Genomic DNA, 72,089 nt, shown 5'->3' on the forward strand with positions numbered 1-72,089 from the left:
GAACGGGGCAGCGTCAAGGTAGGGAGAGTTGTACCTGTACCTTAATTTAACCAAGATAACAATCTATTTACTCACTAAACCATAGGACTAGAATCCATGTTATCTTCTTAAAAAAACAATCCTTTTCACAAAGATTTTTGCATTTCAACTTGAGATTGCAATAAGACATTCTTTATTAAGGCTATGCTATTATTTAAAAGAATACAAACTTTAAATAGTAAATCAATCAAATAAATCATTATTAACAATCAATAGAGAAGCCAGGGCCATATCTCAACCCCTAAGAATGATATATAATTGAAAAACAAAATAAGTATATACCTTATAGAAATTTGTTGTTTATCGTTGTCCTTGCTCGTTGACAAGAGCTTTAGAACATGACATATGAGAATAGAGTCTTCTAATACCTTGTCTTACGATTGAAATCATCCAATCATCCCCAAGCTTTATCTCTTCTTACTCGTATTGTGACTCTTCTCTCTTTCTAAGGTCTATGGCAAAATAGCCTTCTCTACCCAGGACTACAGCATACTATTCTTTCTCTAAAAGAAAAGCTATGGAGTTTTGGTCTCTTCCTCCGAAAGACCATAGAAATCTAAGCTTATTTTCTGAGATATTAGATAAGAATGAAGGGATATATGCATCTCAAACTCTAGGATTACCTTAAGGCTACTTGCTGCCTTCTCACAGTTTTCTCTGTGTAGAGACCCTGACAGAAACAACAAATTGTTTCGGCCATAACTCTATGATAAAAACTCAGAATATGGCTATGTAACCACTCAAAAGAACGGGAAGGCATCTGGTCTACAAACCTACGCGGGCAGAATAGGCAAAAACGTCTGTATATAGCCACAAACGCGTCATCTTTAGAAACACGTTATTTTTCTACATTTTTAGTATGCATGGACTCTAAATGTGTAAAAGTACTCTAAATATGACCTCTTATCACCTAAATTCGAAATTCTATTTTTGGGGATACTTATCTCTTAATAGAACTATTCTTATGTTCTTATTTCTGTTGAATTTTTGGAGCTAATATTTTTATTCTAACACTTTTCTAATGTTTTTAGCCCTGTTGTCTCACTCTTCTCTAATTACACTCTCTTTCCTTATTGAATTCTATATTAAAAGAGACACATACATACATGGCTGGGGAGGGACCTTACAATAATGAGATGAGAGTATATGTGAAAGGGTGAGATGGGAAGTAAATGGATGTGGATGTATATGAAAAAGAATGTGATATAAATGGATGTGGATGTGTAAGTGAAAGAATGTAATGTAAAGGGATGTGAATGTGAAAGTGATGTGGATGTGGATGAGATATGATGTGCTGAAAAGAGGTGGATGTGGATGAGATGTGATGTGATGTAAGAGGATGTGGATGTGAATGTGATGTAGATGTGGATGAGATGTGATGTAATGTAAAGAGATGTGGATGTGAATGTGATGTGGATGTGGATGAGATGTGATGTGATGTAAAGAGATGTGGATGAAATGTGATGTGATGTGAATACTATGGTTTCATTAAAAGATTATTTTAAAGACAACTGAATGTGTGAAAAAGGCAATTTCATATTGGGTGTATAAGTGGTGTGACTATCTTGAAGTTTGCATGAAGTGTTGGGTAGGGGGCCTGGGATTTCTTTTCCCTGGTAGCCGGGACAAAACATAACCAAATTCCTAAACGGATTCTATCACTAAGTGGTTAGAGGCGGTTGGCTAACCCATGGGATTGAATGGGGTTAGGCTGGACTGATGGATCCCTAAAATGAGACGATAGACGAAGTAAATCTCGGACAGTCCTTATTCTATGGAAAAGAATCAACGACGGCTGTGCCTCTCGATGAGAAAAAAAACGTTGGTCTTTATGGTCTTTTCCTTGATCTGACCATGTGACTTACAGGTTCGGTGTCGGATCAGTTTGGTTAGTGATGACTTTGACTACGTTAGAATAAAAATATCCTGGAGGAATTGCCTGTGCTTTTTGGGCAAGGGAAGTTTTTCCAGGTTCGGTTTTGGATGAACCGAGGGATTAGTCTCTTGTCCGGTTATCCGTGCGAGGCGGCCCTGAGTGAGAGGCTTTGTCCTCGCAAGAAGTGCTACTTCCACTACTAGCACCCTCGAACTCGTAGGGGGGCAGGGATCTTTGAGCTGATATCAGAGAGAATTGGCTAAAGTGGATCAACCGAGAAGCCAAAAATGTCAAAAAATTATGAAGTAGCAGTAAAAGGTTGTAATTGTGTGATGAAATTCATACAAATTGATATTCAGAATGAAGATTCATAAATAGATAATTGGGTCTTCAGATGGAAGTATCGCAATTGTATGGAATCCTTGACTTATTTGAGGCCTAGACATGATGGTATTTACCTTATAATTCTAAGGACCATGACTACCTATATATACCAAGGGTATAACTGCAGCTCTTTACTGGTAGTATATACGAGTAAATCTAAGACCTTGAAATTATAAGCAAAAATGCTATCCAGATTTTGAATTCGAATGCTAGTTGATATGATTTTAGAATTTTGGTTGAGAATTGATGAGTTGATTTGGATTCTGATTGAAAGATAATGATTCTTGAATTCTAGTTGAAAGAAGATAAGTTTAACAACGCCACAATGAGGATGAATGGGACGAATCCCAATGATGATGATAATAATTAAAATGATGATTATGACTTCAGCAAATCCCTATAAGATTAGTGGATTGTGCTGACAGATTGCTATTGTTAACACTTGACCCAGTGGATCAAGTTAAGGGATGACAAATTAAAAACCTGCATAACTAAAATTCCCATGGAGGAATGTTCAGATGGAATTTTTGGTCTAATGGACCATTATTGTGTTAAGGATATGAATGATACATTTTGAATGAATTGTTATCTGATAATGAGTTCTATATGTTCTTCTTGTAGAAGGGATCTTTATCCCAGGATTCTGTTGGGTTGACCAGACTATAAGGAACCCCAGAATCAGTTGGATCTTAAGGGAAAGAGTTGTCCTCCAGCTGCGAGATGAGGACATCTCGTGTTTTTTAAGTGGAATGGGATGTAAGATTCCTCCCTCCAGCTTTGAGGTGTACAAGTGTAAGAACCTCCTCTTCTGATCTTGTAATTATTCCACTCTCTGAAATAAAAGAAAGATCTTGTTTTACCCTGTTTTGGCCTGGAGAGAGAAAATATCTAGAGAGAGGTAATCCGAAATTGAGATATTTTTGGATATAAAAATCCTCCTAGTGTCTAAAATGGCTTCCCCTGAAATAGAAATTCAAAAAGAACTTTTCAATATGCAATTGGAATTAATTGAAAATGTGTATAAAGGACCTTAGCCTAAGGCTCTAGATTTTCAAAAAAATTTGGATTATGGTCCAACAAAGGTTCTTATGGGCCAATAGGATCAATCCAAGTGTGGGGAGGAGATAATTCCAATGAACAAAAGAAAATACCCAAAAATGAGTAAATGCCTACATAAGATGAAGAGTTGACTGAGTACAAGGTTTATTAGTTAAAAACTATGAGATATTACTAAAAAAATGAGATATTTTGGTATAATGATACATTTCTGACACCTTGGTAAGGAGGGGGGAGACTTCAAGGAGGCACCTATTTCACACATGTGGTGGAGTTTTGAACTCAAAAAAAGATTGTGATATTTTTATCTCTCCTCTCTCCTGGATCAAACCAAATCAAAAGGGAGCCAAACTAGGTCCAAATCTCTCCTCTCTCCTGGATCAAACAAAATCAAAAGGGAGCCAAACTAGGTCCAAATCTTGTCCAAATTTAGCTAAACTGAACATGGAAAGTTCTAGAACCTAGTTGGACTTGGTTACAGGCCTCCCTCACCTATAAATAGATACTTAATCTTTTGTTAAAAAATTTGTGAACTATATACCATGCCAATATTACATTAAAATAATGATATTTTTTATTATCCCTTAAAAATCCTCTACTTTTGGAGAGAGTGGAGCCTCTCTCTCTCTTCAACCATCCTTGGAGCTTTCCTTTCAACACACTAACTAACTGATTGGTTGGGGGCTTCGTCTAAGATAGAGAAGTAAGCAAAAACAAGAGGTAAAGTGTAATTTTATGGTTTTTGTCTACTTTTCTCAATGTTTTCACTTCTCAACCCCTCTCAAGCTTGAGAAGTTTCTAAATTAAGTGTTTATAATGCAAATCTATCTTTTCTTAAGAGTTGTATTGAATAATTAAGAAAAGTTTACATTTATGCTTAATTAGGATGCTTTTTATGTTTATCTCTCTCTCCCCCAAAGAATGATCATTCCTATGATAAATTCTCTATTTAATTGATGCTTCTCATGGAGATTCTCAATTCACAAATCAAACTCTAGGCTTGTGAAGCTAGAGGTTAAGAAAATGGGTTTCTATTCTTATATGCTAATAAATTATGGTAATCTTATGAGTTAAATCCATAAATTGGATTTAAGGTTCAAAGATAGTTATACTATTATAATTACATTACTAAGTCTTATTCTTTTCAAAAATCTGAAAATTGTCAGTAATAGTAGCAGAGCTATGGCAAAATTTTTAAGAAATTGTTACATAATTCATTCTTATACATAACGTGAAAAGAGGACTTCCTACCATATTCTAAGATTGAATATCCTAGGCTAAAAGAACGATTTTCATCACATTCAATAAAAAACTAATTTTTAAGATTTATATATAATTAATTAATTAAGAAAAGAAAAAATTATGGTAATTTTATTGAAATGATAAAAGTGGAATTCCCATGACATTTGGAATTCAATCATTTAAATAGGAAGAGTGGAATTCTTAGCATATTGGAATTTATGGATATTTTATTTTAGATAAATTTATTTTATGAGAAATATTTAAATGATAAGAGAGGAATTCCCATGACATTTGGAATTCAATCATTTAAATAGTAAAAGTGAGATTCTTAGCATATTGGAATTAATGGATATTTTATTTTAGATAAATTTATTTTATGAGAAATATTTAAATTATAAAAGAGGAATTCCCATGACATTTGGAAGTCAATCATTTAAATAGTAAAAGTTAAATTCTTGGCATATTGAATTAATGGATAATTTTATTAAAGAAAAGAAGAATTTTAGATAACTTTATTTGATGATAAAAGAGGAGTTTTGGTATAATGATACATTTTTGACACCTTGGTAAGGAGGGGGGAGACTTCAAGGAGGCGCCTATTTCACACATGTGGTGAAGTTTTTAACTCAAAAAGAGATTGTGATATTTTTATCTCTCCTCTCTCCTGGATCAAACCAAATCAAAAGGGAGCCAAACTAGGTCCAAATCTCTCCTCTCTCTTGGATCAAACCAAATCAATAGGGAGCCAAACTAGGTCCAAATCTTGTCCAAATTCAGCCAAACTGAACCTGGAAAGTTCTAGAACCTAGTTGGTTTTTTTTAGAGGCCTCCCTCACCTATAAATAGATACTTACTCTTTTGTTGAAAAATTTGTGAACTAGACCATGCCAGTATTACATTAAAATAATGATATTTTTTATTATTCCTTAAAAATCCTCTACTTTTGGAGAGAGTGGAGCCCCTCTCTCTCTTCAACCATCCTTGGAGCTTTCCTTTCAACACACTAACTAATTGATTGGTTGGGGGCTTCTTCTAAGATAGAGAAGCAAGCAAAAACAAGAGGTAAAGTGTAATTTTATGGTTTTTGTCTACTTTTCTCAATGTTTTCACTTCTCAACCCCTCTCAAGCTTGAGAAGTTTCTAAATTAAGTGTTTATAATGCAAATCCATCTTTTCTTAAGAGTTGTAATGAATAATTAAGAAAAGTTTACATTTATGCTTAATGAGGATGCTTTTTATGTTTATCTCTCTCTCCCCCAAAGAATGGTCATTCCTATGACAAATTCTCTATTCAATTGATGCTTCTCATAGAGAAATTCTCAATTCACAAATCAAACTCTAGGCTTGTGAAGCTAGAGGCTAAGAAAATGGGCTTTTATACTTATATGCTAGTAAATTATGGTAATCTTATGAGTTAAATCCATATATTGGATTTAAGGTTAAAAGATAGTTATACAATCATAATTACATTACTAAGTCTTATTCTTTCCAAAAATATTAAAAATTATTAGTAATAGCATCACGGAGCTATGGCAAAATTTTTAAGAAATTGATACATAATTCATTCTTATGCATAACGTAAAAAGAGGACTTCCTACCATATTCTAAGATTGAATATCCTAGGCTAAAAGAACGATTTTCATCACATTCAATGGAAAACTAATTTTTAAGATTTATGTATAATTAAATAATTAAGAAAAGAGAAAATTATGGTAATTTTAAATGATAAAAGTGGAATTCCCATGACATTTGGAATTCAATCATTTAAATAGGAAGAGTGGAATTCTTAGCATATTGGAATTTATGGATATTTTATTTTAGATAAATTTATTTTATGAGAAATATTTAAATGATAAGAGAGGAATTTCCATGACATTTGGAATTCAATAATTTAAATAGTAAAAGTGAGATTCTTAGCATATTGGAGTTAATGGATATTTTATTTTTGATAAATTTATTTTATGAGGAATATTTAAATTATAAAAGAGGAATTTTCATGACATTTGGAACTTTATTTGATGACAAAAGAGGAATTCCCATGACATTTAGAATTCAAGCAATTAAATGTAAAAAAAAAGAATTTCCATGATATTAGAGATCCAAGAAATTAAATGGGAAAAGAGAAATTTTTAGTATAATTCAATTTACGAATATTTATCTCTCGAAAGTGGAAATATGGGTAGAATTGATTTTTGTAAATCCCATGAATTATTTTATTCAAAAGAGGAATATAAAATATAATTCATTTGAGAAATTGAGAAAGAATATGAAAATAGTCGTCAAGAAAAAGAACCTTTATCTAAGCCAAACAATTGGCAGAAATTTAAAAAAAGTCCCATTATCAGTATCAAAGTAGGAAAAGCTACTAAATGGGAATAAGATGTGAATGGGATATGATAGGATGTGAATAGATGTGATAAGATGTAAATGGGATGTGAATGGATGTGATAGGATGTGAATGGATGTGATAAGATGTGAATGGGATGTAATAGGATGTGGTGTGATGAAAATGAATGTGGATGAGATGTGAAGTAAATGGATGTGGATGCGAATGATGGGATGAGAGTATATGTGAAAGGGTGAGATGCGAAGTAAATGGATGTGGATGTGTATGCAAAAGAATGTGATATAAATGGATGTGGATGTGTAAGTGAAAGAATGTAATGTAAAGGGATGTGGATGTGAAAGTGATGTGGATGTGGATGAGATGTGATGTGCTGAAAAGAGATGTGGATGTGAATGTGATGTGGATGTGGATGAGATGTGATGTGATGTAAGGGGATGTGGATGTGAATGTGAATGTGATGTAGATGTGGATGAGGTGTGATGTCATGTAAAGAGATGTGGATGTGAATGTGATGTGGATGTGGATGAGATGTGATGTGATGTAAAGAGATGTGGATGTGAATGTGATGTGGATGTGGATGAGATGTGATGTGATGTAAAGAGATGTGGATGAAATGTGATGTGATGTGAATATATGTGGATGTGAAGTGATAGATGTGAATGTATGGATAGATGTGGATAGTCGTACATGTGAATGATTCGATGGATGTGGATGAATAAGATGGGATATGTATGAACGAGATATGATGTGGACGTAATGTAATGTGGATAGAATGTATCTGATGGAATGGGGATACAATGAATGTGATGAATTTGAATGGATGTGATGTGATGTGAGTCGGGATAAGTGTGAATGGGTGAGATGTGATGTGAATTGGGATAGATGTGAATGAATGAGATATGATGTGAAATGGATGTGATGTGATATGATGTAAATTGGGATAGATGTAAATGGATGATATGTGATATGAATGGATGTGATGTGATGTGAATCAGGATAGATGTGAATGAATGAGATGTGATGTGAATGGATGAGATGTGATGGGATGTGAATCGGGATAGATGTGAATGAATGAGATGTGAGGTGAAATGGATGTGATGTGATGTGGATCGGGGTAGATATGAATGGATAAGATGTGAATGAATGTGATGTGATGAGATGTGGATATGGGTAGATGCGAGTAGATGAGATGTGAAGAGTATAAATGTGGAAAGATGTTATGAGATGATAATGATGTGATTGGATGGGAATGGATGAAGACGATGGGAATACATATGATTGGACTTAGATTAAGTAATGTGGATTGATGTGGAACAATGTGGAAAAACGAGAGTTTGTTATAGAAACTGTATTTATGACCTGTTTTTAAATGACTATTTTATGTCAAGAACGCTAGGAAAGCATTCTGACCGTCTTGTGAATGAGGTCATGGAGACCTAAGTGATAAAGTTGCAATAGCTGATGGAGAGTCAACGGAGGACATCTCGCATAGCACGATCGGAAGAGGTCTTGACCAGCCTCAGTTCGGTTTAAATGGTGAGCTTCCGGTACGGTGGATGAGGGACCAAGGAAGCGACCTATGAGTGAAGCGTTAGGTGACCTGCAAAGGATCCTAGAGGGTGCTGACCATACGATGCTCGGGCTCTGGGTCACCGAAGATACCCACGCGTGCGTCGAGGAAGATATTGGAACAAGGAGTAAGAGTTGTTTTCTGAATTCAGGCATGGATCTGGTTGATTGACCCTGCTGGTCCTGAACGGAAGAGTCCATGGCTCTTTTATATGGATCTATTGGTTGATCTTGCTGATCTTCAAGTGAGTCCATCTGGATTTTCTTATGTGATTATATTACTAGGTACTATGAGCTAGGAACTATTGAAAAGGCCCTTGAGTGAACAGGTGTGAGCGTTCTGGTTACCAATGATGCCATAGGCACACCAATAAAGGAATGATTGGAAATTAGAATTCAACCGGATATTTTGGAGGATTATGATCAGTGATACTATGGTTTCATTAAAAGATTATTTTAAAGATAGCTAAATCTATGAAAAAGGTAATTTCATATTGGGTGTGTAAGTGGTGTGACTATCTTGAAGTTTGCATGAAGCGTCGTCTAGGGGGCCTGGGAACTCTTTTCCCCTGGTAGCCGGGATAAAACATAACCAAATTCCTAAACGCATTCTATCACTATAGTGGTTGGGCAGTTGGCTAACCCATGGGACTAGATGGGGTTAGGCTGGACTGATGGATCCCTAAAATGAGACTCAATTTTGTTATGGTACGATAGACGAAGTAAATCCCGGACAGTCCTTGTTCTATGAAAAAGAATCAACGGTTATGCCTCTCGATGAGGAAAAAAGCATTGGTCTCTATGATCCAAGTGCAAGTCTTTTCCTTGATCTGACCATGTGACTTACGGGTTCGATCGGATCAGTTTGGTTAGTGATGACCTTGACTACGTTAGAATAAAAATATCCTGGAGGAATCGCCCGTGCTTTCTGGGCGAGGGAAGTTTTTCCGGGTTCGGTTTTAAATGAACCGAGGGATTAGTCTCTTGTCCGGATATCCGTGGGGTGGTGGGCGAGGCCCCGAGTGAGAGGCTCTGTCCCCCGCCCCGCGCAAGAAGTGCTATCTCCACTGCTAGCACCGTGAAATTCGTTGCCCATAGGGGACAGGGATCTTTCAGCTGGTATCAGAGAATTAGCTAAAGTGGATCAACCGAGAAGCCAAAAATGTCAAAAATTTATGAAGTAGCAGTAAAAGGTTTTAATTGTGTGATAAAATTCATACAAATTGATATTCAGAATGAAGATTTAAAAATAGATAATTGGGTCTTCAGATGGAAGTACCGCAATTGTATGGAATCCCTGACTTGTTTGAGGCCTAGACATGATGGTACTTACCTTATAACTCCAAGGACCATGACTACCTATATATACCGAGGGTATAACTGCAGCTCTTTACTGGCAGTATATACGAATAAATCTAAGACCTTGAAATTATAAGCAAAAATGCTATCCAGATGATGAATTCGAATGCTGGTTGATATGATTTTAGAATTCTGGTTGAGAATTGATGAGTTGATTTGGATTTTGATTGAAAAATAATGATTCTTGAATTCTAGTTGAAAGAAAATAAGCTTAACAAAACCACAATCAGGATGAATGGGACGAATCCCAGTGATGATGATAATAACTGGAATGATGATTGTGACTTCAGTAAATCCCTATGAGATTAGTGGATTGTGCTGACAAATTGCTACTGTTAACACTTGACCCAGTGGATCAAGTTAAGGGATGACAAATTAAAAACCTGCATAACTAAAATTCCCATGGAGGAATGTTCAGATGGAATTTTCGGTCTAATGGACCATTATTGTGTTAAGGATATGAATGATATATTCTGCATGAATTGTTATCTGATAATGAGTTCTATATGTTCTTCTTGTAGAAGAGATCTTTATCCCAGGATTCTGTTGGGTTGACCAGACTATAAGGAACCCCAGAATCAGTTGGATCTTAAGGGAAAGAGTTGTCCTCCAACTACGAGATGAGGACATCTCGGATTTTTTAAGTGGGGTAGGATGTAAGATTCCTCCCTCCAGCTTAGGCTTGTGAAGCTAGAGATTACGAAAATGGATTTTTATACTTATATGCTAATAAATAATGGTAATCTTATGAGTTAAATCCATAAATTGGATTTAAGGTTAAAAGAGAGTTATACAATCATAATTACATTACTAAGTCTTATTCTTTTCAAAAATATTAAAAATTGTCAGTAATAGCAGCGGAGCTATGGCAAAATTTTTAAGAAATTGATACATAATTCATTCTTATGCATAACGTGAAAAGAGGACTTCCTACAATATTCTAAGATTCAATATCCTAGGCTAAAAGAATAATTTTCATCACATTCAATGGAAAACTAATCTTTGGGGTTTATGTATAGTTAAATAATTAAGAAAAGAGAAAATTATGGTAATTTTATTGAAATGACAAAAGAGTAATTCCCATGACATTTGGAATTCAATCACTTAAATAGGAAGAGTGGAATTCTTAGCATATTGAAATTAATGGATATTTTATTTTAGATAAATTTATTTTATGAGAAATATTTAAATAATAAAAGAGGAACTCCCATGACATTTGGGATTCAATCATTTAAATAGTAAAAGTGAAATTCTTAGCATATTAGAATTAATGAATATTTTATTTTAGATAAATTTATTTTATGAGAAATATTTAAATGATAAAAGAGAAATTCCCATGACATTTGGAATTCAATCATTTAAATAGTAAAAGTGAAATTCTTAGCATATTGAATTAATGGATAATTTTATTAAGGAAAAGAGAAATTTTAGATAAATTTATTTGATGATAAAAGAGGAATTCCCATGACATTTAGAATTCAAGCAATTAAATGTAAAAAGAGGAATTCCCATGATATTTGAGATCCAAGAAATTAAATGGGAAAAAGAGAAATTTTTAGTATAATTCAATTTATGAATATTTATCAAAAGTGAAAATATGGGTAGAATTGATTTTTGTAAATCCCATGAATTCTTTTATTCAAAAGAGGAATATTGAATATAATTCATTTGAGAAATTGAGAAAGAATATGGAAATAGTCGTCGAGAAAAAGAACCTTTATCTAAGCCAAACAATTGGCAGAAATTTAGAAAAAGTCCCATTATCGGTATCGAAGTAGGAAAAGCTACTAAATGGGAATAAGATGTGAATAGATGTGATGAGATATAAATGGGATGTGATAGGATGTGAATAGATGTGATAAGATGTAAATGGGATGTGATAGGATGTGAATAGATGTGACAAGATTTAAATGGGATGTGATAGGATGTGAATAGATGTGACAAGATTTAAATGGGATGCGATAGGATGTGAATGGATGTGATAAGATGTGAATGGGATGTGGATGTGGTGTGATGAAAATGGATATGGATGAGATGTGAAGTAAATGGATGTGGATGTGAATGATGAGATGAGAATGAGATGAGAGTATATGTGAAAGGGTGAGATGGAAAGTAAATGGATGTGGATGTGTATGCAAAAGAATGTGATATAAATGGATGTGGATGTGTAAGTGAAAGAATGTAATGTAAAGGGATGTGGAAGTGAAAGTGATGAGGATGTGGATGTGTAAGTGAAAGAATGTAATGTAAAGGGATGTGGATGTGAAAGTGATGAGGATGTGGATGAGATGTGATGTGCTGAAAAGAGATGTGGATGTGAATGTGATGTGGATGTGGATGAGATGCGATGTGATGTAAGGGGATGTGGATGTGAATGTGATGTAAATGTGGATGAGATGTGATGTAATGTAAAGAGATGTGGATGTGAATGTTATGTGGATGTGGATGAGATGTGATGTGATGTAAAGAGATGTGGATGAAATGTGATGTGATGTGAATATATATGGATGTGAAGTGATAGATGTGAATGTATGGATAGATGTGAATAGTCGTGCATGAGAATGATTGGATGGATGTGGATGAATGAGATGGGATGTGTATGAATGAGATATGATGTGGATGTGATCTAAAGTGGATGGAATGAATGAGATATGACGTCGATAGATGTGGACGTGATGTAATGTGGATAGAATGTATGTGATGGAATGGGGATACAATGAATGTGATGAATGTGAATGGATGTGATGTGATGTGAGTCGGGATAAGTGTGAATGGGTGAGATGTGATGTGATATGATGTAAATTGGGATAGATGTGAATGGATGATATGTGATGTGATGTGAATCGGGATAGATGTGAATAAATGAGATGTGATGTGAATCGGGATAGATGTGAATGAATGAGATGTGATGTGAAATGGATATGATGTGATATGATGTAAATTGGGATAGATGTGAATGGATGATATGTGATATGAATGGATGTGATGTGATGGGATGTGATATGAATGGATGTGATGTGAATTGAATCGGGATAGATGTGATGTGATGGGATGTGAATCGGGATAGATGTGAATGAATGAGATGTGAGGTGAAATGGATGTGATGTTATGTGGATCGGGGTAGATATGAATGGATAAGATGTGAATGATTGTGATGTGATGAGATGTGGATATGGGTAGATGTGAGTAGATGAGATGTGATGAGTATAAATGTGGAAAGATGTGATGAGATGATAATGATGTGATTGGATGGGAATGGATGAAAGACGATGGGAATACATATGATTGGACTTGGATTAAGTAATGTGGATTGATGTGGAACAATGTGGAAAGACGAGAGGTTGTTATAGATACTGTATTTATGACCTGTTTTAAATGACTGTTTTATGTCAAGAATGTTGGGGAAGCATTTTGACCGTCTTGTGAATGAGGTCGTGGAGACCTAAGTGATAAAGTTGCAACAGCTGATGGAGAGTTAATGGAGAACGTCTCGCGTAGCACGGTCGGCTGAGGTCTTGAGACCAGCCTCGGTTCGATTTAAATGGTGAGCTTCCGGTACGGTGGATGAGGGACCAAGGAAGCGGCCTATGAGTGAAGCGCTAGGTGACCTGCAAAGGATCCTAGAGGGTGCTGACCATACAGTGCTCGGGCTCTGGGTCGCCGAAGATATCCACACGTGCGTCGAGGAAGATATTGGAACAAGGAGTAAGAGTTGTTTTCTGAATTCGGGCATGGATGTGGTTGATTGACCTTGCTGGTCCAACGGATGAGTCAATGGCTCTTTTATATGGATCTATTGGTTGATCTTGCTGATCTTCAACGGAGAGTCCATCTGGATTTTCTTATGTGATTATATTGCCGGGTACTATGAGCTAGGAACTATTGAAAAGGCCCCTGAGTGAACAGGTGGTTAGCGTTCTGGTTACGAATGATGTCGTAGGTACACTGATGAAGGAATGATTAGAAATTGGAATTCAACCACATATTTTGGAGGATTGTGATCAATGATACTATGGTTTAATTAATAGATTATTTTAAAGCAGCTGAATCTGTGAAAAAGGCAATTTCATATTGGGTGTGTAAGTGGTATGGCTATCTTGAAGTTTGCATGAAGCGCCAGCTAGGGGGCCTGGGAACTCTTTTCCCTGGTAGTAGCCAGGACAAAACATAACCAAATTCCTAAATGGATTCTATCACTACAGTGGTTGGGCGATTGGCTAACCCATGGGACTGGATGGGGTTAGGCTGGAGTAATGGATCCGTAAAATGAGACTCAATTCTGTTATGGTACGATAGACGAAGTAAATCGGGAACAGTCCTTGTTCTATGGAAAAGAATCAACGGTTGTGCCTCTTGATGAGGAAAAGAGCGTTGGTCTTTATGATCCAAGTGCAAGTCTTTTCCTTGATCTGACCATGTGACTTACGGGTTCGGTCGGATTAGTTTGGTTAGTGATGACCTTGACTACGTTAGAATAAAAATATCCTGGAGGAATCGCCCGTGCTTTCTAGGCGAGGGGAGTTTTTCCGGGTTCAGTTTTGGATGAACCGAGGGTTTAGTCTCTTGTGCGGATATCCTTGGTGGGCGAGGCCCCGAGTGAGAGGCTCTGTCCTACGCAAGAAGTGCTACTTTCACTGCTAGCACCGTTGAATTCGTTGCGCGTATCAGAGCGAATTGGCTAAAGTGGATCAACCGAGAAGCCAAAAATGTCAAAGTAGCAGTAAAAGGTTGTAATTGTGTGATGAAATTCATACAAATTGATACTCAGAATGAAGATTCATAAATAGATAATTGAGTCTTTAGATGGAAGTACCGCAATTGTATGGAATCTCTCACTTACTTGAGGCCTAGACATGATGGTATTTACCTTATAATTCCACGGACCGTGACTACCCGTATATACCGAGGGTATAACTGCAGCTCTTTATTGGCAGTATATATGAGTAAATCTAACACCTTGAAATTATAAGCAAAAATGCTATCCAGATGATGAATTCAAATGCTGGTTGATATCCTATGACCAATTCTCTATTCGATTGATGCTTCTCATGGAGAAATTCTCAATTCACAAATCAAACTCTAGGCTTGTGAAGCTAGAGGTTAAGAAAATGGGTTTTTATACTTATATGCTAATAAATTATGGTAATCTTATGAGTTAAATCCATAAATTGGATTTAAGGTTAAAAGATAGTTATACTATCATAATTACATTACTAAGTCTTATTCTTTTCAAAAATATTAAAAATTGTCAGTAATAGCAGTGGAGCTATGGTAAAATTTTTAAGAAATTGATACATAATTCATTCTTAGGCATAACGTGAAAAGAGGACTTCCTATCATATTCTAAGATTGAATATCCTAGGCTAAAAGAACGATTTTCATCACATTCAATGGAAAACTAATTTTTAAGATTTATGTATAATTAAATAATTAAGAAAAGAGAAAATTATGGTAATTTTATTCAAAAGATAAAAGAGGAATTCCCATAACATTTGGAGTTTAATCATTTAAATAGGAAGAGGTATTGGAATTAATGGATATTTTATTTTAGATAAATTTATTTTATGAGAAATATTTAAATGATAAAAGAGGAATTCCCATGACATTTGGAATTCAATCATTTAAATAGTAAAAGTGAAATTCTTAGCATATTGGAATTAATGGATATTTTATTTTAGATAAATTTATTTCATGAAAAATATTTAAATGATAAAGAGGAATTCCCATGACATTTGGAATTCAATCATTTACATAGTAAAAGTGAAATTCTTGGCATATTGAATTAATGGATAATTTTATTAAAGAAAAGAGAAATTTTAGATAAATTTATTTGATGATAAAAGAGGAATTCCCATGACATTTAGAATTTAAGCAATTAAATGTAAAAAGAGGAATTCCCATGATATTTGAGATCCAAGAAATTAAATGGGAAAAAGAGGAATTTTTAATATAATTCAATTTATGAATATTTATCAAAAGTGAAAATATGGGTAGAATTGATTTTTGTAAATCCCATGAATTCTTTTATTCAAAAGAGGAATATTAAATATAATTCATTTGAGAAATTGAGAAAGAATATGAAAATAGTCGTCGAGAAAAAGAACCTTTATCTAAGCCAAACAATTGGTAGAAATTTAGAAAAAGTCCCACTATCGGTATCGAAGTAGGAAAAGCTACTAAATGGGAATAAGATGTGAATGGGATGTGATAGGATATGAATAGATGTGATAAGATGTAAATGGGATGCGATAGGATGTGATAAGATGTAAATGGGATATGATAAGATGTAAATGGAATGCGATAGGATGTGAATCGATGTGATAAGATGTGAATGGGATGTGATAGGATGTGGTGTGATGAAAATGAATGTGGATGAGATGTGAAGTAAATGGATGTGGATGTGAATGATGAGATGAGAATGAGATGAGAGTATATGTGAAAGGGTGAGATGGGAAGTAAATGGATGTGGATGTGTAAGCGAAAGAATGTGATGTAAATGGATATGGATGTGTATGTGTATGTGAAAGAATGTAATGTAAAGGGGTGTGGATGTGAAAGTGATGTGGATGTGGATGTGGATGTGGATGAGATGTGATGTGCTGAAAAGAGACGTGGATGTGAATGTGATGTGGATGAGATGTATGTGATGTAGATGAGATGTGGATGTGGATGAGATGTGGATGTGGATTAGATGTGATGTGATGTAAGGGGATGTGGATATGAATGTGATGTAAATGTGGATGAGATGTGATGTAATGTAAAGAGATGTGGATGTGCATGTTATGTGGATGTGGATGTGATGCAATGTAAAGAGATGTGGATGTGCATGTTATGTGGATGTGGATGAGATGTGATGTGATGTAAAGAAATGTGGATAAAATGTGATGTGATGTGAATATATGTGGATGTGAAGTGATAGATGTGAATGTATGGATAGATGTGAATAGTCGTGCATGTGAATGATTGGATGGATATGGATGAAAGAGATGGGATGTGTATGAATGAGATATGATATGGATGTGATATAAAGTGGATGGAATGAATGAGATATGATGTGGATAGATGTGGACGTGATGTAATGTGGATAGAATGTATGTGATGGAATGGGGATACAATGAATGTGATGAATGTGAATGGATGTGAGTCGGGATAAGTGTGAATGGGTGAGATGTGATGTGATATGATGTAAATTGGGATAGATGTGAATGGATGATATGTGATGTGATGTGAATCGGGATAGATGTGAATGAATGAGATGTGATGTGAAATGGATGTAATGTGATATGATGTAAATTGGGATAGATGTGAATGGATGATATGTGATGTGAATGGATGTGATGTGATGTGATGTGAATGGATGTGATGTGAATGGATGTGATGTAAATGGATGTGATGTGATGTGATGTGAATCGGGATAGATGTGAATGAATGAGATGTGATGTGAATGGATGAGATGTGATGGGATGTGAATCGGGATAGATGTGAACGAATGAGATATGAGGTGAAATGGATGTGAGGTGATGTGGATCGGGGTAGATATGAATGGATAAGATGTGAATGAATGTGATGTGATGAGATGTGGATATGGGTAGATACGAGTAGATGAGATGTGATGAGTATAAATGTGGAAAGATGTGATGAGATGATAATGATGTTTGGATGGGAATGGATGAAGGACGATGGGAACACATATGATTGGACTTGGATTAAGTAATGTGGATTAATGTGGATTAATGTGGAATAATGTGGAAAGACGAGAGTTTGTTATAGAAACTGCATTTATGAGACCTGTTTTTAAATGACTGTTATATGTCAAGAATACTGGGGAAGCATTTTGACCGTCTTGTGAATGAGGTCGTGGTGGTGGAGACCTAAGTGATAAAGTTGCAACAGTTGAGGGAGAGTCAACGGAGGACGTCTCGCGTAGCACGGTCGGCCGAGGTCTTGACCAGCCTCAGTTCGATTTAAATGGTGAGCTTTCGATATGGTGGATGAGGGACCAATGAAGCGGCCTATGAGTGAAGCGCTAGGTGACCTGCGAAGGATCCTAGAGGGTGCTGACCATACGGTGCTCGGGCTCTGGGTCGCCAAAGATACCCACACGTGTATCGAGAAAAATATTAGAACAAGGAGTAAGAGTTGTTTTCTGAATTCGGGCATGGATCTAGTTGATTGACGTTGCTGGTCCTCAACGGATGAGTCCATGGCTCTTTTATATGGGTCTGTTGGTTGATCTTACTGATCTTCAACAGAGAGTCCATCTGGATTTTCTTATGTGATTATATTGCCGGGTACTATAAGCTAGGAACTATTGAAAAGGCCTCTGAGTGAATAGGTGGTGAGCATTCTGGTTACCAATGATACCATAGGTACACTGATGAAGGAATGATTGGAAATTAGAATTCAACCGGATATTTTGGAGGATTATAATCAGTGATACTATGGTTTCATTAAAAGATTATTTTAAAGACAGCTGAAACTGTGAAGAAGGCAATTTCATATTGGGTGTGTAAGTGGTGTGACTATCTTAAAGTTTGCATGAAGCACCGGCTAGGGGACCTGGGAACTCTTTTCCCTGGTAGACGGGACAAAACATAACCAAATTCCTAAACGGATTCTATCACTACAGTGGTTGGACGGTTGGCTAACCCATGGGACTGGATGGGGTTAGGCTGGACTGATGGATCCCTAAAATAAGACTCAATTCTATTATGGTACGATAGACAAAGTAAATCCCAGACAGTTCTTGTTCTATGGAAAAGAATCAACGGCTGTGCCTCTCGATGAGAAAAAAAGCGTTGGTCTCTATGATCCAAGTGTAAGTCTTTTCCTTGATCTGACCATGTGACTTTTACAGGTTCGATCGGATCAATTTGGTTAGTGATGACCTTGACTACATTAGAATAAAAATATCCTGGAGGAATCGCCCGTGCTTTCTGGGCAAGGGAAGTTTTTCGGGGTTCGAATTGAGGGATTGGTCTCTTGTCCAGATATCTTTTTGCAAGGCCCCAAGTGAGAGGCTCTGTCTCGTGCAAGAAGTGCTACTTCCGTTGCTAGCACCCCCGAATTCGTTGCGCATGGGGGGTAGGGATCTTTCACCACCCTTGGCTGATAATGAGGCTTTGGATGATGTGTCCCCTATCTCTTGGTTTGGGTGGATGACTTCTACGTCCTTGTCTTGCAAGTTATCTACTAGGTCTATTTCCTCACATGATAGACCTGTAGAGATGGTTGTGAAGCCTCTTTCTCTTAATATTAATCTCATAAATTGATCGATGAGTGATAAGTCTTCTAGTCTCTCACGGGTGCTACATCTCATGTGGAGATACTTGGTTTTAGTAATGTAATCTCGTAAACATTTCTCCCTCCTCTTGTTTGAGGTTATATATCTATATGATGGGACTCCATCTTGCTCCTTTTGGGTGAGAATACCACTATGTAAGTTTATCTCAAGACCTTGTAGTTGGCCTTTCCAAGTGGGCCTAGAGACCTAAACCACTGGCCTTCTTTGCTTTTAATGCAAAGTCCCAAATGAGCACAACTTGGTGGGATCTTCAACCTGTTCCCCCATGACCTCACAAATTTGATTGAACTTCTCTAGTTCCATCAAATTTGATTATTATCCTTGGTGGATGTGGATTGACTTGGTTTTGCCCAAATCTGAGCCTTTAGGAGTTATGTTAGTTGCAACTACCCTTTCTATTTCAAATGTCATCCGCATTATGTTTCTGCATATTCAGATGGCAGTGGAACGTAAGGAGGTGGTTGAATGAGACCCTTTGTTTTAGGGTACATGATCTCTTGCCCTATGTGGTTGGGTTGCACAATTTCCAATGGTGCTTGTCCTCCACCAGCTTTGCCTTAAATGTGTAGGCTCACTATCGTTGAGGACACATTCTGTGGTGAATGCTAGTGTGGATCCGATTATGATGAGGTAGTCCCTAACATTGGCTCTTTACCCTTCCTCGTCCAAACGGAGAAGAATTAGAACTTAGTTCTGTGGGTAAAGGCACTTCTATAATGGGCTCCTATGGGAAAGCGGGACTCTTGCTTGTGCTATGTGAGCCTACTATTGGGTGTATTTTGGAACACTTGTCCCTAGTGGTATAGCAAAAAAGACATGTCATGTTTACGATATTATTGTGATTATTAGGTCGCTTGTTGGTCATGGTCACCCAGCTTAGGATTTTTGAAATATTATGACCTCTACTATTGACATGGTTTGATCGCTTCCTGTGGAAGTGAACCTTGAGGTTCTTGGTCTTGGTCCTACTCTTTTGTTTACACCTAAAAATAAGAAGGTTGAACACCTCCTTCACAAAATTTAAGGCATTGTTTATAGAGCTAGTTGGTGAATCCAAAGTTCAAAGGACCGTATAGCAGCTCCTATTTCTAAGCGTTCTATTGACTCATTTTTTCACAAAGTTTCTCGCTCCAAAGGAATCTAGCCTTCTTAATAAGAGAGCACTCTATTGGGTGCGACGTTTTGCTAGGGTCAAATGCTTGGTGGGTTTAAGGAAGTGTGTCTGCAATGGACTATATTATCATTTGCATCAAAGTCCTTTAGTGTTTTTGGATCAAGTATGAGAATGGTTTCAAACTTTTTTTTGAGATTTTTTGGGTTTTTTTAAATTGTTGATGGCACAATTGGATGACAATGAAGGTGGTGGTGGGCGATGATGTTGATCCTTCTTCATGATAAAAAAATGAATCTTTCTAAATATTACACGACATCGGTTGCATCATGTGCATCTTGATTAATCTATTTTTTATGTACAGTTGTGCAAGTAGATCCATTGCATTGCCTTCAAAGGAAGCTGTTTACATGAGGATCTTGGAGACGAAGAAGGCCATGATGTAGAGAAACACGAGGATGAAAAGGTCATCTAGCAAGAGAAACTCAAGGGGAAAATTCCCATGCCTTCCTGCCTATCTTGCCATAGCAGAGAAAACGGAAAGCTCACAACCCCCTAGAGAAAACAGAGGAAAACTCAATATGAAATGCATGAATAAAATTTGATAATTTCACTCTAATTAAATCTAATGGAGCTCAATGATCATGTTTTTGGAGTGGATTCCACTCCTAATAATAATTAATAAGCTAATTCTAGGGTCAAATTATGGAATCTAAGCCTCTTGGGCTCCAATTTCATGCAAATCATAGGGTTTTACCCTACTAGTATACCTTGAAATCAAAATCAAACACAACAAAACAAACACATCCAATGCTCAAAAACCGTATATTTTTTGGAGTGTGACCTTCTACTTGACACTATGCAATATTGGGTAATCCTCATAGCTTGGAATGAATGGAAAAATGGAGCTAAGCCCTAGGCTAGTCCCCAATATAGCGACACCAAATATGTTCAAGTCAAGAGTTTACCTTAGCCTACCGAAGCATGTGTCATTGGGTTTTTTCTAATCTGTAACTTCCTAATATGGGTACACTACCTCATCCTCAGCATGTTCTCACTCTATTGTCATCACACAGCGCCAATTCCAAAGGGGTGAAGGGAGAGCTCTCGATGCCTAGATGGAGGTAAGAAGAGATGGTCCATTCTCTCTCACAAATAGTAGGGTAAGAAGAAGCTAATGGAAGAGAGAAACCTACAATCACACCTATTCAAGCAAGCTTGAAATCAAAATCATACAAGCAAGCAAAAAGAGGAAGAAGGAGAGCTCACAAGTAAAACTATTACAAGGAAATGATTGTGTCTTGGTTATTATAAAAAATGAATAACTAGGCCGGACAAAACTTAAAATGGTATGGCCTCTATTACTAGTCTTATATGACTATGTATACTAAGTCCATAGACTGACCAGTATTAAGCAACTATGTATACTAAATCATAGACTTTCCCTATTTGACATTAAGCTCATGGGGTAAGGCTACTTTATATGTTCTAGCATCATCTTACAAAAGTTAAGTGCCCATTTGCACAGGTAAGATGGTAAAGTTAAGTGCCCATTTGTATCCCAGTATTCATCATGCTTCCTTTGTGATGATTATTACAAGGGGGATTTCATAAACATTCATACTTATCATGCTACATATGTGGATTTTATAAACATTCAAATTAATCATGCTAGAGGTGTGGATGTGCAACACATTTGAGACCCACACATTAGGGATACATGAGGATGATGCACCTTGGGTTGATTTTTGGATAGATTCCATTCATTCCTACTAGTCCACTAAAAATAGGCTACAGGTACTTTTAATACTACATATCTTGGTCATGGAGATAGATTCCATAAACATGATCATGATACCCCACAAGTCACTCTAGAAATGGAAGCATGGGACACTCTCAAGGGGGGTACTCTTGTGTAGAGCATTGTGTCTACTCTCTTGCCATTTCATGCTAGAGCTATGTGCTCCTGGAATGAAGTCATATCTCTTGGTGGTATGGGACACCAAGGTAAGGTATGTGGTACTTCATTGTATTTATGTGTGCACCCTTGGGCTCGGGGGTAGTCGGGTGGATGAGTATATACCTAGTTTATGCAGAGTGATTAACTAGAGAGATCCATGGGATTTTAATAGTGGTGTACGAGGCATAACCTAGAACGGAAAGACCGTATGATAAACGGTATTGCGTGCTACCAGTTTTTCATATCTGAGCCGTCCTTCCCACCGCGTTGGTGAGCTACTGGCTAGCATGTGTCATATATGTGCTAAAGCTAGATGTGCTACTTCTATCCCTTCCCTACAAATGTGGCCAAAACCTTACACATGCTTACACATGTCATCGGTTGTCCCTCCCTGACCTTGTCCTTCCTCCTCCTCTCCCGCTACTGGTCAACCCTATAAGTCATCTGATCGTGGCAATGCCGACATTTATAACACAACCCTTTTACTGCATTCGTGTCCCTCCAACTCCTCTTGCAATAATAATATTGTCATCATTGTTTGGTTGCACTTCTTCTCCTCAATCAGATTTCTCCACCCCTCTAGCTCCGATTCCTCTTCTCCTCTTGCTGCTCCCCCTCCCTTGCAGCCTCTTACTGGCCATCATCCTTTAGCCTATGCCAGTCCTTGTCTTTTCAAGCTAAACGCTTAAACTTTTATTTAAAAAATTGAACCTGGTGTATCACAACATATTTCAAGAAAAGCCAAAACAAGTATTTCTGAAAATGAAAAAAAAAACAAGAATCTGCAGATGGCATAACCAAAATATGAACAAAATCCCAACATTTTTTTCTAGATTCTTACAGTGGCAAAATCGGAATCACCAAATTTTTGCTAAAATAGATAAACATTTTATCCTTTTCTTGCCTAAATAGAAGGGATGTATTTGCAAATTATCTAAATTAAACACATGAAACTTCAGAATTTGATCAGAATAAGGGTGTTTACATACTTGGGTGGAAGCCCACGAAAATGTGAATCCCAACCAATCATTAGATTTGAATCACCCGCCCATCCGAAAATGCTTTATAGATTGTGACCACACCCATGCACAGGCAGCGCTGAAGTGTGTGCTGACTAGAGCCCAACAAACCCCTTTCCATTTTCAGGCATTACAGGCTGCTCTCACAAACCAAACCTCCATCAAAAACATGACGCGTGGCAATGCCCTTCATTTCTCCCGCCATGCTGAAAGGTTACAACCGCCGATATATGTAGCACCCTGCTCCTCCGCACCTTCACACAGCTCGGGATCGAAGGACTCTCTGCTCACAAAAGGTATTATCTGTGTATTCGAAGGGTACCCTGTGGCTCTTGTATATTCTTTCGATTCAGCATCTTTTCATTCAACGTCTGTGGCCATCTCTTTTCTAGCGGCTGTAGTGGCTACATCACCCTCAATCTCCATTGCTTGAGCTAAGCAATCCTGGTCTCGTCATTTTGTCGAAACTTAGCCCCCCATTACATGCCTTACGCCTTTCCAAACCCTGTCCTCCCCATTGCCTAGGGAAACGATGGTGCAGTTGGCCCACTAGTTCATCACTGGTGGAGGTCTTGCTGCACTTATTTTTGGTGTATCTATCCTGCTGAGTTGGCGTATCTATCCTTGCTGAGTTGGTGTATCTATCATGCATTGGTGTAAGGCATGCAATAGTGATTTGTGGTATCCTTGGCTGATTTGGTGTATCTATCCTTTGCACAGGCGCCATATCTTCACACAACTCCCGGGTCTTGGATCGAAGGACTCTCTGATCACAAAAGGTATTCTGTGGTGGCTGTGTATTCAAAGGGTACTATGTGGCTGTTGTGTATTCTTTTCGAAGGGTACTCTGTGGTGGCTATTATGCAGCCGGCCCACTGGTGGAGGTCTTGTTGCAAGCCATTAGTTAAGTTCTTTTTGGTGTATCTATCCTGCTGATTTGGTTTATCTATCCTTGCTGAGTGTTAGTGTATATGTCATGCCTTGGTGTAAGGCATGCAATGGTGATTTGGTGTTTTAGTGTATCTATCCTTCGCACAGGCGCCATATCTTCACACAAAACAAGGGTCTTGGATCAAAGGACTCTCTGCTCACAAAAGGTATTCTGTGTGGCTGGCTATCATCACTTATTATTATTGATGCAGCTGGCCCACTAGTTCATCACTAATGGAGGTCTTACTGCTGGCAATTAATAAGTTCTTTTTGGTGTATCTATCCTGCTGATTTGGTGTATCTATCCTTGCTAATTTGGTGTATCTATCCTACTGATTTGGTGTTTTTTTTTTTGTTTTTTAAAACAATTCTCTCTCTCTCTCTCTCTCTCTCTCTCTCTCTCTCTCTCTGTCTGTCTATCTATCTTCCTCCCTGAATTCGTTTATATACTTGCCAATGCATGGTCAACATTCATGAGCTGGTCTATTTCATAATATTTTGCAGTGCCTTAATTTATCTATTGCATTCTTGCTTCAGTGTGTATGCTCAGGAATCCAAAACGCCAATGGAATCCTACCAATCTTCTCAGCCCTTTGAAGAGTATAGAGCTAAGATAACGTATTCTGATACTAATTGTTGGAGCGGAGACAAAGGTAGCAACGGATACACAGATGCATCAAGTAAGTAGAGATACATGGAAGCACAACACTCTAAGTTGATTGATGAGAATGAGTGAAGTACAAGTGAAGTGACATGATGAGGTCACTTAAACACTCACTCATAAGAGTGTGTACACACGCTCGGGAAAAAAACCTTATAAGGAGAGAAAAATTACCCCGGCCCATTAATAGCCTGCATCCACACATCACTACTATATAAGTGGCTGCATCATGGAGTCATATTGGAGAAACATATTTTTGATCTCCGTACATTGGGGATCTTGGAGTCACTATGACAATTATTGTGGCCCTATTATTCTCTTTCATAAAACAAATTATTCTCTTTGATAAAGAAAATTATTCTTTTATTATTATACAATGACTCTATATAAGATATTGAGTTGAGACATTGCATTATGTTGTCTTGATTGACTTGTGTTTAGGTTGAGTTAAGTTATTATAATATAGTTTTCTTTGTGATGTCGAGGATGTTTGTATTCACTATAATGGTTCAGGGTTTTAAAGTCTTTGATATAAAACTTATTGTGACTCTCATTTGTATGTTTTCTTCCTTGTGTCTCTACATTCTTCTTTGTTTTTGCTGCCACCTTCACATCGAGAGACCTTCTCCTTCAAAATTTCTTGCATACTTTCACACCATGAATACCCATGCTACCTTTGACAAAGTGGATTAGAACCCTTGCTTTTATCACCTTAGTGACCAAATCTATTGTAGGATTTGTAAGTCCATAGACTTAGAGAATCTACTAACCATCCTAGAGTCTTAGTGTCTAGCTCTATTTTGGTCAAATTTCAATCCATGTTTGACTCTCTTCCTTGTTTCACAATTAATTTTGATCATCTAAGAGACCTTGTTCTCTATGAAGCATAAGAAGGCTATTTAAACTATATCTCCCTTGTTTCACTACTAATTTTGATCATCTATGAGTCCTTATAAAGACCTTGAAGCATAAGAAGGCTATTTTAATCGTGCCTCCTTTCCTCCTCTCACCACATTTAAACCATCGTCATCCCTTGTGCGGTTTTTTGTTTCTCTCATCAAAAGGGACTATGCACTAGCCATTTTTAACCTTGCTTACAAGGAAATCCATCAGCCTTCCTGTACCACCCACCTTGGGTGAGAAAACATTGCATTTGTATCAAGGCAGGAGAGTGGCAATCAAGGAACCCAAAATTGAAGAAACGATGCTCCTCTTAAGGAGTACACCACGCACAGGATCAACAATGTGGTCACACGGCTGGCAAGGGGAGAGAGCGAGAGAGAAAGAAACCTTTTTTCATACTTGCACAGCACACAAGTTGAGCACTTTGTCAACTCTCTCTCGTCTCTTTCTTTTAATTTCCTAATTATTAATTTTTCAGCTTTGTATTACAAATTTGAGGTTGTAAGAACAAAGTACATGAAAATACAAGGCATTGAACGAAGTACATAGAAATACAAGGCAGTGAGCTAGATATAAAAAACTTCAAGAACAAGTGTGTCCTTAACGAATACTTCAAGAACAAGTGCGTTCTTAAAGCCAATGTTAGTTCAACACTTTATCTTTATGCAACACTGAAAAAATGATATACTCTCTTTGCACTTTCAATCCTAAAAGTATAAAAGTATCTTCTCTACATAGAGAAAGGACATGTTTTATCATGATTATAAATTTCGATGACAATTATGCTACCTTTCCACCATACCTTTGTTGAGATATCAAGCTCAACTACTGTTACGACGAACATTGATAACTTACTTCGGTGATAGCTTTCGCACTTATGTCACTAGCATGGTTGGTAAGATTATAATTAATACGCCACCAATGGATGATAGGTTGTGTGATAGTCACTTTGGAATACTAGAGTTATGACATAGTTATAACGCCAGCTCATATCGTCGGATTTACACTATGGACCGATCAATTGTATGTTATTGTAAAAGAATACTTTTCTTTTATGTACATACTCTTATTTTTTAGTTCTATGTTTGTCAAGAAGAGAAAAATTTTAAAAAAATTCAACCATCCATCTCTGTTGTGTCTTGCACTCTCTTGTGTGTATGTGTGTTTGCTTGCAAGGAACTCAAGCTATCCCTCTCTCCCACATTCTCTTTAACCTTGTATATGTTCTTTCTCTCTACACTGAAGAACCGTTGTTCTATGAAAAATGATTAACTTACTCAAGAACTAATGTTGGTTGACATGTATAACGATTGTGTGAGACATCTTCTATATTCAATGATCGGAGCATCCACCTTATCTTGCCAATTTTTCTCAAAATTCTAACAAGTACACTTCTAATGCCATTCTCATTCTCATATTTACAAGAAATTGGAATCAATTTCTCTTCTTGTAGTCTTAGGTCGTTCCATAAAGTCATCTTTTTTCTACATAGTAACACCGAGAAAGATATCAAGAGGAAATAAATAAGGACAACGGAAACACAAATGGGTAACATTTCTTATTGGATCAATTTCTTATTGGATCAATCTCGTCCAATATATAATTTATGGCACTCTTCTTCATAAAGCATCCCCTTTCGTGAATTTGTGAATTGTACAATCGAATTCATTAACTCTATAGATCTTGTTGCTTGTGATGGAAAAAAGAAGCCCCCCCAATACTTACAATATTTGCTTCAGATGATGGAAAAAATGAGCCCAATACTTTTATTAGAACAATCAACTCCAATCTTCCTTAAAAGGTGAGAAGAGCATTCTCATAGTAAAACCTTGGAATATATATGAAGGCTCCATGAAAGAGCTCTTCAAACACTAGCTAATAATGTTTCCGAACATCATAACTCAACCTATACCTTAGAGAGAAGAGGAGAACCCTTCTCGCCTTTCAACCAAGCACACATTCTAGCCAGTATTTTGCATACCAGCAGCTATGCCCTTCATGGTAAGGATTAAAGTATCCTCAAGACCAGGAGCATACTCTGTAGTTGTATTCAAACTGACAAGCTCAGAAGCTGGCTTGTTATGGCTTGATAGGCTTTTTGGGCCAGTAGACTCAAAGTTCTCATTCCTCATCTTTCTTAGAGTGTGGACCTGCTGGACATTCAGCACTGTAATATAAGGTTCCCGAAGCTTCAAGCGCTGCTTCAATGTAGGATTTCCTTGAAGAATTTCACTATGCCCTGCCACCTGCATTCAAGAAGTGAAGCAATCAGACGATTGCCCAGGTTGATACTTTCACATAATCTATACCAAGAAGAGTAATGACTAACCAGCAAGAGAAGATTCTTAGTCTCCTCATATTTCACCCGCAGGACATCGCCAAAACGTTGCAAGTCTTCTGACACCAAAAACTTGTCATATAGTGCAGCAATCCTCGGGTCACCTTTTGCGAAGACCATCTCTATCAAGTCAATTGTTGCTCTGAAGAAAGGCCACTCTTTGTACATTTCCTGCAAAATCTGCAGGTTTCTTTTATCCTTGTTCAATGCATATTTTAATGCTGAGCCGATTCCGAGCCAGACTGGTAGATGAAATCGTGTCTGGGTCCAAGCAAAAATCCATGGAATGGCACGAAGAGACTCTATGCCTCCGCTGGGTTTTCTCTTGGACGGTCGGCTGCCAATATTCATGCGCCCATACTCCAGCTCGGGAGTCACCTGAAAGTTAATCAAAGGTGGTCAAAACCAGAAGCTAATGTTCCTCTTCAAACTACACAAACTTCGCATCTGGGGAAGCAATCGCAAATACCACTAAAGCTCATGGCAACACAGATAAATATACCGCACGAAAATACTCCACAAATTGAGGCTCATTGAACACCACTGCACGATACTCCTCAGTTGCAATAGGTGTAATGCCATCCATTAATGCCCTCCATTCAGGCTTTGGATCCCTTGCGGGCTGCATTCCATGCTCTAAGGTCGCTGCAGTAAAGCGTTGTAAGGTACGGAAGCATAAATGCTCCTCACCAAAGGCTTGTTCATTAACTTCTCCTTGGACAGTGACCCGCAAAGACCCATGAATAGTATCAGGAGGCTGAGATAATATAGCAAGATGCGTTGGACCTCCACCCCTTCCAACAGAGCCCCCACGTCCATGGAACAGAGTAAGTTTAATCCCAAACTGCTGAGCCACCTTGACACAGTCTTCTTGGGTTTTATATACCTGCCATGCAGCTGAGAGCCTCCCAGCATCTTTTCCAGAATCCGAGTATCCAAGCATGACTTCTTGCGTCCCATTTATTTTGTTACGGTACCAATCAATGGAAAACAAACGGGTCAATGAAGCCGGTGCATTTTCCAGGTCTGCAAGCTTCTCAAACAGTGGGACAACTCGTAAGGGCTGTCTTACATGGCACTCACGCTGTAGCAGTTCCACAACTAACACGTCTGATGGTGCGGTAGCCATTGAGATAATGTAAGCACCAAAACAATCGTGTGGGAGCTCTGCTATCACTCGAAAAGTATTCAAAACATCTCCGATCTCATCAGTCATCGGTAGATCACGTCCGAAAAGTGGGCGCTTCCCTTGTAATTGAGACAGAAGCCAAGCTTGCTTTTGCGCCTCTGGCCACTCTTTGTATGAACCCAAATCAATGTACTGGGTTATGGCATCCATGACATCCGAGTGACGGTCTGACTCCTGGCGAATATCCAGCTTCACTAAACTGAGACCAAAGCAAGAAACCTGACGCAAGAAGTCGAGCAGGCTTCCATCTGCAATGGGCTTGTTGCTGGTCTCGCAAAGTGAATGGTAGCAGATTTCTAGAGGCTCCAATATCTGCATAGTGAAATTGAATAATGGAGGTATAAATGAGTATCTAAATGCCATGTCATTGGAATAAAAAAACAAGCCTACTTTATCATGAGATGTCTTCTTCAGCTACTAAGTACCTGTTCTTTGGATACATAAGTGTCCTCTTCAGCTATGTCTGATTTCCCAGTAGCCAAAAGTTGTCGAAAGCGTTCACGTGTTTGGTACAGCTTATCACGGACATCTCCAAGAATAACCCTGAAGGGTTCATTGGGAGGAATAGGCTTCCAAAATTCTGCACAGAACAGCATGGCAGTCAGGGCTTGCATAGTGATGCAAAAGTTGAGAAACAAGAAATGTTGGTCCTATCCAAGCCCACAGTCTAACAAAATTTGAAAGTATTCTAAAGAACCCAGCTAGCATGTAGCTAAACCTTCAAAAAAATGATCCATACAACCATGCTTATAAAGCTGCATAGATCAGGATGGCTGTACCCATGTAGTACTTGGCTCCTTTCTTCTCTGCAGCAACAATTTCATCAACTCGCACTCTGAGTTCTGCACTACAACGCCACATAGACAACTGCAGAAACAAAATAAGATCCAAAGTTGTCCATGGAATTGATCCCATGACAACAAGAGCAGAGGACAGAAGCAATAATAACTTAACTTATTCATGAGACTAGGAGGTAACAAAAATGAAATCTCAGTAAACTAAAAACTTGATATATTCAGAACCATGGGGTCAAGATATCAATATGGATTAGCTCCCCTTACAGACCTCAAACATAAGATCCTCAATCTTTGAAAGATACAAGTTTGCAGCCATCAGCCTTGCCAGCAAGCATACATCATGTGTCACCTCTGGGGTGACCCTTGGGTTACCTGAAAAGAGAAATGAGGAAGCCAAAGTCAAATTGTTGTGTTGAGACATTTATTTTGTTACAAAGGTCCTTTGAATAAAAATTTGAAGCATTTAGCCATCTTCAGCAACTGGAGAAATACCATCTCGGTCGCCTCCCATCCATGATGAGAACTGGATGAGGGGCACACTATATGGCAATGTTTCATTGATACCAATTGACTTGAGTGCCGTGTCCACACGGCGTAGAAATTTTGGAAGCCCATTCCATATAGTTTCATGAAGATAGCTCATTCCAGCACGCATTTCATCTTGTGGAGCAGGAGGGGTTCGTCTAATCTCATCAGTCCGGAATGCAGCATGGATCTACAACCAAGGAGGCCAAACATCATTTTTAGAGCCAATACAATATAAGCATCCTGCGTGTAAAGAGGAACATACGTGATTCATGACTGCAGAGTTCACCTATAACATTTCATTCCCTAGATTAATGCTATACCCCCCAGTGTGCTAAACTCGTTATTGTTCCTCCCTTGAACAAAAACTTCCCCCGAATAAGAAAGAAAAGAGAAAAGCCCAGGTATCAGACTCTTGCAGCTTCTTTGAATCCACTATGAGAATTTTTTGGCATAGCAATAGGTACAACAAAACAATTTATTTTAAACCTTTAATTATTACAGCCAAATTTAGATAACTCAAGTTTATGAATGAGAATTTGGGAAAACAAAATACAGATTTGCTAGGCCAAAAGGAGGTTTGGAACTTACGATGTTATAGATGAGCATCGTTATGATTGTTGAAATAGCAAGTGATATGGGGTAAATGTCTAGAGCAAGGGGGGAGTGGTATGTGACCCTCAAACATTTGTAATGGTTGCATAAGTTATAGACTATGGTTTAAAGGGTTAAAGCGAGTCCAAAGAACGAGGAAAAGGTGGAATGGCCAGCCCATGTGGAGGCCAAAAGTAGGCACCTAGAAGAAGTAAGAAGGATACCTCATTGGTGCTCACTTCAAGGGAGATGGTGCTCAAATCTAGAAAAGATTAGGGGATGCTTAAGCAAGCTTATGGGCCATGATTAATGGATAATGGAGATGTACTCAAGCCTATAAAAAGGCACTCTATCTAATGGATCAAACATATGAGCTCTTGAGCTCAACCTCTTGCCTTGTCATTATGCTTCATCTTTGTTATTAGCATGGTCATTTATCTTACAAATCTCAAGTTGGTATCAGAGCCACCCATCATCCCTTGAATAGCTATGCATCATAGCATAGGTTAGATTAAGAAAATGATTAGTTTTCTTAATTACTTTTCAAGCAATTCTTTCCCCTCTTTTGCCAAGCTCCAAATCATCAAGAATTATCAAATTTTTTTGATTCATTGTCTTCGAGAAGGCACACTTGAGAGCTGGGACATCAACTCAAAGAGTTGCAATATATCAAAGGAGGGTTGTATTGATCAAATCAAAAGGATCAAAGTGGACAGCAATAGACAACGAAAATTCCAGCCTAAAGGGTAAAAATTTCAGATTTGTACATCAATATTGCTGTTTATTGGCTCATGGGTTCAATCCTTATGCTATGGAGGATGTGTATAGTGGTTTGTTGAGCACAAACAACAACCATTGAAGCTTTAATTGTCAAATCATTCTCTGCTCTGTTAGCAGAAAATTGTCTCTATTGACAAGGTAATTAGTGCTAATTAATGTTAATTTCCAGAGACATTGAGGGTTCTACTCTACCATTGGGATGTCGCTAAAACACTTGTGCATGATCAAAACTAATTTACCCCTTGGTTTAGTACCCCAAATCCCTCTCCCAAATCAAGGGATCTTCTGGTTTTACAGTTTTTTGAATTTGGAAAGTGTTAAACTCATCAACAATTGCATATCTCCACTTTTGTAAGGGACTAGACACCCGCTTTGGGTAACCCCATTACGAAGACCATAAAAAAACCATGTGAAATCCAATCATGGTATATATAAATTTAATGGTGAAGGTTTCTATACATGTGGCAAGTTAAATTCAAGTTTGCTCTCATGAAGGATGGGCTTTGGGAGACAGTAAGTGGAAGAGAGAAATGTCCATTATTAGAAGGAGAAGATAAAAGATTTTGGATAGAAAGAGATAAGAGAGCTCTAGACATCACTGCTTTAGGGCAAGGTGATAGTTTATCCATCACATTGTATCAGAAGATAACTCTAAAGGAGCATGGGATGAACTGGAAAAGTTTATTGGTGCCAAACAAAAGAACTCCAAAATAAGTCTAAAATTTTAGTTTTTTTGGTTGGACATCAAAGAGAGCGAGTCACTCCAAGCACATCCGAAAAAAATGAAAAGTGTTATGCAACAACTGTGTTGGGTCTCCAATGGAAGAGAAGAATGCCATAGCAATCCTTCTCAAGAGCATAACCTTGGAAGCATTCAGCCCGTTGGTGGCTACCTTGAAGAACTTATCCGACCTTCACCGGCATTAAAGGAGCCTTGATCGAGGAAGAAAAGAGACTCAAAGTCAAAGTTGGGGGATCCTCACAATATGAAGAGAAAGCTTTCTTCACCAAAACACCAAGAGCCAAAGTGAACTACAACTTTTGTGGCAAGCTAAGCCACATAGAGAAAGATTGTTGGTGCAAGAAGAAGACTCCTAATAACAATCAAGTAAACATCATAACTCCTAACGAAAGAAGAGTCAAATGAAGGTGCTTCCCACGAAGGAGGCCAATCATTGGAAAGACTCTTCTAGTCGATGGAAGAGGACATCCCTCTCACCTTGTGTTTATACCCAATCATTGTATTCCTACCCTTGTGCAAAACTACAGACTCTAAGCCAACAATGTAGCCTATGAGACACTTCTGATAGATCACTCTAGCAAATGACTAAGAGTGTAGGTCCAGTATATGTATGGTGGTAGTAGTTCATCACTTAAGGGGGATTGTTGATATAGCAAGTGATATGGGGTAAATGTTTGGAGCCAGGGGAAGTAGTATGTGACTCTCAAACATTTGTAATGGTTGCATAAGTGATAGACTACGGTTCAAAGGGTTAAAGGAAGCCCAAAGAATGAGGAAAAGGTGGAATGGCCAGCCCATGTGGAGGCCAAAAGTAGGCGTCTAGAAGAAGTGGGAAAGGATGCCTCATGGGTGCTCACTTCAAGGGAGATGGTGCTCAAATCTAGAAAATATTAGGGAATGCTTAAGCAAGCTCATGGGCCATGATTAATGGCTAATCAAGATGTACTCAAGCCTAATGGATCAAACATATGAGATTTTGAGCTAAACCTCTTACCTTGTCATTATCTTGTTATTTTCCTTCATGTTTGTCATTAGTGTTAATCTCTTTCATGCTTTCTAGCATGATAAGATGATGAGTTTAATTCATTTCTACACATCCTAATCAACTCTAGATGCAAATCTCAAGCATGATTACTCTCAAGAAGGGAGAGTATACCCAAAAGCATGCTATCCTCCCCGCGTCAAATTTCAATTTGAGACTGCTACATTGCCCTGCTTTGTTAGTTCCATTCCCATAGTGCTAGCAATTAAAGAAACGATGAAGCCTTCTCAACTACCTTTCTGATCAACCAAAATAGCTCCATCCATGCTTGCGCTCACTGGTCAAGGATCAAACACTTCACTTGTTAGGGAATTTAGGGTATTTGATCCGGCAAGGTCTAATGCTAAGTTCACAATAAGCTCCCAGAACTCTTAGATAGAGTGCTCTTTTGATGAACCAGGGGAAATTTTTTGCAAGCTCAAGAGCATGAAGCAAAGGCATTTAACGGCAGCTCCTCTTGCACAATCTCATAGCTATATACCAGCATAGAACGGAAGTCAAACTTTCAGACAAAGTGAGGTAATTAATGACATGAGCGAAAGCTTGTGACAGATCTCAAAGGTTGAAAGACAACCTCAACTGGCATTGGAACTGGGATCAAAGTAGTCAAATGGGAGGATGAGGTCAAACCAGGTGATAAGGAACAGTTGGCCAGGCATTGTGCAGGCCCCAACACAGTCAAATCGATACACTAGAACAGCACATCAAAGACAGAAATACTCTTAACCACAAATACATTTGCATTCTTCTCCACAAGACAGCACAAGTGCACCAAACTAAAAATTGAAGAACTGCCGTGTCTTACCTCCCTTTGAAGGGCCTCATCAAGCTCCTGCTTCTCATCTGGTGTAATATCTTTTTGATAAAGCTCAGATAAGCATTTTCGGATACTGTGAACAGTCACCACAAATTGTATTATTTAGTGCTACACAAAAAGAAAGGATGACTACACCCTGTAGTCATTACATTTTGCAAAAACGAAAACTTATTGTATCAAAAATATGAAATACTATGAGCATGTCACAAAGCAGGGAAGCTCAAAAGACGTACATGGATACGCTACTCTTGGGTCAAACAGGGATACCCACTCTCTTACACTCTTAGTACGCATTTTTTCCACAAACAATGTGTCACGACCACCGATCACAATCAAAGGTGAACCAAGCATTCCAAACTTTCCATTGATTTCACATCTTCACCTGAACAGGAGATCAAGAAAGGCACTCAGTGTGCAGCCATTTCTGTCCAGACAGTAGATTCGACAGTCAGTACCTCTGAGAGATACAAGGCCTTGTTCAGCCAATTTCACGAGCTGTTCCTTTGGGACAAGCTCCCTCCTCGGCCCCGCCCTCTCATATGGAGGATCGTAAGATTGATCTTATGCTAGGCTCGGAACCCCAAGCAATTTTCCATTCTGTCACCACTTCTCTGGCAGACGTCTGGAATGATGTCATGATTGAATACATGTGGAAGGGCTCCATGGAAGGATTGGTATCCTAGTGTGAGTTCTTGGCATGATTTATGAACTCATGGAAGGGTGGTAACCCTGGTGAGTGACTCTGGACTCATGGAAGGGTGGTTACCCTGGTGAGTACTTTTTGGTCGTGTGTGGACGGCGCCTGTGAACAGACAAGTTGGATGTACAAGATGTAAGTTGGGAGGTTTCATCCACTATGTTTTTGCACCAGCATATGTATGTGAGTTGCACATGCATGGATGACTTGTTTTTGATGCCTGGACATTGTTTGGTATTTTGCCTGTGAATGTCCACGGGCACCGGGGACGCCTGGACAACCCGTGGATACGCGTGTGCACACCTGTTTGGGACTCATATGGTTTCCTTATGTGTTTTGCAGGTAATAAGTGTGCACACTTAACCCAATTTATTCATTATTTCATGTTACTAAGGTTTATTGGGTGCAGGGTTCACATTCACTTAAAGTGTGGGCGGACACCCTTACAATTTTGTAAGTGAGTTCACATCAAAGTGGACTATTTTTAATGAACCAAGGCCAATTATGAGAGATGGGCACCCGAGCACTCCCAAAAAGCTCCACGAGTTGCTATTCTGGGTGTGGGAGGGCCAAAGTGGGCAAGCCTTGACTTGTAGAGCACTCATCTGGAAGTCGTGGGCTGTTAGGAGCTGTTTGGACAGGAAAAACAGCAAGTTTACTCACACACATGAGCTACACATGGAATACATGCGAAGTACAAGGGTCCCAGGGCTGGCTGGCTGCTATTTCTCTCTCCACAGGGCAAGCCGACTGCATCTACAGGGCTGCAGGCTGATCAATTTGGTTCCAGAAGCTTGCGCATGGCTGTTGGGACTGTTTTTGGGCTTCTCTGCTGAGGATAGGGCTTGGACGGAGTGAGCAGAGTCTCTACAAGAGCTGATCGACTGTTGTAAGGGCCATTAATTGGCTTTTTTTACAGGTTTGCAGGAGGTTTCTCGTGTTGCAACAGGAGTGGTTGGTGACCGCTCGACCTTGGTTGGTGACCGAGGAGTTGCAGGTAATGTGTTTACCTATGTTTCCACAGTTGGATAAATCTGGTGTCGGCTGGATGAGTGTGTACTCTCTGGGCACCCGCATCTTGTACATATAAATACTTCTGTTGGTAATAAAGATACCTCAGGGGGGGGCTGGCCCAACTTCAGCCCATAGTGCTGTGTCATGTGCAAGTTGGTTTATGTTTGCAGGATGTATATGCTCATGTAATGTTTCACAATGATGGTAAACATGTATATGCCAAGAACGGTTGATGTATGTATGCTGTTTTGGTTGTGAATTGGTTACGTATACACGTGCCCGTTTGTGACAATGGTATCAGAGCATTGGTTTCTTTCTTTGCTTGAGAAAGACGATTTTTGGGCATACGGAAAGCTTTTTGCTGAGCATACAGATTGTGAAACATGAGCATGCAAGCAGGGTCTGGTGAGCATTCAGATGCACAGCGGTCTGCTAAATCCGCATATTCTAACCAGGCCGATGTACTTTCAGAGCTAGAGGCTCTCAAGCATCAAGTTAGACGCTATCGTTAGGAGACAGCTGAATTGCGATCTCTCAAAAATGACCCTGATGTGCAAAGGGTTTTGAATGAAAAGAAAAAGAAGGGTTCAGGTGACGATGCAGCCTTTGAGGCCATAGCAGCAGAGATGGGATATGAAGATCCTAGAGAGCTGGCCATATCTTATTTGAAAGTCAAAAAGGATGTATTGGGTGATGCAGGTACAAAAAGGACTCCCCGCGTGGAAGCACATGCAGATTCCAGTACATCAGGAGATGTAGATCCTTGTCACCGTTATGCATCTCCACGCCGAGAGCATTCTTCAAGTGAAGATTCTCACCACTCCAAGAGTGTGTCTCAAGTACGTGGGAAGAGACCCAGGCATGAGTCTCCTAAGCCTATACATGAGGCTAGAGACAGCTCTCGTTCTAAAAAGAAACGCCGAGAGTTCAAGTCAGGAGACAAAGATGTGAAGTTTGAGAACTTCTATGGCAAGATGGATACTACGAAGGCACTTGCTTTTGTGAGACAGTTTGAAATTGCTTTTTGCAATGAAGATTTCTCTGAGAAGTCTAAACTCAGGCATGTGGGTATGCATCTCAAAGAGACAGCTAGCGATTGGTGGATGGCCAAGCTTTTGGATGCAAGTGCTGCCCGCACATGGGATGACTTTAAAATTCAGTTTTATGCTCAATTCTTGCCTCCAAACTTTGCCAAGAATGTATGCAAAGAGTGGGATTGGTTGAAGAAGGATGAAGGGGAGACATTGCAGACATATATAGCTAAGTACTGGAAGGTACTGCTGAAAGTTACTCCCTTTATGTCTCTTTCTAATGGGGAGAAGAAACGGAAGTTTGAATCAGGTTTGCACCCCATCATTCAAGAGAGCTTACAAGCGTACCCAAATCAGACTCTTCAGCAGTTGATAAACTCAACACTCATAGCTGAAAATTTGCATAATAAGTGGGTTAAAAACAAGTCAAATTCAGATTCATTTAAGGGCAAGAGACGGGCTGGTTATGACCAGAAAAAGGGTGGACAGCCCTCTAAAAGTGAGCAGAAAGATGCCTAAGATACAAAGGGAAACTTGTCTTTGGGCTGTCAAAACAGCAAAGGCTTGATTATGTACGTGATGGGAAATGTTTTGGTTGCGGCAGTAAGGATCACATATTTCCTAAATGCCCGCAAAACCCCAAGAATGCAGATTCTAATGCAGAAAAGCCTCATGTGAATGTTGTGCCCGATGTGCAGGGAAACACGGGGCAACCCCCAGATCATAGAACAATATGTAAAGCATGGGGACAGTTGAGGGATCAGCCCGCACTCGTTTTGTTTGATGATGCATCCACAGATAATTTCATTTCGGTACAGATGGCTACTGCCATAGGCTTGGATGTATCAGATTTTGGGACTCAAATGAATGCAGATGCCACCTTTGAGGGTAAAGGAGTTGATGTAACGCCGATCATTGGCAAACTCCAAATTCATATACAGGGATATCTTGATCATGAGAGTTTCTTGGTTGCTCCTCTCACGGGATGTGATGTTTTGTTGGGGATGCCTTGGCATGCTCGTATGGAGCCCAAGGACTATAAGTCCAAGAAAATCAGCTTTGTTCATATAGAGGTAGAGAGCTTGTTGTAGAAGTTGGTACTCCAAGTAGTACCATACCTATTGTAAGTCATGTTAAGGTTTCCAAAATAATGAAGAAGTCAGCTTGTTCTTACTTGGTTTTTGTACGAGAACAATCTGAACATGAGAATGTAAATGTAGATCATCTAACCCGAGAGCCAATAGACTTTTTGCGTGGTTATCGTGATTGTTTCAGGGATGCATTACCAGGAGAGTTGCCACCTGAGCATCTCGAGGATCATCATATTAATGTGATACCTAGGAGTATACCCCCGAATAGACCTCTTTACAGGGTGAGTGCAAGTCACCAAGAAGAGATTATGGCGTAGGTTAATGACTTGCTTGAGAAAGGGTTGATACGCCCTAGTTCATCTCCTTATTGCTCACCTGTGTTGCTAGTGCAAAAGAAAGACGGGACGTACAGGACGTGTGTGGATTATCATGTCCTTAACAAGGCGACGATAAAGAACAGGTTTCCGATACCATGTATCGATGATATTTTGGATAGAGTGGAGGGTGCAACATGTTTTAGCTGCATCGATCTTAAGAGTGGATATCATCAGATATACAGGTGGCCCCTCAGGCTATTCACAAAACTGCTTTTCGTACGCAGTTTGGGCTTTATGAGTTCTTGGTGGTCCCGTTTGGACTTACCAATGCTCCTACCACATTTAATCGTATGATGGATCGTATCTTCAAAGCACACAGAGAGTTCACAGGTACTTTCTTTGATGACATCATTGTGTTCTCTAAAGATGAAGAGCAACATAAGGAGCATTTGGCCATAGTGTTTGAAAAGCTTCGTCACCATAAGCTCTACATTAATGGCAAGAAGAGTGAATTTTTCTTGGCTGAAATTCATTACCTTGGTCATATTGTATCCAAGGATGGGGTACGTATAGATCCCGCCAAGTTGCAGGATATAAAAGATTGGCCAGAATTGAAGAATGTACATGAGATCAAGAGCTTTCTAGGATTATGCTCATATTATCGCCGGTTTATTAAGCTCTTCGCCAAGATTGCTTCACCTTTGCATAATTTAACAAAGAAGAAAGCTACTTTTCACTGGGGTGACAAGCAAAGGAATGCCTTTCTTAAGTTAAAGGAAGCAATCATGACTGGACCGGTGTTGATCATTCCAGATTTGCAAAAACCTTTCTCGGTGGAATGTGATGCATGTGGGAGTTGTATTGGTGCAGTGTTGAACCAGGAAGGCCATGCACTGGCACATGAGAGCCGTCGGTTGCAACATGCCGAAATCTACTTGCAGGTTTAAGAGAAAGAGTTATTGGCAATGATTCATGCTCTCACGATGTGGAAGCATTATCTTTTGGGAGCTGAATTTACCGTTAAGACTGATCATCAAAGTCTATAGTATTTTCTTACACAGACTAAGCTATCTGAGAAACATATGAGATGGGAAAACTTCCTATCTATGTTTCATTTTCAGATTTTACATACTCCTGGTGAGAAGAATGTAGTGGCCGGTGCACTATCCCGAAGACCTCAAGTAAGTGCTATTACACTAGCCTATCATCAGGACTTATCAAATATGCGAAATTCTTATCATACAGATGATGATTTTCAGCATATATGATCTGGTTTTCAGCAGGGTATAGCAACCCTGAATTACTCCATACGTGATGGGTATTTGATGTTTCATAGTCACTTATGTGTACATAAGGATTTGAGGCAGAAAGTGATGGATGAATGCCATGCACCGCCTTATGCAAGGCATAGAGGAATCCTTGCCACTACACAGGCTTTGGAGAGATACTTTTTCTAGCCAGGAATGCGTAAAGACATAGATGACTATGTGCGCCAATGCATGGTTTGCCAGAAAGTTAAGTTTGACGGGCATAAGACTCCGGGGTTGCTTCAACCGTTGTCGATTCCGAATCAGCCTTGGGAGAGTATTGCCATGGATTTTATCACAGGTCTTCCTAAGACGCAGCAAGGGAATGATGCCATCTGGACTATTGTGGATAGGTTCAATAAGCAAGCACATTTTATTCCGGTACGGAAGACCATAAAGCCAAAGCATATGGCAAAAATATTTATGGCACAGGTTTTCAAACATCATGGTATGCCAAAGACGATTATGGGGGATCGTGATCCTCGCACCACAAGTCTCTTTTGGCGAGCATTGTTTGATTAAATGGGAACGAAGCTGAATTTCTCTTCTGCATATCATCCAGAGACAGAAAGGCAGAGTGAGGTTGCAAATTCAGCAGTGCTTGATCTTTTGAAATGCTATGTGGCTGATGGCAAATCAGATTGAGAGAAGTGTTCGTCACTGGTAGAGTTTGCTTTTACAACAATACAGTGCTTACTTCTACGGGCAAGGCGCCCTTTGAGATTGTTTATGGCAAGATTATTTTGCCACCTATCCTCCGCACGAAGGACGAGATATTTGCAGCAGCAGATGAGTATGTAAGGGATTTGGATACGGCCTTTGCACAGGTCCGGACAGCCCTACAGAGATCCCAGAATAAGCATAAGAAAGCTGCAGAAAGCAATTGGATTTGAAGGACGGAGATTGGATTTTATTGAAATTCCAAAAGGCTTGCCTTCGCAAGCGGACTAGGAAAGATGGTAATTATCCGAAGCTATCTTGCAGGTATTATGGACCATTTCAGATCTTGGAAAAGATCAATGAGGTAGCTTACAGGCTGGTGTTGCCAGATCATTGGCGGATTCATAATGCTTTCCATGTCAGTCTCTTGAAGAGATATGTTGGTCCTGAGCCGGTGGAGCCGGTTATGGAAGATCAACTCGAGGTTGATGAGCTGGAAGAGGTATTGCAGCCTGAGCAGATTGTTTTTCACAAGGAGCGGAAAGCTGCTAGAGACAGCTTTCACAAGGAGCGGAAAGCTGCTAGAGGCAGGCTTGTCCATAAGTACCTTGTGAAGTTCAGGAACTATCCAGCACTTGATGCGAAGTGGATGGACAAAGCATATTTTAAAGACTATCCAAATCTTTTTGCGGCCTACTTGGAAGCTTTTTAGTTGCGGGCAACTGATTAGAAGCCGGGGGGAATGTCACCGCTTCTCTGGCAAACGTCTGGAATGATGTCATGATTGAATACATGTGGAAGGGCTCCATGGAACGATTGGTATCTTGGTATGAGTTCCTGGCATGATTTATGAACTCATGGAAGGGTGGTAACCCTGGTGAGTGACTCTGGACTCATGGAAGGGTGGTTACCCCGGTGAGTACTTTTTGGTCCTCTATGGACGGCGCCTGTGAACGGGCTAGTTGGATGTACAAGATGTAAGTTGGGAGGTTTCATCCACTATGTTTGTGCACCAGCATATGTATGTGAGTTGCACATGCATGGATGACTTGTTTTTGATGCCTGGACCATAGTCACAAGAAATGAGAAACGGGAACAGAAACGTTTGAGGAATGGAAACGGGGAAACGAGTTTTTAGGGGTGGAAACGGCTATTTCCTGTGACAACATCACTTGGGAAACGAGAAACGGCCCTGGAAACGGATGGGGTCCTGAAACAGAGAAACGTGTTTCTAGGGACTGAAACAGCCGTTTCCTGTGATATGGCCTAGACATTGTTTGGTATTTTGCCTATGAATGTCCACGAGCACCGGGGACGCCTGGACAACCTATGGATACGCGTGTGCACACCTGTTTGGGACTCATATGGTTTCCTTATGTGTTTTGCAGGTGGTAAGTGTGCACACTTAATCCAATTTATTCATTATTTCATGTTACTAAGGTTTATTGGGTGCAGGGTTCACATTCACTTAAAGTGTCGGTAGACACACTTATAATTTTATAAGTGAGTTCACATCAAAGTGGACTATTTTTAATGAACCAAGGCCAATTATGAGAGATGGGCACCCGGGCACTCCCAAAAAGCTCGACGAGTTGCTATTCTGGGTGTGGGAGGGCCAGAGTGGACAAGCCCCGACTTGTAGAGCACTCATCTAGAAGTCGTGGGCTGTTAGGAGCTGTTTGGACAGGAAAAACAGCAAGTTTACTCATACGCATGAGCTAGAGGTGGAATACATGCGAAGTACAAGGGTCCCAGGGCTGGCCGGCTACTATTTCTCTCTCTATAGGGCAGGCCGACTGCATCTACAGGACTGCAGGCTGATCAATTTGGTTCCAGAAGCTTGCGCATGGCTGTTGGGACTGTTTTTGGGCTTCTCTGCTGAGGATAGGGCTTGGACGAAGTGAGCAGAGTCTCTATAGGAGCTAGGTTTGCAGGAGGTTTCTCGCGACGAAACTTGAGCAAACATGTCCCTAGACAAGTACTAGGCCTGGGGATGTGATCTGGTGGAACGTGTGGGTGGCCAATGAACCAAAACCATGGCTGGTTACTGTTTTGCAGGTTTGGGACAGCACTTTGTTAGAGGGTTGGTGACCGCTCTATCAAAGTACAGGAGTGGTTGGTGATCACTCTGCCCTGGCTGGTGACCGAGGGTGTTCTACAGGAGCGGTTGGTGATCGCTCAACCTTGGTTGGTGATCGAGGGTGTTGCAACAGGAGTGGCTGGTGATCGCTCGACCTTGGTTGGTGACCGAGGAGTTGCAGGTAATATGTTTACCTATGTTTCCACAGTTGGATAAATCTGGCGTCAACTAGATGAGTGTGTACTCTCCGGGCACCCGCATCTTGTACATATAAATACTTCTGTTGGTAATAAAGATACCTCAGGGGGGATCTGGCCCAACTTCAGTCCCTAGTGCTCTGTCATGTGCAAGTTGGTTTATGTTTGCAGGATGTATATGCTCATGTAATGTTTCACAATGATGGTAAACATGTATATGCCAGGAATGGTTGATGTATGTATGCTGTTTTGGTAGTAAATTGTTTCCATATACACATGCCCGTTTGTGACACATTCCGCCTCCGTAAAACTATGGAGGCAGAGCTAGACCGCCAGCTAGAGGATTTGCTTAGATTGAGCTTCATCCATCTGACTGTGCAACCATTTGCGACCCAATTCTCTTAATCAAGAAAGAGGATAGTTCAACATGTTTATGTGTTGACTACATAGGTCTGAATAAGCTGACCAAGAGAAAGTTTTCTATGCCACGCATGGAGTATATTCTTAAGCGTCTGAATGGTGCTAAAGTTTTCTCGGCAGAGATCGACCTCAAGAGTGGGTAATGCCAAGTTTAGATTGCAAAGGAGAACATGCCCAAGACAGCATTCCACAATAAGCAGGCTCACAATGAATTCGTGCTCATGCATTTTGGTTGAGGAGGCCCCTCTCTAGTAGAGGCTAATACTTTGTTACTGGATGGTATTATCAAAAGCAAGATGACCATCATTCCTGTTTGCTTGAAAACAAGCCTATTGCCCTCATCTTCTCTCATCTTATCAGAGCCCTGAATTTTCATATGGAGCTGAGGGGGATAAGGATTCTAGCATGTACTACCTATCATCTACAATCCATGAGGCTATATACAATCCCATGCCATACAAGGCGACAACCATATAAGACTAAAGATGGACTGAAGTCTGTACTAGATTCAGTTTGAACTGCGGTTAAACTCTTTACATATATACCTTCATAAGGTCAGAAAAATCTGAACTTACGAATTGAGAGATTTGAGAAAGAAATAATAGTGAAGAAGGACAAAGACAAAAACAAAGCATTTGAAAGATCAAAAATAAATAAACTAACAAACCTAGCTACTAAGGAGAGGAAATTAAAAGATAATATCAAACGAAGACTTTTAATTAAGACATTAACAAAGAAAAAACAAACAAACAAACAAAAAACAAACAAACAAAAAACAAACAAACAAAAAAACAAAACCAAAAAAAAAACAAAAAACAAAAAACAAGAAACAAGAAACAAGAAAACAAGAAAACAAGAAAACAAAACAAAACAATTACATGAATGAAAGAAACTTTAAAATTAAAAGATATATAAAAAACACACACACAAAAGCATACACACACTTCTTCTTAATAAGAACTTAAACCTTTTGAGCTGAGATACTAAACAACAACACAAAATAGCAATCCAGAGAACTGTAAACTCTAGACCTAAAGCACTTAAGAGCCAAAACCAAACATTAAGCTAAACTTAAAAAAAGACTTCGACTCAAAAGTGCAACCATTACAACAGTGACTGGTACACACGGTACAGTAGATACAGAAGGTGCCCATAGCAGGTATTCAACAGGTACTGCAGGTGCAACAGGTACTAAAAGTACAGAAGGTACTGCAGGTACAGAAGGTACAACAGGTTCTGCAGGTGCTGAAGGTACAGCAGGTGCAGCAGGTACTGAAGGGAGCAGTCGACCAGCAGAAAAAGGGGAGAGAGTGAGGGAGAGATGGGCGCCAGCTTCTAGGAGAAGGAAAAGTGCAAAAGGGTGGAGAAGAATGGGGTGGGGGAGAGGAGGTGGAGGGGTCCAAGCCCCCTGTGCCATGTGGCACAGCCCACCATAATTAATGGTGGGCACCTCCTTTAAGTGTCCACACAATTATGAGGCCATGTGTGGGTGCCTAGAGTTTGGGTTGGCCACACTTTTATCCTTGGGCCCTGGGCAGTGGCACCTTTCCAATAAACAAGAGCAGAGGCAGTGCATATGACAAGGGCAATTTAAAAATAGACTGATTGTAGTGACCTTTGGCAGCTCTACGTCCACAAGACCTATCCAACACCACACTTGGCATCCAAGATGAGCTTATACAAATACTACTGTTTAATACTAAGTGAAAAGGGCTTTAAATGAATGTTATTCATCGATTAGTCAATTGCATTGATAATATCTCTGAGTCAGCTGTGAGTCTCATCAACACTGATTGTATCTAGAGGCAGGCCGTGAGATAGCCTTGAATCACGAGTAAAGGACGTGCATGTTATATACTCATGGTAGTCAACCCACAAGACTATATAACTATCAACTCCATTATACATAGTATGGACTAGATACTACGACATTCCCACTAACATCATCAGTGTGCCCAATAGTGAGTGTAGAACTCTGTATCAAGATATGCTCTCACACACGCACTCCACACACATACACACACACATAAGAGCATATATTCACACAAAGGCCTTCGTACTGAGTTTCTGTCAAACCTCCGGAGATGCAAAACATGTGTGACACATGGGAGATTGAGATAAAGGAGCATGCCCCGCTTTATTGTCGAGCATCGTAAATAATCAAAGGGGGCTACCCTTGCCTCTTCGAGGAAGTATGTTGTCTCCTCTTCAAAATAATTGAGGGAACTGGCCATGCAAACAATGCCTTTCTTGATGAAAAGAAAAAGATATGCAATCACATAAAAATAGATTTCTGTTTTCTACAAGCCCACCGAGTTGTGAACCACACACAAACTCCTTATCTCTCTATTCCACAGCTCAGGGCATGCACGCTAGATGACATATGCAATATAACCATCATGCTAGAACCAAACTTGCAACACAAGAGCCCTGCCACAAGACATCCTAAGACTCACAGTATCCCAAGGTTCATCCTGCAAAGTAATACGGAAAAGATCCTAGGGCAGAGATATAAAGTCCACCAAGACGGTTGAGGAACTGGCATTTCAAGGGTCCAAATACAGCATATCTCTTGTGTTTTACCAAAGAGATCTAGGATCCATGTTTGATGCAAAAATATGCTCCAAAGGACCCAGCACATCAAGGTAATCTCATTATGCATACACGAGATCGAGCCAAATACACTGTTTAATCTCTGGAGGCTTGCTTAAAAACATGGCGGTCAATCCCTGTAAGGAGAAGTATTGGACAACTCTATGTACCATACCCTCTCTCATCACTCAAGCTGCATGAAAGTCTCTAGGCAAGAAATCTGCATCTAGCTGAGGCATCCTCTTAAACAAGTGTACCCAGCACCAATCACACAGCTTTACCAACTAAATTGATTGCAAATCAGCCAGCGATAGCCTACCGTCTGCATATTATTATTGCCATGTAGTTGTAGACTGAAGGGCCATATCACAAAAGAAGATTGTAGTATAAAATAAAATAGGTTGCCATTACCGTCCATGTTTTTGAAGCAAAGACCGCCGTATTGACTGCGTTGGATGAGCAGTGAGGACAAGATCAACAGTTTGGGATTTCAAAGCCTCAAAAATCTCCAGTGGGGTCTTATTCAAATCATTGACCAGCCTTCTGAAAGTCTCTTCTAGATCTGACTCTGTAATTGCACTATTTTCATCTCCAAACTCTCTCTTTTTTAATTTCACCCTTCGGCGAAATGCAATTTGAACCTCCTCTGCAAGATTCGTAAGATTGAGCATATGTGAGAAAGAGCTTGCCACTACAATTGCAGCACCCGGATCCAGACCCTGCAGCACTTCTCCCAGTTCTTCAAGCTTGTCTTCAATGCCATGTGAGGATCCATTCTCACACTCACTGGCAATCTCATAGCATGCATGGACCTGAAAAACAAAATCCAATATTGGTGTACAATTTCTACTAAAAGTCATGTTATTAGGGATGTAACTCCACAACCTAGAGAACTACAGCTCAGCTAAGTGGTGTAGTAAGTGCTTTTGTGAGGGTGCTAATGTGCATTCTGTATTGTATTAAATCATAGCCGCTCAGCTTGTTAACAGCAGATGCTTTGCACTACTAGAAGGAGAATTTCTAAAGGGCTACCATTCAATGCAAGTCTTTGAGGTGTTGAAAGGATGCAAATCTACACACACTCGCGCGAACACACAATTTAGCAAGAGAACACACACACTCACACAACTCACTCTCTCTCTCTCACACACACATGTGCATACTTTGTCTCGTATTTCATCCCCATGCAAGTCTTGGAGGATGTCCATGAAGCGGTCAAGCAGGAGGGCATCATACTCAATGAGCTTGTCATCATCGGTGACCTTGAGGGGGACAAGCTTCCGCAAGTGTTCATCCATGGAGGGCATTTTCTGCAGCGATTGCCTGCGGCTGGCCTGTCGGACAAAGGAGGAAGGCCCCTCCATAGCTAGGGTTGCAGAAGGGCAAAAATGAGATTTAAAAAAATTGCACTAGGAGAGCCGAAGGTGATGGTATTGTAGGCAGGATGCCGCTTCTCAAGGGTGAGCACGCCAAATAGGAACCTGTGGAGAATTAATAGCCCACGTGAGCCTGCCGTAGCAGCCCACGACAAAAACGCTTTGGTTTGCTGAATGGGGGGATAGGTGGCTGTGCTGTGCGTGTGGCGCGCGTCTTCCTGTCGCGGCATCAGTTCTAGTTGTTCGCTAGAATTCCTCCCCCTTTCGGTCGTGGATCCCGTGACGCCGCTGGTATAAGGCATTTTGAACAACCACAAGCGTTCGCCTGCTATGCCGCTAAGATTATATACGCTTGTAAGAGTATGGGAAACATTTCCTCGTGCGGAAATTCTACATTGCTGCATCGCCTCCTTGCAAGCATATTTTATGATTTCTATCTTTAATTTATTTTACGGACTCCAAAAATGCTACGCTATTTGGAAGGATGACAAAATGCTGCGCTAATTATATTTGGAAGGAAGGAGGGACGTTTCTATCTTTAACTATATTTGGAAGGAAGGAGGGAGGTTTCTATCTTTAATTTATTTTAAGGACTCCCTAAATGCTGCGCTAATTGAAGGAAGGAGAGACGAAAGGAGAAGAGGCTCCATTTCTGAATAAAATTTTTTAATATTTATTTTTAAAAAAGGAAAAATTACTACTAAAGGAATCGATGTTCGCCTAGCGAAGAGTTCAGAGACCTATCTTGTAGTAGGCGACTGGATGGTTTTTGCCTCGTTGAACTCCGCATCATGCATGTGCAGGAGGAAGCATTGTCGATTCCACGAGAGCCGAATTGCAAAAAGGCATATAACCGTTAAAACGTCTCATTACAAATCTAATTTCGATTAACGTTTCCGCTCAGAAGTTTAAAATTTCCATCAACTAATTAATGGAATTTCTTTTTCCACTCATTGTAGGCCCCTATTCATGTTGTTCTCTAATCTATGCCTTTTCCTAAGTGCACATGTAAAGCTCATCTCTTTATGTCTCTCAAGTGGACCCACCCTTTCTAATCCTATAATTTATGATGATTATTTTAGGGGACCCTTACATAGCTTATAGGCCCCTCTCTCTCTCTCTCTCTCTCTCTCTCTCTCTCTCTCTCTCAGATACTCCAGCGACACCATAGTCTTTCCCACAAGAGGTGGACATTGAGGAGCTCTACATAGTTGTTGAGGAGGTTGGGACTCCACTCTCCAGGATGCCACCCCATGAGCCTACTTACTTGTATGCAACTGATGGTGTTAGTTTTAGGTTCTTTTTTAGTTTCATTATTTGACGGGATCATCGTAACCCATGGATACATTTTTTTTGTCTCATAGACCCTAGTGGTTGCATAATCGGATGCCCATTTTGTCTCTAAAGGTATAAAGTTTTATCAATTTATCTTAACAACCTTATTGACCCTCTTTTTTCTAAACAATATTAATATCTCCTTTCCCCTCACATGCATTTCTTGTTCTTTCCCTCAAATCAATTAAATCTTCCCCAGATTCCCCTTCACCCAACCCATATGCTCACCATCTCATCTTGAGATTTATGTCTATCTACCTTTTGCATCTCTAGGAAGATGGTTTACCTTATTATTGATAATCGGATGCCCATGTTGTCTTTGAAGGCACAAAGTTTTATCAATTTTTCTTAACAACCTTACTGGCCCTCCCTTTTTCTAAATAATATTAATCTCTCCTTCCCCCTCACATGCATTTCTTGTTCTTGCCCTCGAATCAATAAAATCTTCCCTAGGTTCCCCTTCACCCAACCCATACGCTCCACCATCTCATCTTGAGATTTATGTCTATCTACCTTGTTGCATCTCTTTGCACAACTTCTTCTTTGCACCACCCTCGTCTTGTTGCACACATATATTAAATTATTAAATCCTCCTTTGCATATGCCTGATATCTTATTATTCAAGATGTTTCATATCTATTTTATTTTTTATATGATTTAAATTTCTCAATGTTTTTCACAATTTAAAAGCTAGTATTTCATTATTTTTTATCTTACCTATTGTAGGGTATATTGGGGGTGGGTGTTTGTTAACCACATTAGCTAACATTACTCCAAACATGTGGTAACATTTTCAAACTATACTTTTTGTAATGCACAAAGCACTTCATTTAAATGATTATGGGAAATCTCCGAGCTTATTACGACTTGTGTAATGCTAGAAGACAATCAAAACCAAGCTTACGACTTGTGTAATGCTAGAAGACAATCAAAACCAAGCTTACGGCTTGTGTAATGCCAAATTTAGTATATACTTAGACTAGAAAATTAGCCTAGACTACTAGTTATTAGGCCCTCGGACATTATAGGGATATTACTTGGGCGGTCGAGCATTGTAAATATGAGACTTATGTATAAGACATTTTGGCTAATGAGAAAAGCCATTGAGAAATTGAGTTGGAGTTAACATGCTCTTGTGATCGATGCTTGCTTGTGTGCTCTCTTTTCTTTGTTGCATGCTTACTTGAGGATTGTGTAGGTGAGTGATAGTGTGTTGATGCTATTGAGATATCAAGCTCAACTAGTGCTACGAATATTAATGATCCTCATGGAGTGATAGCTTCCACACTTATGCCACTGGCATAGTTAGTGAGATTATGGTTAATATGGCGATATGTGACATCCATATTTGGATTACTAGAGTATGGCAAGTTATAGCACCAACTCATATAGACAGGTTCACACTATGGATCACAAGCATTGTATGTTATAGTAGGAGAGTAGTTTTTCTTATAATACGCACTCTTATCTTTTTATGTTAATGGTTATAGAGAAGAGAAGAAGATATAGAAGAAAATTCAGCCATCCATCTCTCTCTAGTGTCTTGCTCTCTCTTGTGTATATATGTTTGCTTATAAGAAACTCAAGCTCTCCCTCTCCCCCGCATTCTCTTTATGGTATCAAAGCTCCGGTTCATGTGAGATTTGAGGAGGCAAGAAAGATGTAAGCAAGGAAGTGGCACATAGATAAGGGTGTTTCTATCTCTTTCCCTCTTTAATTTTGGAGCAACACCTTTGGCACAACTAGACAGGGAAGTCATTATCTCAATTGAGGCATCCTCTTGGGGGTGAGGAAGAAGACCATATTATGTGAAGTTAACTATGTTAACTAAAATTTTACGCGTTTCGACGCAATTTGGGTGCATTTCGGGTCCCATTTTAGCTCTAATTTTTTTTTTGCAAAAGGCACTCTATGAGGTATCAATTTTGACTGTGTATACCCAATTTCTATTACAATGCAAAGTTACAGCAGAAATTTGGTTGCAGGACAGTTTGTGTAGAGAATATAAGTGTTACAGGTGTTGGTGGATGTATGTTTATGTGACTGGTTCACATATAATGGCATTATAATATATTTATAGTACCGTTATTGAAGATTCCAGGTTTACGATAAGTGTAGAAGGTTTTTTGCAAGCATTGTTTGTAAGTTGTTGCACAAGTAAAGATGTTTGATAGCTTATCTATCACAGATTGTGAGTGAGAAGCTGGATAAGAACAACTTCCAAGCGTAGAAGTTCAAGATGACCAATCTCCTTATAGGAAAAGGATATTAGGAGTTTATCACATGGAGTTGGAGATTGCTAAAGGAAATTTGACCCCACACCAAGTGTAGATATATAAAGCATAGCATAAAGTTTGACACAAGTAAATTCCAACAAGTAAGGATGTTCAAGATGATCAATTTCCTTATAGAAAAAGGATATGCTGCAAGTTTGGAGTTCCTTTGGAATTGGTGACAGATCAAGGCAAAGAGTTTAGAGTAGATATGATCAAAGACCTTGTCAAGTTATTACACATTAAACATAGGTTCACCTTACTATCCTCAATGTAATGAGTTGATAGAACGCTTCAATGGAGTTTTACAAAGATTGTTGTTCAAACTTATAGAGAAGCATCCTAGAGACTGGGATTTTTACCTAGATAGAGCATTGTAGGCATACATAGTTTCAGAGAAACATGTAACGGGGTTTACACCCTTTCATCTAGTCTACGCGAGGAAGTGTGTAATGCCTATCAATGTTATGCTGCCTTCTCTTGACTTTATGTTGCAACACAATATAGTACAAGAGGAGCAGGAAAGGAACAGATGGACCAATCTGCATACAGTAGATGGAGATGAAGCAGTCAGATGATATGAGAGAACAAGTTAAAAAAAGAATAGAAAAGTTCAATGAGAAATTGGGAAACAAGGATTCAACATAGAGCATCTTGGTTTTGAGATATAATAGTGCTTTGGATAGCACTTTTCATACTAAATTCAAAATTAGATGGGAGGGACCGTATGTGATACATGAAGTTTTCTCCAATGGAAGTTTCTAGATTAAAGATTTGAATAGCAAACTACATCCCAGTAGAGTGAATGGCCTGAGGCTAAGGCCTTACCATATTAGAATTATGTGAAGTCCACAAAATGGTGGAAGACTTGAAAGTGTTCCACTCTGTGAACTGTGGATGGGGCAATATGTGAGAGGAATTCTTGAGAGGAATTCCACTCTGTGAACGGTGGATGGGGCAATATGTGAGAGGAATTCTTGAGATATATGCCTGAGGGATCAGAGCCTCAACAAAAGTCAATTGTGGGTGTGAATTTAAGAAGAGACTTTAGGTAGTCCTAAAATGTTTATACTATGGGGGTTGGTAGAAGATGTATGGATGCATGTGGAAGGTGATGGTGATGATCTGTTGCTAATGATACATAGAGTAATGATGCCTTGTCATATGATCTATTACCCATGCATGGTAGAAGATGTATGGATGCATGTGGAAGGTGATGGTGATGATCTGTTGCTAATGATACATAGAGTAATGATGCCTTGTCATATGATCTATTACCCATGCATGGTAGACATGTCCACTTAGCAGCAGGGGAAGGGATCACCGGTTGAGAAGAGCCAAAAAGGGTAGGAGAAGAGAATGGAAACATCATAGTTCCAAATTGGGTATACATGCATCTTTGTAGGAAATAGAAGAGGAAAAACAATGGGGAAGAGGGATTGGATGACCAAGAAACTTGAAACAGGGTTGAATTGGAGAGAAAATATCTGTGCGAGAGGGTGTGTGAGAAGGAAAAGAGGAATTGAGCATTTTGGACTTGGGGGATCTAAAACTAGAGCAGAGTAAACTGTGCAGGTGAAGGGCTGATTGAATTGGGAGACCTGAGGACCTATGGGAGTTGCTATGTGTTTTGGAACTTAACTTTTCCCCAAGGTTCTTTTGTGATTGAAGCTTGTGTCAACTAGGGACTTATGGTTTCTTGTTGGGAGTTCATCTCACGGGATGCTTCTTCCTCTATGCTTGAGTAGAGTTTTTTAGAATTGAAATTGTGACAATTGCCATCGCTTTTCATCTTATTCATGAAGGCTCGATTGAAAAAGAATTGTTGTTAAATCTATCATTAGGAGAGAGTAGCTCGATGGATAAAGCATATTATGTCTAATTAGAAATGTTTGGTCAGGTTGCTGGTTGTTGTGAACTCTAAATGTTGAGCTTGTTTATGTGTTGATCAAGAGGGATGAGCATCTAATAGGACAGGTTTCATTTCATCAATCCTTTGAGTTTGATTGGAATTTAAAAGTTGTGCAATGGCTGCTAATTGGGGGTGAGACTTTGATTTGCTTGAACCATTGGAGGGGGATTAATTCTGAATAAGGAAAATTAATGTAATCATCTTAGGTTTGAGTGTCAGACAGAATCACTTAGGGGATATAAGGGCATACATGATTATCTGTGGTTTGGATCAAAGTAGCCTAAGAAACATAAAGAATAGGTTTCTCTTGTGACTGTTGGGGAGGGAATAAATTTGGAGCAAAATTTATTCTAAGGGGACTGTGAATGAGATTAGATTGGACTTGAATTGAGAGATGTTATAAGATCAGATTTGTCAAACTGCGAACTATTAATCTGGGTTCTTCTGTGAGTGAGATTCTATGGATTTAGGAGACCAGTGAGGTGCAATAGACTGGATCAACCTCTTCAAAGGGCCAACAACAGATGGTTTGGATCTATTTTGATCAACAAAGGATCAGAGGAAATCTTTTGGATTGTTAGGTGCCTTGGAGCTGAGGTTTTGAGAGCCCCCAAGTTCTTGTATCTATACATCTTTGTCTTGTGTGGTGTCTAGAGGAGTAGTAGAGGCCATCACCCAATACCATCACAACGTGTAAAGTGTCGTACACGTATTTTCCCAAGTATGATAATGCCCCTTCCTTGCAATTTTGGACGGATGGTCGTGAAAACCCCCTTATACTGGGTAGCATAGTTGACATACACAAAATCTGGCCATCAAAAAATACAAGCAAATGGTAAAAAAACAACTAGATTTATTTAAAAACAATCAAATTTGAGACGGGCACTAATGCCCATCAAGGATCAGCCTTGCTTAGGATTATACTTTTTTTTATGAGTGAGTTCGACTCACTTGATAAGTTAAAAAAACCAAATATGACATCAAAAGTATTCACACTCAGTAGTTTGGTAGCTTATTCAGACAAAAAATTGCCCTTTTTTAATTCAACAAGAGGGATCAATTTGTGTGTTCATTGCCACAATCAAGGTTGGGGCTAGGTTGACCCTGGGTGCTATCACACCACACCAAGCATGCACACACACCATGGTACCCCGAGCACTATGACACCACACTAGGCACACACACGCATACACCACATCCCTTTTGATGTTTTGGCAAAAAAATCACTATTTTATGTGTAGATAGTTTTTCATGCTTTTCTTTTTAGAGCTTAATGTAGCCCCATTGGACTATCTTAAAGAATTGTAAGAATCATTAAAAGGCATCATACTTGTTTGCAAGGTACTCATAAAATTATGATAATACAGCTTTTTGTGCACATAGGACAATTTTGAACATTTATTTAGTCGGTTGAAAAATAAAAGTGATTTCAAGGAGAACATTTTTGAAAATGTTAACTCCATGAAAGTATTGAAAATGTTAAGAATGTGTCATGTGTCATAGTGAAAAATAAAGCCAACAAGAATGATCTAGATATGATTGGTTTCGTGAATAATAAGAGTGATCAACTTAGTAGCATGTACGGTAATTCAAACAACTTAAACACTCCACTTTATGGTTGCACATAATACCCTCCAAAAGCTATATCTTGATAGTACCAAAGTTCCTTCATAGAGAAAAAAATGAAACATCATCAAAAGAGACTAGAATTTAAAGGGATCAAATGTTAAGAATCTTTACTACCAAAATTATGAATATAACAAAACTGGATTTTATACTTTTGGAAGGACTAATTCTCAATATGGACATAATTTGTGATTGCATCACTTAATGATGACTAGTGGCACTTTTTAAGTGTAGTTTACGCCCTTGAATTGACATATGCCATCACTTAGTCCTCATACTTGGAAATTAGCATATATGGTTTAAATTTGTTACTATACATCCTATTAGGCTCTCTAAAACCGTGTGTTATTCCATAACAATATATAGAAGGCATATAGAAGGTATGCTTGAGTTTGGTGCTTATTTTCCATGTAAATGTTTTTACTAATGATCAAATTTTGATGAACTATTAGAAATTTCTGGATTAACTTCAAATCCCATGATTTGTTGTATATGTTTACATCTCGTTTACGCATAGCTCTAAAAAGATAAAAAATTAATATTTATGATTATATGCTACTAGCAGGCCTTATAAGAAATCGAATTATTTATTCTAAAGGTGAGTTATGGCCATAAAATGTAGAAATTAAGAAAACAACTACATATTTTGTGATCATTTGACCCTGAAACTTTTGGTAAAACTTAAAGTTGGAGGCATATGCCATAATTCATAAATTGTGGTATGCATTTATGTATAACTCCATGAAAAAGAAAAAATCATACTTAAGAATATTACACCTTATTAGCTTTGGATCTACGTATTGTAATGGTGAGTTATGGCCGTTTCATGTAAAAGTTAAGAAAACGATGACATACTTTTGTGATAATTTGACCTTTTAAACTTATGGTAAAACTTAAACTTGGAGGCATTTGTTGTAATTAGAAAAAAACTCCACAAATAAGCTAACCTTTCAATTGTTAAAATTCCCAAAAACTTTACTAATGTGTTAAAAGAAATCCAAAAACATGGCCTTTAAAACAAGACATAGAAGTCTCTCATAACACCCAGTATCTCCTGTTTTTACCAAACTAGTGATAAATAAGTAAAGAAGTTCTTTGATGTAAAATCTCCTTTCGATATTTTAAGTGCAAATGTGCTTTATCTAGGGCATTGAAAGAATGAAATAATTGACAAACCTTTCTGCAATGGAGCTCCTTTTAAGTGATCTTGAAAGCTACAATGTGTTAAACAATTTTATGTTCCTTCTAAAGCTGGGGCCTCGTGGGACCAACCACTTGTGACATGTGGCTCATACGAGAGAGAGAGAGAGAGAGAGAGAGAGAGAGAGAGAGAGAGAGAGAGAGAGAGAGAGAGAGAGAGAGAGAGAACAATTTTATGTTCCTTCTAAAGCTGGGGCCTCGTGGGACCAAGCACTTGTGACATGTGGCTCATACGAGAGAGAGAGAGAGAGAGAGAGAGAGAGAGAGAGAGAGAGAGAGAGAGAGAGAGATACACTAGGCACACTCTTACTAACAAATAAAGAAGGACACTTTAAGGGTGTGAAGTGTATTGGTTAATGGGGTTTAAAAAATTTCATCGCCTCATCAAAATTATTTAGTGATTAATAATACTATAGTCTAACATAGATCAAATGTAAAAAACTATTGGTTTTGCAAGAGCTTTTAATGTAAGTTCTTATCCCTCTTCAACTTGAGACTGCTTAATAGCTAGAGAACTAATCCCAAGTGAAATTGACATAGATCAAATGTAAAAAACTATTGGTTTTGCAAGAGCTTTTAATGTAAGTTCTTATCCCTCTTCAACTTGAGACTGCTTAATAGCTAGAGAACTAATCCCAAGTGAAATTGACTAACATTTAGATAACTAACATAGATCAAATGTAAAAAACTATTGGTTTTGCAATAGCTTTTAATGTAAGTTCTTATCCCTCTTCAACTTGAGACTGCTTAATAGCTAGAGAACTAATCCCAAGTGAAATTGACTAACATTTAGATAACTAACCACATGAGAGAGAGAGGGAGATATGATCATTATAATTTTGGATGGGGTGTTTAATTTGTGTGTGTGTGTGCACGCGTGAGAGAGAGGGAGAGAGAGAGAGATTGTCATTGTTGTCTTGGAAAATTAAAAAAGTAAACTAGACATATTTTGAAGAAAGAGGCTAATGATTTTTTTTTTGTAAATGTTTCAAGTTTGCATTCTTAATATCATAGTAAAGGATTTTGCCATGTCTTATGCAAGTATTATTTGCCATGTTAAAGCATGAGAGAAAGGATAAGATTATTCACGATTATTCTGCCCTGTTAAGAAGAAGAAAAAGAATTTGATTATAGTCTTTGTAGTTGCCATGTCAAGAAAAAGGACAAGAATTAGCTTATGCATTTTATAATAAAGGATGCATGTATTTTCAAAATTAATTTATAACTTGTTTAACCTGTAGTTTAAAAGAAAAAGAAAAAGAGAAGATCTCTTTATTGCTGGTGGGAATTACCCATAATCTGGGGACCACTCATTATAATGGGCACATCAGGAAAAATTCGGGCTCCAAATGGGCCCTTTAAGGGCTTTCTCTCTCCTCTTGGAATCCTGGAAAAGTGCAAAAATAATATTATTATATTGGGTTTCTCTCTCTTCTTTTCGAATCTAAAATTGCCTTTTTCTATATTTTCTAAAGAGATTCAATGCTTATTTTATTCTAATGTGCTTAAATTCTACGTAACTTCAACCTTGTGCGAGTGAAAATTCAAAAATGTGAAAAGCTAGTACTCTATAAAGTAAGAAAAAAGCTAGTACTCTATAAAGTAAGAAAAAAAGTATGAGAATATTTCTGACATATGTACCTATGCAACTATATTTCTGACATAAGTACAACATGGAATTAGAAGATGTTGATTAGAAATAGTGGCATTTTTCAAAAGAACTCGAATATATCTTGAAGCAAACTTATTATTTTGAAAAGTTATTTTTTTAGCGCAATTAAACATGCTTAAGTTCTATTCTAGTGCATTTTCATGAAGTTATGGTGGTTGTCATCATTGGGCGAGTTTTTCTCATTCAATAGCCACTCTTCTCTATTTGAATTTTCCTCTATTCAATAGCCACTCTTCTCCATTTGAATTTTCCTCTATTCAAATCTTCAAACTGTCAAGGGAAGCCTCTAAGATTTCACTTGAATCTCCTCTTTCCTCACATATTGTTTATGCATGGACAACAATGAAGAGAGATTTGACTTTCTGGTGTCTTTAAGTGGAACCAAAAAGTCATATTTGCCTTCGTTGATTTTCTATACCCAATTATTTTACTACTAGGAAGTGTTATTGCATCAAGAAAGTACTCAATGGAGGTATGGATATGTTTAGAGAGCATTAATTTTTATGTTATTTGAAACGCAAGTTTCTGAAATTAATGATAATGTTTTACTACACTGTATATTTTTGTAAAGAAAGAAGTTAACAATTTTAGTATTGTTTTATGGTCTGTAGAACATCAGAGAGAATTCTAAGAAGCGATTTATACATGTGGACTTGGATGATGAGTATGCTCCTCTCTATAAGAGAATAGAGTCTTCTAAGGTCAACCCTAGGGAGAAAGCATGTTGATATATGGGTGGAAGGATCAATTTACCCACCTGATCCCTTGACCCAGTAACCACCTAAATTTTCATACCTAACTTCTTTGATCAAATATGTTTGTGAGGGCAATGCTGGCTTGCTTGGTTACACAACAAGGCTTGCTAGTTAGGTGCAAAGCGTTTGGATATTGTAACAAAGGATGCTAATGATGAAGGAAGCTTAGATCAACCAGTTAAATGCTGTGTGAGGGCAATGCTGGCTTGCTTGGTTACACAACAAGGCTTGCTAGTTAGGTGCAAAGCATTTGGATATTGTAACAAAGGATGGTAATGAAGGAAGCTTAGATCAACCAGTTAAATGCTTGACTGTAACAAGGAGAATGAATACAATGAGTTGGTAGAATGTTCATGCTTAGCATTTGCAGAACCATGAATTGGAACAAAAAGCAAAGGATCGAGAGGCCAAGAACAACAAATTAGAAGGGGTATTAGAGAAGACAGTCAAACATGGGCCCACCTCTAATTTGGATGCGCATGAATGAGTAAGAGAACAAAGACTACTTACTACATTGTTAAAAAATAGTGGAAACTAGAAACGTCGTATACATGCCGAGACTAATAAGCTGAAGAACCTTAAATAAGACAATGGATCACTCTCATCACAAGTCTTGTCAAGACAGATGGTGAAGTCTACACTTTCTCATTTCAAGTTCAGAACAATTAGTGATGATCTCGTGCATGCATGATTGCAAGATATAAAGAATGCATTTACTGCAACTGAGGCTCAAGGTATTTGTGTGACAAAGTTGGTTTAAGTAGAGAATCATATGCAATGATCTACAGACAAATGGATGTAGGTTTTAAGTCTGTGTTGCAAAACAAAAGGGTAACTCCACGCTGTCGTGCCCTTTTAGTGTCAGAAAAGCAAGGCAACAATTGAATAATATTGTCCTTGAACTCATCGGTGAGCCTAAACACATAGTTTACTCGCATTTATTCAAGCATTGTGCTAATGAAGTGACCTTCGTTCTGAATCCAAACAACAATTATGTCTTGGATGTGTGCAAATTGCAAGCTGCAATGGTGAAGTTCTATGATATGTCTGTTCATCAAGAATGTGGTGACACACTAAAATTTGTACTAAAACTTGATGAGAGTGAAAATGTGAAGAATCAAAAGATAGAAAGAGTAAGTTTGATATAGATGAACATGGCATTGGATCCTTACATATAGCTAGGTGATCCTTAGTAAAGCAACAATATGTTGCTTCTTTAACCACATGATAGTTGCACTATCAAGGCTAAATACGAACCTCATGTAGACCTGTGGTATTGAGTATTGCTTGTCCACCATGCGAGCAATGAGGAATCACAGGTATGAGCAACATAGGTGTGTCCTTAAACTACACATGGTGCTCAGGCACATGCAAAGTGCCATTCCAAGGCTACTATTCCAGTCATTGTCAGATCCATTTGTGAGATTATTGAATCAAAATCAATACAACGAAAGAAGGGAACCCCTAACAACTACATGCCAAATTCCTCGTCTTGTAGTGATTTTACCCCAAAAACAATCTTATATCACATAACTTGTGACAAATTAGTACAAATCGAGGGGGCCCTCATGTGCTCAATGTATTACAACACGAGGAAGGGCTTCCTTTGATGTGACCCCACCTCTACTCGCGTTGTAATGAATTGAGAACATGAGGCGCCTGTCATGAGAATATATTTTAAGTCCTCTTTAAGAATATTATTTTCCCCTCTTGAGTAATTTGGGGACACCTAGGTTACTCTTGCGTCATGCCGGCTAGGTTAATATCGTGGGTGACACCACTATAAATATTAATACGTACGGTATATGACGTATGCTTGGGGCCGTCTATGATTATTTCAGTTAGGTTTGTATGGCAGGGTGATTCCTGGGGTACTTATGCCTGGTAGTCATGAGTTGGTGATGGTTTGTGCTTGTTTAATATTTGTGGGACTAATTTAATTATTAATTGAGCTTATATTTTTAGGTGATGAAGATTACGAGGATTGATGAATAATGTCGAGGAGAATGTTTCTTATGCGCATCATATTTATTTTTACAAGCGTAGCTTGTAACCTTAGTAGTTGATTTTTCCATTTTGATACATTGGGAAAAATACATTTATAATGTTGAATTTATTAAAGCCTAAAGGCTTTACCCTAGCCCCAATTTTTGGGACACTCTATTTTTGTTGTGGAAGAGTGTCGTGCTCTCTAAAAGCACACTTTGTATATTTTTGGGGGCTATCGCCCATTTTTGGTTGAAAGCTAATAAAAATACCCTTGTGTGGGGAAGGCCGCGCACAAGGGGGGGGGGAAGATTGCACCCAGCATGTTTGTCTTGGAGCTAAGTATTATGTTTGCTATGCTTTTGTTTAAATTATTTGATTTTGTTGAAACCTGCAAAGCATGTGTTTTCATGGTTGAATTTATGTATTGAATTTCTCAAGTGTTCCACAAGCTATCCTAGAAAACGATTCCGTTTTCAGTGGTATCAGAGCTTGGGCTAGGAGATTTGTGGAAAGGTGGGAAAGGTCTTTATCAACACAATTCTCAAGAAAGTTGCAGGCTTTTAACCGGTGGGCAAAAGAAGGGTTTGTGGTCTTTAACCAAAAATTCAAATTCTCAAACTAGCTCTACTTCTCAAACCCACTTACCTCTTCCCAAAACCATTCTTCTTCATCAAAAAGTGGTTTTGCTCAAAGCTTCATGAATTTCAAATCCAACCATATAGATGGATTCCCCATAGCCAAAAACCTCATGTGATTTGCTCAGTTTTTGCAAAGGTTCAAGGTAGAAGCAACCTATAATGGACGGACTGCATGATGTGTGAGTTTTAAGCCATGAAAAATAAATAAAATCAAGCAAATTTGAGGTGCGGATTTGCAGCCTCACGGGTGAAAAAACGTGAGAAGAAGAAGAGAAAAAATCAATTAAGCTACTAATTACTTAATCTCAATTAAGCCAAATCCTCAACTTAACCCAATTCTACTTTTTCCAAGCCCAATGCATGTCACATCAACTTTTGGAGCTTTCACACTACCTATTTTCCTATTTCAAGGGAAATTCCAAAGAAATACAATTTTCAGATTTTTGGGTGCAGAAAATTGATTTTTCAGGGCTCAAAGAGGCTTAAAAAGGCCAAATAAATGCCAGAAAATTCTAAAATAATTTTTGAAAAATTCTAAAAAATTCTCAAAAATTATTACAGAGGTTTGGCCAAGTTTTTAGAATTGTTTGAGCAGTGTTGAAGGTGTAAAAAATTATTTCTTCAGAATTTTGACTAGGCCAAGTCTCCTAAATCACTCGGAATTGCTCGGGACTTGTGCGAAATGAAGGGAATTCGACCCAACCATTGAACCAAAGTCTTTTTTCAGTTTCAACACAAATCGACTTACGGGAGAATTGAGATAAGTACAATCATTTGCTTTATTTACATACATCAAATAATATCATTTGCTTTATTTACATACATCAAATAATATCAATTTTACTTATTTACATTGTTTGCATGAGCACTATGGCAAATTTTCTTATTTTACCTTCAATTCAAGAGCAACTCCAATCTCTACAATAACAAATTGTAGAAGAGAGAGAGATGCGAATTGAATTGGAGCGACAGCTCACGAGTCGAAGGCGTAAGCGTGACTCTTTGCCATCTTATGATGACGAAGACGACATCATCCAAAGAGCTGTCAATGTTACATTTCAAGCACAAAATTCACGGAAAGATTTTAAAATCAGTCGTAAAGCTTTTTCATTTCAGAATTATGATGGCAAGAAAGATGCTCGAGTCCTTTTGGCATAGTTTAGTCAATTGAATGACTACTTTTTGGGAGAGAAATTTTTCGAGAAGGACAAGATCAAATGTGCGGCTAATCACATGGTGGATAGCGCTGCTTTATGGTGGAGCGTCATCAAGCAAGGACGTGACAAACCGGATTCATGGAAAAGGTTTCAAAGGCTAGTGAAAAAGCATTTCTTACCTTCACAATTTAAATCTAAAGCTAGGCACTTGAAAAAGAAAGCATGTCTCAGTATGTGGAGAAGTTTTGGAATACATTACTATAGGTACAGGTTGTGGAGAAAGTCAATGAGACGGACCAAAAGAAGAAATTCATTTCAAGCCTTAAGTCTACAATTAGGGCCGATGTGAATATGTTTAGACCTCATTCACTTTCTACAACTATATCTTTAGCAACAAATTCCGAACGCAAAAGTGGTTTTCCTAGAGAGGCCAAGTCATTTGAGAGTAACCACTCTAAACCTTTTTCTAAACCTTTTCATGCTTCAAGAAATTTTCATAAGCCAGGGTTTGACAAAGGCAAGGAGATGGTCAAAGACGAATCAAATTCAAAGAAAGTCAACGGTGGCAAGCCCAAAGTTCCTCCAATCAAATGTTTTCGATGTCATAAAGAAGGACATATAGCACCAAATTGCCCAGAACGTGCAAAGAATCCGACACCTGCGGCACGAGTCAATATGCTTGAAGGGGACGACAATGAAGATGAATCGCTTAAGCAAGAGGGTAACTTTGACCCCGACTATTCAGAAGCGGAAGGTAAGCCTCAAGCTCATTTGCTACTCAAAATAAAAGGAAAAATTAATGAGCATAAAGTTATTGTCTTACATGACGATGGTAGCACTCATGACTTTATTTCTGAAAAGGCAATTAGAGCTTTAAACATTCAACCTTCATCTACACATTATAGAGTTAAAGCTGCATTTACTGGAACCAAGTATAATTGCATGCAAGAGGTGAAAGGTTTAACTTTAAGCATCAATTCCTTAACAGAAAAAAGGGATTTCTTAGTTGCACCTTTACAAGGCGTAGATGTAATATTGGGTATGTCTTAGAGACATATGTACAACCCTATTATAGACTATGATACACATAGCATTTGTGTAAGGAAGGACAATGAAAATATTTTCCTCCAATGTCTAATCAAAGGAGAGATGAGCCCTAAATTGAGTCATACTCAAGCAAAGCGAGCTCTTAGGAAAAGGGAGAAGACTTATATGGTTTGGGTTAACCAGCTTAGCGCTGAGTTTAATACATCCAAAAGTCCAAAACTTGATCCTTATATCTCCAAATTCAGGGATTATTTTATGGAAGATTTACCTCCACGATTACCTAAGTCTAGGCCTGAAGACCATAGTATTGACTTATTGCCAGGCAACTCTCCACCTTGTAAAGCTCCTTATAGAGTCAACAATTTAGAGCAAAAAGAAATCCAAAAACAAATCGAGGTTTGTTAGAAAGAGGCCTTATTAGACCTAGTAGTTCACCCTTTGGAGCTCCAATCCTTCTTGTTAAGAAGAAGAATGGAACTTTTCGAATGTGTGTTGACTACCGAGCATTGAACAAAATCACTGTCAAGAACAGATATCCTATCCCTAGGGTAGATGACTTACTTGATAAGCTTAGAGGTTCAAAGGTCTTTAGCAAGATTGACTTAAAGTCTGGTTATCATCAAGTACGCATGACTGAGTCAGACATATTCAAGACTGCATTTAGAACCCAGACTGGCCATTATGAGTTTTTGGTTATGCCATTTGGTTTGACCAATGCTCCAGCTACATTCAGTCGTATGATGAATCGCATTTTCCTAAAGTTTCAAAGCTTTGTTGTGGTGTTCTTTGATGATATTCTTGTTTTCAGCGTGAGAATCGTCAACAGCATGAGCAACACTTGGAGCAAGTGTTTAACCTTTTGAGAGAAAATGAATTGTATGTCAATCCTGAAAAGAGTTCTTTCTTTCAAAAAGAGATTGAATACTTAGGCCATATAGTGTCAGCTGAAGGAATCCGTGTGGATCCTAAGAAGATCGAGTGTATAGCCTCTTGGCCTACACCTCGAGACATTCATGACCTTAGATCTTTTCTAGGTCTATGTAGTTACTATAGGAAGTTTGTCAAGAATTTCGCTTATATTGCACATCCTTTGACGGAACTTCTCAAGAAAACTACATTTTTTCGTTGGATCGAAAGTCAAGATAAATCTTTTCTAGTACTCAAGGATGCATTAACTCATGCACCAGTTCTTACACTACCTGACTTTCAAAGACCATTCTTTGTGGTAGTATAACTGATGCTAGTGGCAAAGGTTTTGGTGCTGTGCTTCTGCAAGACAACCATCCTATTGCCTATGAAAGTCGAAAGCTAAAACCTACTGAAACAAATTATAGTACATATGACAAGGAATTAGCAGCAGTTGTGCATGCCTTGAAGATTTGGAAGCATTACCTAATAGGTTCAGAATTTCTTATCAAGACTGATCAACAAAGCATTAGGCATTTGCTTTCGCAACCCCTTATTTCAGATAGGCACATCAAATGGGCATCTTTCATACAAAGTTTCCAACCCATGATTCAATACCAACCTGGAAAGGAAAATGTTGTTGCCAATGCTTTAAGTAGAAGACCACATATCAACAACATTTTCGCTATTGAAAGTGAACCATTTGTACTTATGAAAGAAACTTATGAAGTAGATCTAGATTTTTCTGAGATATGGATCAAATTGCATGAAAACAATTGGACACCTCAAGGAAATTATTCTCATAATGATGGCTATCTTTTCTTTGAGAAAAGATTATGTATTACTCAACCTTATAGACAACTTGTCTTGGAAGAGATGCACCAACCACCATTCATGGGACATAGAGGAGTTTTCGCAACACTTCAAGTAGTTTCTCGAGAATTCTTTTGGCCTCATTTGAAAAATGATGTAGCAAAATTTGTAGCTAAGTGTAACATTTGTCAAGCAATTAAAAGTAGGAAAAGCTTTGGGATGGCTTATGCCTTTATCCATTCCAGACCGACCATGGGAACAAGTGTCTATGGACTTCATTACAGGCTTTCCTACTACTTCCAGTCATCATGACATGATTTGGACAATAGTGGACAGGTTTAGTAAGCAAGCCTATTTCATTCCATGTAAAAAGACACTGACTTCTTAGCAAGCTGCGACCATATTTGTCAAGCAAATCTTTGTTCATCATGGTCTACCCAAAGTGATAGTTTCTGATAGAGATTCCAAATTTTGTAGTCACTTTTGGATTGCTCTTTTCTCAAAGTTAGGCACTAAGTTAGATTTTTCTACGGCTTTTCATCCTGAATCCAATGGACAGACCGAAGTCACGAATAGCACTATCTTGGATATGCTTAGAGCCTATGTTTCCCAGCAACCTAGTTCATGGGATAAGTACATATATTTACTCCAATTTGCTTATAATAATACTCCTCATTCTGCTACTGGTCGAGCATCATTTGAGATTATCTATGGTAGAGCTTTGCCTATTCCGGCTACTAGACTCCCCCATAAGATTGAAGCTGCTGGACCAATATACTCGAGACTTTGATCGCATTTTATCTGAAGTACGTGATTGTATTGCAAGAGCTCAAGAGAAGTATACATTTCAAGCAAATAGGAAGCGTAAAGATTTTTCATTCCAAGAAGGTGATCATGTACTTTTGAGAATTGAGAAGAGACGATTGAAGAGCGTGGAAAAATTCCCTGCAGTTAAACTTGCACCTAGATACTATGGACCATTTAAAATTATTGAAAAGATTAAAGATGTGGCCTATAGACTAGAGTTGCCATCTAATTGGAATATCCACAATTCTTTCCATATTCATCTCTTGAAACCCTTTCGAGGAACACTTCCTTCTCACCCCATTTATGAGGAACCACCTCTTGTTGAAGGAGAGGAAGAAGTCTTAGTTTCCGATGCTATTATTGATCAAGAGACGACAACAACAAGAACTAGGAACCAATACATCAAATATCTTTTGACATTCAAAAACCATCCTCTCAAGAAGATGCAAAATGGATGCCCGAAAAATTTTTCCGAGCTTATCCTCAGATCCTTCGTTCTTTTCAAACCCAGCAAACCTGCAATTGAGGGAAATGGCAAACTCAAGCAAGAGGGATGTCATGAGAATATATTTTAAGTCCTCTTTAAGAATATTATTTTTTCCTCTTGAGTAATTTGGGGACGCCTAGGTTACTCTTGCGTCATGCCGGCTAGGTTAATATCGTGGGTGACACCACTATAAATATTAATACGTGCGGTATATGACGTATGCTTGGGGCCGTCTATGACTATTTCAGTTAGGTTTGTATGGCAGGGTGATTCCTGGGATACTTATGCCTGGTAGGCATGAGTTGGTGATGGTTTGTGCCTGTTTAATATTTGTGGGATTAATTTAATTATTAATTAGGCTTATATTTTCAGGTGATGAAGATTACAAGGATTGATGTCGAGGAGAATGTTTCTTATGTGCATCATATTTATTTTTACAAGCATAGCTTGTAACCTTAGTAGTTGATTTTTCCATTTTGATACCTTGAAAAACATACATTTATAATGTTGAATTTATTAAAGCCTAAAGGCTTTACCCTAGCCCCAATTTTTGGGACACTCTATTTTTGTTGTGGAAGAGTGTCGTGCTCTCTAAAAGCACACTTTGTATATTTTTGGGGACTATGGCCTATTTTTGGTTGAAAGCTAATAAAAATACCCTTGTGTGGAGAAGGCCACGCACAAGGGGGGGAAGATTGCACCCAGCATGTTTGTCTTGGAGCTAAGTATTATGTTTGCTATGCTTTTGTTCAAATTATTTGATTTTGTTGAAACCTGCAAAGCATGTGTTTTCATGGTTGAATTTATGTGTTGAATTTCTCAAGTGTTCCACAAGCTATCATAGAAAACGATTCCGTTTTCAGCGCCCCCCTTGATTTGTACTAATTTGTTGTAAGCTACATAATATAAGATTATTTTAAGTGTGAAATCACTACAGCGTGAGGAGGTTGGCATGCAGTTGTTAGGGGTACCCTCCTTGCGTTGTAGTGATTTCACACTTAAAATAGGCTTATACTATTTAACTTACGACAAATTAGTACAAATCGAGGGGTGAAATTGACACAAGGTCGCCCGTGACATAGGGTCATGAGGGCGTGGCAAAGGAGAAGGCCAAGTGGGAGACAACTAAGTCATGGGTTGCGATCACAAGATTAAAAAATGTCATCTTGCAGGTCTTGATCAGTATAAGCCCTGGGATGGCCTTCAGTGAATGTGATGAGCTGCACATCACCTTTGTACCCGCGCGCGCAGCTCTAGGATCATCATTTGCGCCTCTGTTTTTTGTGCCTCCTCAATTTTGACCGAACCCACTTGTGCCTAAAATCTCTTCAAATACCTTATTTGCAACATGCAGGTGGTTGCACACACAGCATATGAACCAAGATAGGGTGACAGTGGTGGAGTTCACCCTACGAATAATGTGTATAGGTACAAATCTAGAGGGGGGGCGCATGTGCTCAATGCATTACAATGCGAGTAGAGGTGGGGTCACATCAGAGGGACCCCCTCCTCGCGTTGTAATGCATTGAGCACATGAAGCCCCCTCCTCACCCCTCCGTGCCCCTTAGAAACATCAAAATCGACGGCTTGGTAGTCGCAGTCTTAGGGATGCGCGGACCTCTGTGACTCTCGGTAGGGTGAGTCTTTGATGGGGAGGTGGAACCAGTGGGTGAGGCTCTAGGGCTATCGAGGAGGAGGCGGTTGGGTTTGTCGTGGGCCTAAAGAAGCTGGTGATCCTGATCTAGGCTGAGCTAGGGCATGTAGTCTGTGGATTTGTCTGGTTTTCCACGATTATATGCCTTTATGATCCCAATTCGCTCCAATTTCTAGCATTTTTGTTAAAACCCTAAGATCTCTCTAGATAATTGTCATGCATAAAAACCAGGCATAAACTCATCCACCCAACCACCCTCGAGCCGCCCAAGGGATGTACACATGAATCACAATGAAGTACCTCATACCTTAACCTTGATGTCCCATTCCATCAAGAGATATGACATCATTCCAAAAGCATATAGCTCTAGTGTGAAATGGTAGGTGAGTAGATACAATCCTCTACACAAGATAGCATCCCTTGAGTGTGCCCCATGTCCCTATTATATAGAAGGGCCCTCAAGTGACTCTTGACTCTCCAATTCCCATGTGTGATCCTTGGATGCTTGACCCTAACCTCAACCCCTAAGGTTAGCCCTAACCCATGCTCCCATGCTCACAAGCCTAATGTGGGTTAGCCTCCTAGTATATGCACATATAATGTGCACATGACATACTTTCCCTTTCTCAAAACATTGCACTCTTGCAATGAAAAGAAGGAAATCTGCGTTGAACAATATCAACTGACTCCCAAGTCGAATCCTCTATTTCCCTATCTTTCCACATAATTTTAACCTCAGGGATTAGTCAACTACGAAGTTTCCTTTCCCTGAATTCAAGTACCTTTTTCAGGTTCATGTGGAACATAGGATAAATCTTCAACTTCAACGAGTTCTTGAGGAGTAACTGTGTTATCCTCACCTCCCAGTTTCTCTTTCAATCTATACTGACATGAAAGACTAGATGAACTCTAACTTGTGGAGGCAATTTTAGTTCATACACACAACCGTGCCAATCTGACGTATAACTCAAAATGGACCACAATATCTAGGAGATAATTTTGAGCACTTTCCCGTTGACAAAGTCTGAGAATCTTTAGGAACTTTCAAATAAACCAACGCTCGCAGCTCAAAAGACCAAGGTGAGCATCCCCTATCAACAGCATAAAACCGTGCTCTATCATGAGCACTCTTGATAGAATCCTGATCTTAGGTCAGCATTTCCTGCATATCACGGAAGAAAATCCATTAAGCTCAATGTCCTTAAGACCGACATCAATAGGTGCCTTGGGTTGGTACCCATACATAAGCATGAACGGACTAAAACCAGTAGCCATATGTTAAGAACTGTTATAGGCAAATTCCATCATTGGAAGATACTTAATGATCAGAGGAACTCATACTCAAAGTAGTTTCCTCATTTTGCAAACCATTCAGAATAAAGTAGGAAGACATGGCATTATAACGGCAAGAACCAGGGATCTATCGGTGGCCCGATGTACCCACATTTGCATAGGGAATTATCGACGTCTCGAGTTATCCATATCAACATAGGGAGTCATCAACGTCTCGATGAGTCACATATGTACATCTGTAAACCATCAGCTGGACTGTATAAATCACATAAAGGATGGAACTAGAGTGTAACGTCCCTCCCAAGCCATGTATGTATGTGTCTCTTTTAATATAGATTTCAATAAGGAAAGAGAGTGTAATTAGAGAAGAGTGAGACAACAGGGCTAGAAACATTAAGAAAGTGTTAGAATAAAAATATTAGCTCCAAAAAAATCCTAAAAGAAATAAGAACATAAGAATAGTTCTATTAAGAGATAAGTATTCCCAAAAATAGAATTTCGAGTTTAGGTGATAAGAGGTCATATTTAGAGTACTTTTACACATTTAGAGGCCATGCATACTAAAAATATGAAAAAACAAAGCGTTTTTAAATATGGCTCGTTTGTGGCTATATACAGACGTTTTTGCCTATTCTGTCTGCGAGAGCTTGTGGACCAGATGCCTTCCCGTTCTTTTGACTGGTTATATGACCATATTCTGAGTTTTTATCAAAGAGTAATGGCCAAAATAATTTGCTGTTTCTGTCAGGGTCTCTACACAGAGAAAACTGTGAGAAGGCAGTAAGTAGTCTCAAGGTAATCCTAGAGCTTGAGATGCATATATCCCTTGATTCTTATCTAATATCTCAGAAAAGAAGCTTAGATTGCTATAGTCTTTCGAAGGAAGAGACCAAAACTCCATAGCTTTTCTTTAAGAGAAAGAATAGTATGCTGTAGTCCTGTAAGAGAAGGCTATTTTGCCATAGATCTTAGAAAGAGAGAAGAGTTACAGTATGAGTAAGAGGAGATAAAGCTTGGAGATGATTGGATGATAGTAAGTAGTCTCAAGGTAATCCTAGAGCTTGAGATGCATATATCCCTTCATTCTTATCTAATATCTCAGAAAAGAAGCTTAGATTGCTATAGTCTTTCGAAGGAAGAGACCAAAACTCCATAGCTTTTCTTTAAGAGAAAGAATAGTATGCTGTAGTCCTGTAAGAGAAGGCTATTTTGCCATAGATCTTAGAAAGAGAGAAGAGTTACAGTATGAGTAAGAGGAGATAAAGCTTGGAGATGATTGGATGATAGTAAGTAGTCTCAAGGTAATCCTAGAGCTTGAGATGCATATATCCCTTCATTCTTATCTAATATCTCAGAAAAGAAGCTTAGATTGCTATAGTCTTTCGAAGGAAGAGACCAAAACTCCATAGCTTTTCTTTAAGAGAAAGAATAGTATGCTGTAGTCCTGTAAGAGAAGGCTATTTTGCCATAGATCTTAGAAAGAGAGAAGAGTTACAGTATGAGTAAGAGGAGATAAAGCTTGGAGATGATTGGATGATTTCAATCGTAAGAGAAGGTATTAGAAGACTCTATGTTCTAAAGCTCTTGTTAATCGAGCAAAGACAACGATAAACGACAAATTTCTATAAGGTATATACATATTTTGTTTTTCAATTATATATCATTCTTAGGGGGTTGAGGTATGGCCCCGGCTTCTCTATTGATTGTTACAGTGATCTATTTGATTGATTTACCATTTAAAGTTTGTATTCTTTTAAACAACAGCATATGCCTTAATAAAGAATGTCTTATCGCAATCTCAAGTTGAAATGCTAAAATCTGTGTGAGAAAAGGATTGTTTTCTTAAGAAGGTAACATGGATTCTAGTCCTATGGTTTAGTGAGTAAATGGATTGTTATCTTGGTTAAATTAAGGTACAGGTACAACTCTCCCTACCTTGACGCTACCCCGTTCTTGTGCTTGTATAGCGGGACGACGGAGATGTTAGTAAGGCTCGGAGTTGGCCCATGGTATCCCTCATACCATTGGGAGAATGAGGTTCGCCGATTGAGGCGAGTGATTGTGATGCTGCCTAGTTCTGAGGGCCCAGGCTAGTGCGGTGAATTAGCCCACCCTAGTGCGTAGACATCCCTCTGAGGGGCGGGAGGATCGAGCGATGGAGCCTGAGAGGGCGACAGGCCGGCTCGAGTCCTCGCCAGCGGCCGACGATGAGGTGTATGGTCCTGTAGGGTTTTGCCCAGCATGTAGAGGCTGGAAGGCCGAATTCTAGATCATCGGCGGTATAAAGGAAAAGAATAAGAGAGCCGGTTTGGCTTGTATGAAATTGATTCATGTTTAAACTTTGTTTTTATAAATCTTGTCTTTGGTATGATTGTATTGTAGAAAAAGGCTGTTTTAACAAACCTTGTGAAAAGGGCCTTAATTAAGGAACATGTTTATTTATGTCAAACAGTGTGGTAGGATTAATTAGAAAACAAATTGACGCGTGAGTAGGGTGGAAAGTGGGAGGATGGAATGCCCCGACGGCACCATCCTACGGACGGGTGGACCCGATTAGTCGGGTAGCTTTCCAACAGATTAAGTGAAAGCCCTACGCTAGATAAATAGGTTCTTAGGCAACTCTATTCTAGAAGACTAGGCCAGCGGCTGTGCCTTGCATGGATGAGGAAAAAAGCGAGCCATCATTATGAGAATAACTTCCTTGAGGTGTCCAATTGTTTTCACGCAATTTGATCCATATTGCAGAAAAATCTGGATCAACTTCATAAGTTTCTTTCATAAGTACAAATGGTTCACTTTCAATAATGGAAATGTTGTTGATATTTGGTCTTCAACTCAAAGCATCGGCAACAACATTTTCTTTTCCAGGTTGGTATTGAATCATAGGTTGGAAACTTTGAATGAAAGATGCCCATTTGATGTGCCTATCTGAAATAAGAGGTTGCGTAAGCAAATGCCTAATGCTTTGTTGGTCTGTCTTGATGAGAAATTCAGAGCCCATTAGGTAATGCTTCCAGATTTTTAAAGCGTGCACTACTGCTGCTAATTCCTTGTCATATGTGCTATGATTTTGCTTTGCAGGCTTAAGCTTTCTACTTTGATAAGCAATAGGATGGTTGTCTTGCATAAGAACAGCTCCAAATCCTTTGCCACTAGCAT

General features: G+C 38.8%; 1 protein-coding gene and 1 long non-coding RNA gene across 4 annotated transcripts; one reads left to right on the top strand and one right to left on the bottom strand.

Annotated features, from left to right (window-relative positions):
- The first annotated feature begins 23,368 nt into the window (after positions 1–23,368).
- LOC147603041 (uncharacterized) lies at positions 23,369–25,006 on the top strand. 3 transcript variants are annotated; one of them, XR_015265699.1, is made up of 3 exons: positions 23,369–23,562; positions 23,987–24,045; positions 24,734–25,006. It is a non-coding gene; the product is annotated as an uncharacterized LOC147603041 (long non-coding RNA). The 3 variants fall into 3 exon arrangements; XR_015265698.1 differs by lacking the exon at positions 24,734–25,006 and adding an exon at positions 24,233–24,564; XR_015265697.1 differs by lacking the exon at positions 24,734–25,006 and having other exon boundaries at positions 23,370–23,562; positions 23,987–24,564.
- Positions 25,007–27,481: 2,475 nt separating this feature from the next.
- On the bottom strand, positions 27,482–47,785 carry LOC147603042 (phosphoenolpyruvate carboxylase-like). Its single transcript, XM_086797196.1, has 10 exons — positions 47,154–47,785; positions 46,402–46,802; positions 34,573–34,657; positions 30,577–30,799; positions 30,353–30,456; positions 30,067–30,154; positions 29,713–29,867; positions 28,601–29,599; positions 28,090–28,476; positions 27,482–28,006 (listed from the first exon to the last, which is right to left on the bottom strand). The coding sequence occupies exons 1-10, from the start codon at positions 47,352–47,354 to the stop codon at positions 27,722–27,724; spliced, it is 2,928 nt and encodes a 975-aa protein (XP_086653322.1). The 5' UTR covers positions 47,355–47,785; the 3' UTR covers positions 27,482–27,721.
- Between the last annotated feature and the right edge of the window lie 24,304 nt (positions 47,786–72,089).

This window comes from Cibotium barometz, chromosome 65 (genome assembly GCF_041138505.1).
Source record: "Cibotium barometz isolate CiBa-2024 chromosome 65, ASM4113850v1, whole genome shotgun sequence".
NCBI classification, from domain to species: domain Eukaryota; kingdom Viridiplantae; phylum Streptophyta; class Polypodiopsida; order Cyatheales; family Cibotiaceae; genus Cibotium; species Cibotium barometz.

What these genes read in the sequence shown, in the direction of transcription:
- LOC147603042 (XM_086797196.1), bottom strand. Translation starts at nt 47,354, where the DNA reads ATGGAGGGGCCTTCCTCCTTTGTCCGACAGGCCAGCCGCAGGCAATCG. An exon ending in TTGTGGAGTATTTTCGTGCG is followed by an intron (nt 28,477 to 28,600) that starts GTATATTTATCT and finishes ATTAACTTTCAG; the next exon opens with GTGACTCCCGAGCTGGAGTA. An exon ending in CTAAGAATCTTCTCTTGCTG is followed by an intron (nt 28,007 to 28,089) that starts GTTAGTCATTAC and finishes TCTTGAATGCAG; the next exon opens with GTGGCAGGGCATAGTGAAAT.